At 45.3% G+C, this 72,089-nt stretch overlaps 1 protein-coding gene across 1 annotated transcript; it reads right to left on the bottom strand.

Moving 5' to 3' along the window:
* Positions 1–25,211: 25,211 nt before the first annotated feature.
* Positions 25,212–68,133, bottom strand: LOC117356959 (keratin, type II cytoskeletal 8-like). The gene is made up of 9 exons (XM_033936970.1): positions 67,674–68,133; positions 61,462–61,670; positions 46,588–46,648; positions 46,038–46,133; positions 45,697–45,861; positions 41,885–42,010; positions 34,195–34,415; positions 31,711–31,757; positions 25,212–26,678 (listed from the first exon to the last, which is right to left on the bottom strand). The coding sequence occupies exons 1-9, from the start codon at positions 68,019–68,021 to the stop codon at positions 26,506–26,508; spliced, it is 1,446 nt and encodes a 481-aa protein (XP_033792861.1). The 5' UTR covers positions 68,022–68,133; the 3' UTR covers positions 25,212–26,505.
* Between the last annotated feature and the right edge of the window lie 3,956 nt (positions 68,134–72,089).

The raw sequence follows: 72,089 nt of genomic DNA, 5'->3' as shown, positions 1-72,089 counted from the left end.
GTCCCACCTCCTTCTGGCTATGGACTTCGTCTTTGGCCATTTTCCGCTCTGTCAATCGAAGCTGTGTCGGATGATTTGGGGGACACAGCGCAGTCCAGTTGTTCCTGAAGAAGGGGGTCTTTACCCCCGAAACGGAGTCCCGTTGGACGAACTTGACATCTGGACAAATTTGATATCTACTGGCTGTTGCTTTCCACGAAGAAGCTAAGTACTTCTAGTTGGATTTTTGCATTGTTGGATATGGACGTTTGATTCTCTTGTTCTTGGCCCCCTGGATACGGGGTAGAGACAATTGCAGTGAATGGTAGAGTGTGTTTTTTTTATTTATTTATATCTGCTGTTTTCCTAATGCTAAATCTCACTGCCAAAAGAAGGGGGAGCTGGCTGCCATACTACCAACCAGAAGAGCTAGCCAACCATCACTTAAGCAGTCACCATATAGCCAGTGCATACAAGTTTATCTCATGAATATTCATAGTAGACATTCTGCAGTCAGCTGAATGAGAGTCCCCTGTGACAGGATTAGGAGCCACAGGCTTACATGCTACACTTCTGTGGCGTTTCCATAAGACTCTTCTGTAAAATCTTCCTCTAGTTATGCTCTTGCAGTGCTGTTAAATGTTTAAACATTCTGAAACTCAGAATGTGAAAGTGAGTGGGATCTCTAAATCTGAGGACTTAGGAATAGTTTGGATTCTTTGCAGGTGATGATAGATTTTAGAATGGTGGACATCCATCCCTGATGTCAAGGAAGAGACAAGTTTTGGAGAGAGACTATTTCAATAAGAAATTTACTTAGAGCAGGGGTGCCCAAATGGTCGATCGTGATCGACCAGTAGATTGCAAGGGCAACGCGAGTCGCCTTTGCGATCTTTTTCTTCCTACCTCCCCAAACCAGGCCAGGTGCGTACAAGTGCCGGACCCACAAGACTTCACCTCCGACGTCAATTGAGATTGAGAGGGGACATGATCGAAACATTCAAGGTACTGAAGGGAATAGACTTAGTAGATAAGGACAGGTTGTTCACCCTCTGCAAGGTAGGGTGAACAAGAGGGCACTCTCTAAAGTTGAAAGGGGATAGATTCTGTACGAACGTAAGGAAATTCTTCTTCACCCAGAGAGTGGGAGAAAACTGGAACGTTCTTCCGGAGTCTGTCATAGGGAAAAACACCCTCCAGAGATTCAAGACAAAGTTAGACAAGTTCCTGGTGAACAAGAGCGTACTCAGGTAGGACTAGTCTGTTAGGGCGCTGGTCTTTGACCAGAGGGCCGCCGCATGAGTGGACTGCTGGGCATGATGGACCACTGTTCTGACCCAGCAGCGGCAATTCTTATGTTCTTATGAGAGGAAGTTCTGGGCCAGCCAATCGCAGCCTGGCTGGCCTGGAACTTCTCTCCGATGTTAGAATTGACGTCGGAGGTGAAGGCTTGTTGGCCTGGCGCTTGTACATGCCAGGCCTGGCTCGGGGAAGCAGGGAGAAACTGGCGTGGTGGTTTGGTGGGGTTAGGGAAAAATCGGGGAAGTGGAGAAATCAGCGCGATGGCTTGGGGGGTGCAGGGGGGAGAGAGAAAGAAAGATAGGCTGGCAGGGAGAGAGAGAAAGAAAGGCAGAAATAAAGAGGGGGGTAGGGGGAGAGAGAAAGAAAGAGAGACAGAAAGAAAAGGGGAGGGGACAGAAAGAAAGAAATATTGGATTTATAGAAGAAGGAAGTGCAACCAGAGAGTCATGAAATCACAAGACAACAAAGGTAGGAAAAATGATTTTGTTTTCAATTTAGTGATCAAAATGTATCCGTTATGAGAATTTATATCTGCTGTCTATATTTTGCACTATGGCCCCCCTTTTACTAAAATGTGACAATGGTTTTTAGCGCAGGGAGCTTATGAGCGTTGGGAGCTGCGAGGGGCATTCAGCATAGCTCCCTACGCTAAAAAACGCTATCGCAGTTTAGTAAAAGGGGAGGGGGTATATTTGTCTATTTTTGTATAATTATTACTGAGGTGACATTGCATATTTTAAAGTCATCTGCCTTGACCTCTGATAAAAACCCCAAATACAAATAATTAACATTTTCTCTGCGTTCAGTGTGGTTTGTGGTTTTTTTAATTTATTATTGGTAGATAATTTGGTAAAATTTATTGTTGGTAGATAATTTTGACTTGGTCATTTTAAAAGTAGCTCGCAAGCCAAAAAAGTGTGGGCACTCCTGGCTTAGAACTTTCTGAGTGTGCAATACTCCACTTTCTCCACTGGATGTTGACCATTCCCCATCTAGGACTGAAAAAAAGACAGCAACTAGTTCAATCATTGCTGCAATTCACTTTCATTCCACCAGGTGGAAAAAATTTCCTAGAGAATAAATACTGTAAGTACAGTAGCTTGCTGTAGAAACAATGATGGATTAATATAGATTCTGTCATCCAGATAGAATCCTAGTTCAAAACTGATGCTTTAGAAACCAACACAGAGAGATTTTTTTTAAAGTTAAGCATAAATTTTGAGATGACTGAAATTCCTTCCTTAAGTGACCACCGTGGTGACAGAAAAGCATGTGCACCTCTCCTTCCTGTCCCCCCCCCACCCCCCACTCTGAGTAGATTTTAAGACCAATATTTTTTCTAGAATTATGTTTACGTACATTCCTATTTCTTTATTTTCTTCAAACTACTCCCCTCCCTTCCCCCACCCATACCATGTTCTTCTAACTACCCTCCTGACAAACAACTTGCAGGCACCCTTCATATGATGATTGGCCACTGGGGTCATGAAAAGAGCTATAAGGTAGCTTGCTATTGGGAGAGGGAAGACATAGCCATGATTCTATTGGTATTATCCAGTCCTGCTGGTTATTTGAGTACCAGGCTCAGAGAAAGAACCAGCAGGTTTGCAAGATCAGAATTTGTGAGCCCCAGGAAATTTCTGTGCTTGAACCATTATCTTTTTCTCGGACTGTCACTACCCCATACAGATTGAATAAAGAAATTGACTTGTTTATTCTGCAAAGATATAAAGGCCATCACTGCTCCTCCTGTTTATCACTGGAAGGAGAAGGGATTAGAGTATTTAGAAACCTTCACTTTCATTTTGATTATCATTATCAAGGAGGTGATTTTCAATGAATTTTACAAGGGGTAAAAATGTATTCACACATAAATGTATGGTTTAAAAAACTCCCTCCCTTAGTGCATGTAGACATGGATATGGTTTAGTTAGAGAGGGGAAAATACATGCAAGGATTCCTTTTCGAAGTTCTTTCACATATACTGGACCTGTTTTCACACTATTGCTTCCAGTTAGAATAGCACCTCCAATTAGAGCTGGTGTTAAGTGCTCACACCCTAAATGTGAGTTTTCAGTTACTTGCATTAGGTGTTCTATCTTTAATTATTTTTATTAATTTTTCAAATGACATATCAATATTCACTTGTACAGAAAGTGAGTTAGTAAGGATATGACCTATAAGAACATAAGAACATAAGAAGTTGCCTCCACTGGGTCAGACCGAGGTCCATCTCGCCCAGCGGTCCGCTCCCGCGGCGGCCCATCAGGTCTGCGACCTGTGAAGTGGTTTCTGACCACTTCTATAACCTACCTCAAGTTCTATCTGTACCCCTCTATCCCCTTATCCTCCAGGAACCTATCCAATCCCTTCTTGAATCCTTGTACAGAGTTCTGGCCTATCACTTCCTCCGGAAGCGCGTTCCATGTGTCTACCACCCTCTGTGTAAAAAAGAATCATATACGTCACCCATGTAAATGCATAGTGTATTATTCTTCTCAGAAATTTGTCTTTTTTGATCCTTCACAGCTGGTGACCTTCCTGTCACTATCTCGCTTGGAAAAAGGAAAAGGACAATAAGATCTAGCCCTAGATGGGAAGTTATTAGGGAACTTTGAGCTCAACTTAGATTAATCTCTGTATTATTTGTTTTTTATTTTAATTTAAACTGTCCTTTGTACATCTTGATCTTCAAAGTAGACTTGAGTTAAAAATTTAAGTAACATAATGGAGTTTTCTTTTTGTTTTTCTTTGAAAATATGGATATGTATTATTCGTTTGTTTCTTTGATTTTTGGACTTTAATATGATGATTATGGCTATATATCCTTAAACTTAAATTTTTGCTTTCTGTACAAGTTATACTTGATAATTAATTACAAAATGATAAATAAATAATAATAAAAATAAAAAAATAAAAAAAAAACTAAATGCAAAAAAATCTTCCATCTAAGTCAACTCAAGTCCTCAAAATGTGGATCCAAGATTTCAGTGGAGCGAACAAGGAAATATTTTTAAAAAATAGAATACAGACTAAACTGAGAGATAGGCAGATATATAATTATGGAGCTGTTGTTTTCTCTTTATCCAGTCGAGACATAGCCAGAAAAGCTGTTAATTGTTGTGGTTCAAAGAAAACATATTTAAATGAACGGTAGCAAATAATACACTTGCAAGGGTGTCTCAAGTAAAAGTTGCGCCCAGTGAAGTGACTCCAGGTTTCAGTAACAAAAATTCTCTACGTCGTTTTTGAGTTTCTCTAGAAAGGTCAGGAAACATTTGTATTTTACAGCCAAGGAACTCTTTATGTCTACTTTTAAAGAAAAGTCTCAATAACCATGTTTTATCAATAGCAAGAGCTACAGTCAAAATCAATGTGGAGGGTACAACTGTTTCTCTATCTGTTCTAGCAACTCAGAAACATTCAATAATGCTTGATTCGATACTTTAACTTGCATTTGGGCCCCTTCTTTATTTGGCAAGTAGTACACTTGGACAAACGGTGGTAAAGTTTCTTCTGACACTTCTAATATTTCTATCAAATATCTCCTAAGCATTTCCCTAGGAGTACTCGAAGTCAATCTAGGAAAATTAATTAATCTCAAATTATTATTCCGGGAATTATTTTCAAGTGTCTCTAATTTTCTTCTTAAATTGATATTGTCTTTAATTAGGGACTCCTGTACTTGTTTGGTCATAGAAATTTCTTGATCAAGCTTTTGAGTCGTGGTTTTTGAAACAGTCATATCCGCTGATAAATCTTTCAGCTCTCTAGAGCAGGGGTGCCCAATGCGTCGATCGCGATCGGCCGGTAGCTCAGGAAGGCAACGTGAGTCGATCGCAGAGCCCATCCCGGGCTCTGTGATAGACTCGTGTTGCCGTCCCGATCTACCGGGCCTATCAGCCTTCCTCTCCCCGACGTCAAAGACGCCGACGCCGGGCATTAGGCTGTTTTTGTCATTTGGGGGGGGCGTGGTGGCATGGCGGCGGCAGCAACAACAGCCTGAAAAAGAAATCATCCTGGCCCGGGTCGGTGTCATACTCCGGAACTTCTACCTCTTCCAGCAGCCCTCTCCCTTCTACCTGCTTCCGGCCACACCCCCTGCTCCGCGGCTCTCTTCGGCAACTCAGCAGCAGCGATCGACACAAGCTTCTGACGTCGGGGCCTACCCTCTGCGAGTCCCGCTTGTTTCAACTTCCTTTTTCCACAAAGACGGGACTCGTAGAGGGAAGGCCTCGATGTCGGCAGCTTGTCTTGATCACCGCTGCTGACGAGTTGCTTAAGAGAGCCGCGGAGCAGGGGGGTTTTGCCAGGTGCAGTTAGAAGGGAGAAGGCCAGATGCAGGACTCGTGGGTGAGGGAGCAGAAGAGAGAGAGAAAGAGAGAGGGAAGGGAAACAAAAGGAAATATTTCATACTGGGCTGGGCCGGAGTGGAGGGAGGGTGGAAAGATTCTGGCTACAAGGTGCATTAACAAAGGAAAAGGGGAGAAAGCTGAAAATGGAGATAGTGACACAAAGAAGAGAAAGAGTAAGCAGGACCTACTGAATAAGGATAGAGATACAGAGGGGACATGAAGAGGAGGTGAAATAGAGACATAGAAGTAATGCTGAAAAAGTGTGTGGAGGGGAGATAAAGACATTGAAAGGGCAAATGGTGAACATGAGGTAAAGACAAGGACAGAGACAAATGAAGATTCTGAAAAAGTGGTGAGATAGGGATATAGGTGAGATGGACACAAAGGGTGATGCTGGAAAATAGGTGGAATGGTAATTCTGACAGACACAGAAGGGAAATGCTGGATCAAGGAGAGATGGGGCTCAGGCTGGATGGAATGAGGAGAAATGCCTTGTTGGCCCGGAACTTCCTCTCCTACGTCAGAATTGACGTCAGGGAGCGGAATGCTGGTCAGCGCGACGCTTCTGCAGGGAAAGCTTGGGACGGCGGTGGCTTGGGGGCTGTTCCCTGATGGCGGTGGCAGCAAACCGAGTGGTTTGGGGGAGGGCACGGAGAAAGAAAGAAAGGGGGCAGACAGGGAGACAGAAAGAAGGGGGAACAGGGAGGCAGAAAGAAAAAGTTGGAGGAGAGAATGAGGTCTGGAGGAGAGGAAACATACAGGAGGCTGAAAGAAAGGAAGAAAGATTGGATGCACAGTCAGAAGAAGAAAGTGCAACCAGAGACTCATGAAATCACCAAACAGCAAAGGTAGGAAAAATGATTTTATTTTCAATTTAGTGATCAAAATGTGTTGGTTTTGAGAATTTATATCTGCTGTCTATATTTTGCACTATGGCTCCCTTTTACTAAACCGCAATAGCGTTTTTTAGCGCAGGGAACCTATGAGCATTGAGAGCAGCACGAGGCATCCAGCATAACTCCCTGTGCTAAAACCTACTATTGTGGTTTAGTAAAAAGGGAGGGGGTGTATTTGTCTATTTTTGTATTTTGTTATTGAGGTGACATTGCATAGAGTCATCTGCCGTGACCTCTTTGAAAAAACCCGGAATATGAATAATTAACATTTTCTCTGCCTTTCAGTGTGCTTTGTGTTTTTTTTTTTTATTTTATTGTTGGTAGATCATTTTGACTTAGTCATTATAAAAGTAGCTCGCAAGCCCATAAAGTGTGGGCACCCCTGCTCTAGAGTGTTGAATCAATTTCCCCTCAATGTATTGGAAATTGGGGCTAATAGTCCTAGTGAAATTTGTAATCAAGTCCCATAATGAATCTAAAGTCACTTGTGCTGGTTTTTCAAAAGTTGGAAAACTTTGCTGAGTGTAAAAATGCTCACTGTCAGAAGAAGAAAAGTTTCCCTGGTTAGGTACTGGCTGGGATCTTTCACCTCCGATTGCTTGTCCTGCCCCGGTTTCTTCTGCAGCTACTCTCAGATCAGAGAGTACTGCCTCCTCAGTCTCCCTTGGTGACTCTGCTGCCTCAAGAGGAAGTACTTCCCCCATCTCCGGGGTTTCCTCCACCCCTGGAGAGCTGGCTGACCGGGGACACGGAGGTGGAGCTCTCAAGTCGGGGCTTAAGGTGGTCTCCAGCCCTGGAGAGCCTACCCCGGTCTCTCCCCCTTCCGGTGCTCTCAACGGGCTTGCTCCCGACATTGAAGGGACTGCCTCCTCCAACCGCCGCAATATCTCATCGATTCTGCTGAAGGGGGTGCCGCGAGGCGCCAGCTGCGCTCCTGCCCCTTCTCATCGGCATCTAAGATAAGTAATAATTAAGCTGGTTGATAGAAAAGGAAAAACGAGTGGAGCGGTCAGAAGCATTGCTCTCAGAGCGTCTGTACCGTGGCCATCTTGGATCTCATATCGCATTAGGTGTTCTATAAAGTACAATACAATACAACTTCTTATATCCCATAATTTTCAACAGGGAATCATTGCAACTTACAGCAAGGTGGGTTACATTTGTGGTAAAGTGTTGAGAAGCAAGATTAATATTGCCAAATTAGTTTAAGGCAGGGGTGTGCAATTCAATCACATAAGGAGCCAAAATATAAAACACAGGCTAAGTCACAGGCCAAACTTTTTATTAAGATACTTAGGGCTCCTTTTCCGAAGCCGCATTAGCGGTTTTAGCGCACGGAGCTTTTTAGCGCATGCTAAACTCGCGCTACGCAGCTAGAACTAACACCAGCTCAATACTGGCGTTAGCGCCAAGCGCAGCCGGCAGTTTAGCACGCGCTATTACGTGCGTTAAACCGCTAACACGGCTTCGTAAAAGGAGCCCTTAGTCATAGTAGAAATATAGATCATTCCTCACCCTGAGACACCATATCACACGCCATCCTCGTCTCGGCAGGGAAGGGGTGTGCAGAAGCAAGGATGTGAAGAAGCAACTTAGCTCACTGTGTGGGACTGGGCTCTTCTGCCTGTGGCACGGTCAGGCACTTGTGTGGAGTGCCCTGCTCTAACATAGCTTTTATACTGGGACTGGGTCCTTATGCCTGCAAATGAGTACTGAGGCAGCGTGGTGAGGCGCTTGGAGCGCCACTGGGACTGGGGCAGTTGGAGGGTCACTGGGACTGAGGTTACACGGACAGGCGCTTGGATGCGGCACAGTCACCGCGGGCCACATAAAAACGGCCAGGCGGGCCAGATATGCCCCATGGGCCTTGAGTTTTGACATGGGTAGTTTAAGGGATGACAGTTTGAGATGAAGAGGGCTGAGAAGAAGTACTACTACTACTGTTATTATTATTAATTTCTATAGCGCTACTAGAAGCACTCAGCACTGCACAGAGTCACAAAGAATAAGAGTAGGTACCTACTTTTCTTTATAGTATAGGCTTAAAATAGGTATCATGACCATCACTTTTGGTAGGCGTCCTGTTGTACAAGCATGTCAGTCATATGCTAGTTTCAAAAAGGCTAAACTACAAAAACAGTCTCTGTGCAGCCCTCTTTTCCAAATGCCAAGCTGGAAAAACAAGTTTTAAGAGTTGCTTTAAACCAGGCATAACACAATTCTAGCCTAAATTCAAGAGGCATAGCATTTCAAAGAAAGCATTACTTCTAGTAGTAAGAACTACAACAATTTATTATTTCTATAGTGTTACCAGATGCATGCAGCGCTGCACATTGTACATGTAAGAGACAGTCCCTGCTCAGAAGAGATTACAATCTAATTATGACAGACACACAGTACAAACGGGGAGTCAGAACAAGTGTTCATGTAGGGAATTAGGGGGGTGATGAGGTGGAATCACATAGGACAAAGGGAAGTTTGAATGTAGTGCTTAAGAAGGAAATTGAAGAGGGCTGAAGAGGTGGTAAGGGACCATTGAGGGGATGAAAGACAGATTTGTTGATAGTGTTAGGATTTAAGCACAGTTTCAAATAGATGGGCTTTCAGTCTGGATTTGAATACCGCCAGAGACAGGTTGTTCCAGGCATGCTGCACATGGGACGGAGATGGGAGATGGCAGTAGAGGAGAAGGGTACCGACAGGAGGAACTTCTCTGCTAAACGGAGTTCCCGTGGGGGGAGTATAGGGAGTAATAAGAGAGTACAGATACTGAGGAACTGCAGAGCGAGTACTCTTGAATGTCAGTAAGAAGTGTTTGAATCGTATGCGGAGATAGACAGGAAGCCAATAAGGCGACATGAGGAGAGCATATAATGACCCTGGTTGAATATGAGAAACAGCAGCATTCTGAACAGATTGAAGTGGAGAGATATGGCTTAGTGCAGGGGTGTCAAAGTCCCTCCTTCAGGGCCACAATCCAGTCAGGTTTTCAGGATTTCCCCAATGAATATGCATAAAATCTATTAGCATACAATGAAAGCAGTGCATGCAAATAGATCTCATGCATATTCATTGGGGAAATCCTGAAAACCCGACTGGATTGCGGCCTTGGCTTAGTGGAAGACCCGCAAGAAACACATTGCAGTAATCTAGACAAGAGGTGATGAAAGCGTGGACGAGGGTCTTGTCAGCATGCTCAGAAAGAAAAGGATGGATTTTAGCAATATTATAGAGAAAGAAATGACAAGTTGTGGCAGTCTGTTGGATATGCACCAAACTGAAAATATTTAAGAAATTTTTTTTATTGCTCTTACAATTTATACAGCTGTTCAGTACAGTTTACAACCCAAGCATTTAATACAATAAAATAGTAAAACATAGACACCCTCTCCTTTTTTTTCCACAAAAATACACTATCAGGTGACACTCCTTCATGTTTCCCATGATTCTAAGCAAGGAGGGGAGAACTAGCCACGTCTTCAATTTCGTTTTAAAGATCTTAATATCCCATTCTTTTCTCAACTCCGGGGGCATCCCATTTCAGCACTGTCCAGCAATAACAGAAAGCATTCATGTCTATTAGTTCTTCAAAGTCAGTCCCTGGGTTAAGAATGAGTTACGTTTTAAAGCTGTTCTTAAGTCGGATTTGTATGTATCTCAGAACTTCTAGATTTTAAGATTCTTGCTGCCCACCTCTGCTCCCAGCTGACAAAAGGGCCAACTGTTCCTACCAGTGTTCCCACTAAGGTACAGCATGCACAACCACACACGGTTCTTAATATGACCATGCATTATTCCTGAATCTGCTGCAGGAGACGTGTAGGAGTCTATGCCACTGGAAATACTGCTCATTGAAATCAAATGAAGCCACAACCGCGTTCTTAAGTATGAGTCGTACTTAAGTGGGGTGTCTGTAACTCAGAGACTACCTGTATTCATCTGATCATACATACCATGTCACTCTAGATGTCTTAAATAGTAACACAGTAATTGACAGCAGATAAAGACCAGCATGGTCCATCCATTCTGCCCAGAAAGGTGGCCATGGTTAAACTTGCTGCTCTATACAGGTTACCCCTGCTATATTCTCTCTTTTTTAGTGTGTGAGTGAGTTATGTTTTACTTGATGGAAATACTAAGGGCTCCTTTTACTAAGGTGCGCTAGCGGTTTTAGCGCACACACAAGATTAGCCCGCGCTAGCCGAAAAATTACCGCCTGCTTAAAAGGAGGTGGTGGCGGCTAGCGTGTGCGGCATTTTAGCATGCGCTATTCCGCTCGTTAAGGCCCTAACACACCTTTGTAAAAGGAGCCCTAAGTCTAGCTGGCAGTCAACCTACAGCAAACAATATGTTTTTGTCCACTGCTGGCACTAAAACCAGAAATTCAAAGCTGGGCCTGCGCAGGCTTTTGGCATTAAATTTCCTTTTTTTTTTTTTTGTAAAGCCAGCTAGTGCATGCCCAGACTTATCCAGTCATGGGCTTGTACATAAGGATAGGACAGCTAATTATGTGGTTCTTTTTATGCGCTAAATAAGGGCAGTTAGCTCTGAATATTGGGAGCTAACCAGATTCTGTACCCTTCTCCTCTACAGCCAACTCCAGACTCTGTCCCTTCTACCTTGCTGCACCGTATGCCTGGAATCATATGCTCTGTCTCTTGCAGTATTCAAATCCAAACTCAAAGCCCACTTCTTTGAAGCTGCTTTCAATTCCAAACTCCAATCCACCTTCTAAGCACCAATATCTGTCTTATCATTTCCTCTGTAATCCCCCCTCCCCCGAGCACTGTGTATTGATGCACCTTCTTGTCCAGTTTGTCTGTCTTGACTAGATTGTAAGCTCTTTTGAGCAGGGACTTTCTCTTCTGTGGTGCTTTTTATTGAATTTTTAATTACAACAGAGAAGAAAAAACATTGACCATTTACAGTGTTATTGATCTTTGCAAAGATATAAGGAAGGTCAATGATTAACAAAAATAATAATCAATATCAGAAATAACAATATATGTCATAAAGACATAACGAAATCAGGTTGGTCAAGAGTGTCTGAGATAAAGAAGATGTTGTATGTGCTGCTTTGGTGTGTATGTCTCTCAGCAACGTAGTATGGGTCAAGTGGATAGAGTTAGTGATTACTAAGTGAATTAGTATGTGCTCCCTGGGGGACTCCATTATGGCCTCCAGAATTTGAAAAGAGCTATAATGGAAACCAGAGGTTTCTGAAAACTTTTATAGAGTTTCTGCGTTCGTGAGCTTTACGTTCATATTTTACCATCAGACATACGGTATTTCACCATGTCTTGTATTCCACTGCTGAGAGATCTTTCCAGTTGGATAAAACCACTTTTATCGCGATTAATAATAGAATGTGCATTAGCCTTGACTTATCATCTAGGTCAGATATTTGTGTGGTGGATATACCAGTAATTAATATACTATATGATAATGGTTCATTTAACTCCAGAATTGAGGGTTTCTGTGCCCCAAATGTGTCAATCAACATTTCTTCACATGAAAGCTTAACTGCCAAGCATTTGCCCACCCTTCTATTTTTGTAGATCACATCTCATGCTTTCCACTCTCTCCGAGGTGTCCATTCTGTTGCCAAGTTTAGTGTCATTTGCAAAAAGGCATACTTTTCCTTCTAACCCTTTGGCAATACCGCTCTCAAAAATACTGAACAGAATTGACCCTGGGACAGTTCCCTGGGACACTCCCCTACTCTCTTTTGTTCTTACAAGTGAATTCCAGTTACCACCACCCTCTGGTGCCTGTCAGCCAGCTAATTTCAGATCCAGTTTAACATCTTGGATTCCATTTTCCAAGTTGCTTAAATTATTCATGAGCCTCCTTGAGGAACAGCATCAAAAGCTTTATGGAAATCTAAGTAGCACGTGTCCTCAATTCAGTTGTTTTGTCACCCAGTCAAAGAAAATTAGATTAGTTTGGCATAATCTACCTTTGGTGAAGCCATGGTGCCTCTAATCTCATATCTCACTGGATTCTAGAAAGTTTACTGTCCTTTCCTACCATTGAGGCTAGACTTACCAGCCTGTAGTATTCACCTTCTTCTCTGTTCTCTTTTTCTCCTCTATATCCTATTCAAGCTCTTACCTGGGACAGATCCATTATTCAGAAAAATTGCAGGTAAGTCATGCTGGTACATCAGAGAAACTGACACACCAGCCTCCACTAGCAATGGCCACCTCAGACCAGGAAGTTTAATTCCCAGCATTAGAAAACTGTATATTACATTTTGGAGGCTTTTGCATACATTCATGCACCAAGCATGGGTGTAGCCAGCAGGTTGCGGGCTGTGGGGGGGAAGGTGCAGTTGCACCTCCCCAACCAACCAAAAATGAATGCAATGCTAAATGTTTGCAGTCAGCCCTGCCAGGGCCTTTCCTCTACCATGTCACTTCCGCGGCAGAGGAAAGGCCCTTGCGGGGCTGGCTGCAAGCAGCCTGTTTACAGTATTTCCTCTGCTGGCCGGCCAGTGCTGCTGCTTTGGAAGGGCCTGCAGGTAAGAAATACCGGTTCCACACGGGTAGGGGCTCAATTGGAGGCCAGACCTGCACAGGGGAGGGAGGGGGTTGTCGGGTCAGGAGCAGGACAGCAGGGAGATGCCACAGGGGAAAGGGTCATAGAGTGAGAGAAGGCAGATCCGGAGGAGGGGAGAGGGAGGGGACAGATGGTGATCTGCAACTGGGTGTGGGGGGGGGGGAAGAAGAGGAGACCTGGATGATGGACCCACAGGGTGAAGGGGAAGGGACGAAGATGGATGCTGGACCCATAAGTGGTGGAGGAAGAAAGTGGTTTGGAAAAGAAGAATAGAAATAGAAAAGTAAATTCTGGAAAGGTTTAGCGCAGATAGAAGAAAAATTGTTTTAGTCTAAGTTGAAGACTAAGTTTAAAATAAAAACTTTTTTTTTTTCAATCGCCTATTTTGCCATGTCCTCCAACCTTGAACAAAAGTCTGCTTACGTCCTGTGGGCTGCATGCTACATGCCTATATTCGCGCTCAGCAAACTGTATATTTACATTTTCGCTTTCTTAAAATCTCTGCACTCTGTATTTCCTCTGCATATTGTAACTCGCTGAATGTTCAGCTACCTTGATTGTAAACCGCCTAGAAGTCACAAGATTGTGGCGGTATAGAAGAATAAAGTTATTATTATTATTATCTTACACCCATGTATTGAAGCTCAAGTCTAGTCCCAGTGTAGCTCTCAGTCTAAAATCTTTTGCACCCCTCCCCCATGGCACCAAGGGATAGTAGACAGAATCCCCACTACAGTGTGCATACCTTTCAACTTTTTTTTTTTTTTTTTGCATGTACTCAAGGAAATGAGCATGCAATGACACTGTGCTTTGCACAAAGCGTAGTGCCCTTTTATTACAGCCTGTTTGTATTTCCAACAGCCACATGCAACTCATGAAATGCCAGTTGCCCACCCCTGACCTAAAGGTAAATAGAAAGGGCATTGCTCAAGAAAGCAAAATAAACATTATCCCTTTCATGGGTTTCATGCATAATGTAGAAATGATTACTCTAATGTGGAAAATGAATGACAATCAGCACCATATGGTTTGCACACACAACCCCACCCCTCCAGCTTATCAGTTAACCAAGCACAGTGTGGAGAAAAGAGCCTGGGGCTTTTGCAAGGTGTTGACACTGTAGCCCAGCAAATGCAGGAGAGGAGCTCATGAGGCTATCCTTTTTCTCTCTTTCCTATATGCAATTGTAGTTTGATCTCTTGATTTTGTAATAATTCTTACTGTCCACTGCCTTGATGGCTTGACTCTAAAGCAGTATGAGGCTCATTTTCAAAACACAAGAATATCCAGAAAGGGGCAGATGGACTTTTTTTCTTTCCAATTCACTATTTCTGAAACCTACTGTATTTTCTGGACCGATTTCTGTGCTGTTCATCTGCAGTGCATCTAAATCTCAAGGGAGCATGTTAGAGGCGTGGTGTGAATGGGTCTAGGGTGGGCTTATGACTTGGACATTTTTCTGCCATAACAGGGGAGAGTGTGGCGCAGTGGTTAACACTACAGCTTCAGCACCCTGCGTTTGTGGGTTCAAACCCACACTGCTCCTTGTGACCCTAGGCAAGTCACTTAATCCCTCCATTGCCCTAGGTACGTTAGTTAGATTGTGAGCCCGCCAGGACACACAGGAAAAAATGCTTGAGTACCTGAATAAATTCATGTAAACCATTCTGAGCTCTCTTGGGAGAACAGTATAGAAAATTGAATAAATAAATAATTGAACATTTAAGAGTACATCCAGGGCACAGTTTGGATATCTGGGGTAGACCTGTTTTAATAATAAAAAAAAGGACCCAAATGGATACTTATATGTGGGTACAGTGAGATTAGGATGGGGTATGGATAAGGTGACCATACGTCCCGTTTTGAATGGGACCGTCTCGTTTTCAGACCTCCTGTCCCATTGTCCCCACACACAGCTTCGGGACACCGAAATGTCCCATTTTCAAGGACAGTGTCCCGAAGCTGTGCTCAAGGACAACGGGACAGGCGATCATTTCCTGTCCCTACCTGCCACGCAAAAAAAAAAAAAAAAAAAAAGCCTCCCTCCTTCCTTTCACCCGGTCCGCTACTATCTTACCACCCTGCTGCTGCTGCTAAAGCCGACAGGAAGTCTTCTTTCCAAAGTCAATTCTGACGTCTGAGAGGACGTTCTGGGCCAGCCATTCGCTGCCTGGCTGGCCTAGAACGTCCTTTCCGATGTCAGAATTGATGTCAGAAAGAAGACTTCGTGTTGGCTTTAGCAGCAGCAGCAGGGCGGTAAGATAGCAGCAGACTGGGGCAAAGGAAGGAGGGAGCCTTTTTTTTTTTTTTGCGCGGCAGAGAGGGAAGGAGATAAGCAGGCAAGCAGGCTGGCTTTAGGGGTGGGGGTGGGACAAAGTGTGGAAGGCAGTGAGAGGGACATAGGAAGGAGGCACTGGGGGCACTAAAGACATGAGGAGGAGACACTGGCGGCACTAAAGATATAGGCTAGGGTGGGATTGGGGCGGGGCTAGGGCAGGATTGACAATTAATAGATGTCTCCTTTTGATGAAAAAAATAAATGGTCATGTCAAAAGGAGGGCATGTCCTGGGAAATCCAGATGTCTGGTAACCCTAGGGAGGGGTCAATGACTACTGGGGGAGGGGGGTCATGCATACATCCCTCCAATAGTCATCTGGTCAGTTTGTACACCTTTTTGGCACTTATTCATTGTTTAAACAGGACTAGTCCCAAATGTCCAAATTGTGCCCTAGACGTATTCTTAAATGTTCAATTATGGCAGAAAACTGTCCAAGTCAAAAGCCTGTCTTAGTTCTGCCCACAACACGCCTCTAATAAGCCCTCTTGAGATCTAGACAAACAGCTTGGGCATCTTTATGACGTACATCTAGCAGCGCTATAGAAATGATAAGTAGTAGTAGTAAAGTGATATTAGCACTTGGACACGGAACCAAGGCCCAGATTCACTAAAGATAGCGACTCGATCGCTGTTAGCCAATTCTCTGGACGATTTTCAAACAGCAATTGATTCATTATCAAGTGTGCATGTAAATGATTTGCCCCGACAGTAGTGACAGAAAAAGCAGCCTCATGCCGGTTTAAAAAAAAAAAAAAAGTTTTTAAAATGGCACACATATTATGCATGTATTACACACACAAAATATCTGCCCAATAAAAAAATTTAAAAAAGCTCCCCCCGAACCAAAAAAAATGGCAGGAGGGATGCCCACTCCCTCCTGCCACCATATGCTCCCCCCCCCCCGTATGAATATGGCAGGAGGGATCACATGATGCCCAAGGCCCGCATTGCGCAGGAGGAGGCCTGAGGAGCAGGAGGATCTGACTGGGTAGCCCTCCTGCTCCTGACATACAGGTACAGGGGAGGGGGCCGGCAGGAGGGAGTGGGCATCCCTCCTGCCGGGTTTTGTATGCAGGCACCTTCAGGGCAGGAGAGGCATTCCTCCTGCCTTTGTCTTCAGGTGGTGGAGGATGGGCCTTCATGGCAGGAGGGAGTGGGCATCCCACCTGCTATCTTTTTGGGGTTCTGGTCGGTCGCCGCAATTGTCAAGGGAGGGAGGGGGCACGCGATTGTCGGCAGGTCTACGAACGTGGAGATGATGCGGTATACAAACCTAAGGATTAGATTAGATTAGGTCGTCCAGGGAGAGGGACATCCGTGGCGGTGGGGGATTTAACACAAAAACAAAACTTGTGAGTACTTACAGAAAATAAAGAAAAACAATTTAATGAAACTTTTGACACTGTATTTCCACACAGAATTTTCATGTCCATTTCTTCCTCTCTTCCCAAACACCATCTCTCCTTCCCCTCCACTCTTATGTCAATTTTTCCCTCTCTCACCACTTTTCTCCCTCCTGCCAATATATTTCCTTCCCCCCCCAACCCCACTCACAAATATTATGCTCTCTCTTGCTTCAACAGGTCAGCAGTGATTACTACAGCTGCTCGCCACTAATCCAGAATCCTCTCCTCTTGTGTCCTATCCAGGCAGAAACAGGAAGTTCTAACAAAGGATGGGACGCAGCACAGGAGAGGCTTTCGGGTTAGCAGTAGGCATCTATAGGAATTGCCACCGCTAACCCATTGAAGCAAGAGAAGAGCCGCAGGATATTCTATTAACTGAAATTTTTAAAAAAGGGGTTTTGCATATATAACACACAAGAAAAAGGTTTTGTACTAGTGGATAATCAATTTAGATAGTGGGAAGGAGGGGTAGAGCATAGATGATTATAACATCAAATTCAGGATGTGGACCTGAAATGATATATAGATCATAGGAGGTCCTATGATCTGATTCATCTAATATGTTATGATATGCTCACCTCCTACCCCGAGTAAGAAATTCACATAAAATTCTCAGATGGAACCTTCATTCAATTGATAGAAAATGATCTTTTGATAAATTTTGTTAAAATCTGTGTGAAACAGCATAAAAGTAGTAGCTATTTTTTAGCACCTCTGAGAACCCTTAAAGTTTTGGTATATAGAGGTCTTTGTAAACATCGTGTCACCCATTTTCTCTATGCAGCTTATATTGGGTAAGATGAAATTTTAGATCTAATCTTTTCAAGACCACTGTGCTATGAGCATGTACAGTATGTGGCTCTTTATTCAGCATAACCGCCTTACCCCTTCACTTGCACATGGAATCCTCATTCACGGTCTCAAAGCATTTTTATATAGGGTTACCATATGGTTCCAGAAAAAGGAGGATGGATTGAGACATCCAGGTTCTACTTCCATTGCTTTCAACAGAAATAAAACCCAGATGTCTCAATCTGTCAGTGGAAGTAAAACCTGGATGCCTCAATCAGTCTTCCTTTTTCCTGGAGCCATATGGTAACCCTATTTTTATATGACAAAGTAATATAACACCTGGATGGTAATGGGCCTAGGATTCATCTCCTCAACGTTGTTAATCCTTCCCTCTTTCTTTCTTTTCTATTTTCCTTAGTTTAATTGTAATTGTATACTGCTTAGATGTTTAATTATAAGTGGTATGTCAAGAATAAAGTAAATTTGAAACTTGAAGGCGCAACAGTAGATCATGACAACCACAGAGAGTCAAAGAAATAACAAGGGGGGGGATGAGCAGTTTTTAAACTGCCCCTTTACCCAAATTATTTTAGGAGAAGGAATACTGGGGTGAACATAATAGCTGGGTGGCCTAAGAGCCATAAAAGTTCATGGGGGAGAGGGATGCAAATCTGAATAGTTTCTAGTATCCTTGAACTGACCTTGGATTGTGCTAATTAGCTCCACCTCAGAATGTCTCTTCTTTCATAAATAACTTTTGACCAGACATGATGTCGAGTCAAAAGTTAACATTCATCTAAGCCAACCTTTGTAAAAAAAAAAAACACAGCAACAAAACCCCCCCAAAAGAATAAGATTTATGCATTTATCTCTGAAGTTAAACACATAAATCATATTGGGCTCCTTTTACTAAACTGTGGTAGAGCTTTGTACAGCAGGCCGGCAAGAACATAAGAATTGTCGCCGCTGGGTCAGACCAGTGGTCCATCGTGCCCAGCAGTCCGCTCACACGGCAGCCCTCTGGTCAAAGACCAGTGCCCTAACTGAGACTAGCCCTACCAGCGCATGTTCTTGTTCAGCAGGAACTTCTCTAACTTTGTCTTGAATCCTTGGAGGGTGTTTTCCCCTATAACAGCCTCTGGAAGAGCGTTTGTTTTCCACCACTCTCGGGGTGAAGAAAAACTTCCTTATGTTTGTACGGAATCTACCCCCTTTTAACTTTAGAGAGTGCCCTCTCGTTCTCCCTACCTTGGAGAGGGTAAACAACCTGTTTTTATCTACTAAGTCTATTCCCTTCATTATCTTGAATGTTTCGATCATGACCCCTCTGTCTCTTTTCAAGAGAGAAGAGGCCCATTTTCTCTAATCTCTCACTGTACGGCAACTCCTCCAGCCCTTTAACCATTTTAGTCATTCAATTTCTATGAGCGTTGGAGCATTTACCTCACTGGCCCGCGGTAAAGGCTAATGTCTGAAAATTAACCTCTCCGTGAAACTCATTATCAGAGACAGATCGAGATGAAGAGTTTAGAAAAAGAAGGGAAGTTAATTAGCACATTTTGGCAATGAAGGAACATAGCTCATGATTGTCATGTGCAATATGTAAAATCCATACTTAGCCTTGCATGTCCTCAAAAGTCACATCAAATCAAGCCGAAGCTGCCCTGTACACTGGCTCTGAAGGAACATTAATCCCCTGAAAAACATTGTTAATGCTTGAGCTTTCTGAAATTCCGATGCCTGTGCATTTCCTTACATTTTGAGGGTTAATCTCACAGTGACATTGCAACGAGTTTTAGGGAGTTGCTAAACAAATATTGACTTTTTCTGAATTATATTTTGTAGCCAGGTGATAGATTCTGTTTCTTCCCTAGAAATGAATTTCCCCCACCCGGCCGCTGCCTTTTCGTGAGACCCATCCTCTGTTTGGTAGCAAGCATCTGCACTGAGAATCTCATAGCTCCATGAGCTATTTTGCACGTCGCAGTTTCACCAGGAGCTGCTTGTTTTTACAAACAGCAAATATTGCACCAGCTTCAATTTGTTTCTCATTTCATGCCTTGCTCCTTAAACCTGCCCTCTTTTCTCCTCTTCTGTTCTTCTGTCACCTAGGCTGGGATTCTCCTAAGGATGAAATGAAGCACAAAGTTGATCTCTATGACATCATGGGCCGGATTCAGTAAATGGCGCCGAAAACCAGGAGAAATCAGTGCTCAACACTATTCTACAAAGGGTGCTCTGAGATGGGCGCCCTTATAGAATAGTGCCTAGCAGTGATTCATATGCCCAACTTTGGGTGTAAGGATTTACTCATTCTACACAACTTAGGATTTTATAGACCTTAATCATCTTTTCCTTTTTAATGTTTTCTAATACGAGAAGAGTTCCATCCCCTTTATCATTTTGGCCACTCTTCTTTGAACCTTTTATAATTCTGCTATATCTCTTTTGAGATATGGTGACCAGAACTATGCACAATACTCAAAGTGAGGATGCACCATGGAGCAATACAGATGCATTATAATATTCTTGGTCTTATTTACCATCCCTTTCCTAATAATTCCTAGCATCCATTATGGTTTTGGTGTTTGTTTGTTTGTTTGTTTTTTGGGGGGGGGGGGGTGTTGTTTGCGCCATAGCTGCACACTGGACAGAAGATTTCAGCTTAATGCTTGTACAATGACATCCAGATCTTTTTCTTGGGTGCTGACTCCTAAAGTGGACCCTAGCAAAAAATAACTATGAGTCGGTTTATTCTTCCCAATATCTGGAGGGCCTACGTGCATGTGTGGATGTCAACATGTCACATATGTGCGTGACGTCAACGCTCACAAATTTCCAGATGCCCTCCAGCCGCGCCACAGGGTTTAACGTGCCGAAGGGTCCAGAGGTTTGCGAGACACTGCATTAAGCTATAGAGCAGGGATGCCCAAAAGGTCAATCACGATTGACCAGTAGATCGCAAGGGCAACGCGAGTCGATCGTGTTGCTATTGCGTTCTCCCTGCTTCCCCAATGCCGCAAAAGCCAGGCGTGTGCAGCCACTGCTTAAGCGCCGGGCCCACAAGCCTTCTCCCCTCCCCCCTAACATCAATTCTGACGTCGGAGAGGAAGTTCTGGGCCAGCAATCGCTGGCTGGCTGGCCCAGAATTTCCCGTTTCCACGCTGCCTGCTCTGTGAATGGTGGTGTGTCACACATTTTTGAGGAAATGTGCCCTGGGCTTGGGAAAAACTGTTCTATTGGGCTGCTGTTGAAATGGAATAGGAAGAGATTTAATTGTGAGGTAAAAGATGGGGTGCAGAATTCCAAGGGGAGAGCTGTATGAAAGTCAAACTAAGGGGGGGGGGGGCGGTGACTGAGTCGTGAAATAGGTTTTGGGGATCCGAGGAGGAGGGTGAATGAGGGATTGGAGGATCAGCAAAGGGAGCATTGAAAGAGGATTGTATGGGAATATATTGGTGTGGGAGGAAAAAGGACTCCTGGTGCAGAAACGAGAATGACTGGGAATGTAGAGAAGAATTCAATGGAGCCACCTGGGTGGGTCGAGGAATAAAATGGGCAACAAATAGAGAAAGAAAAAGGGTAGGGTGCCAGATTTCCTCTTTGAAAAAAAGAACACCTGGCCCTGCCCCCACACGAACCACCCCGAACTCAAAGGCCACATTTGGAAGCCTTCGCAAATGTGTGGACATTGACGCAATGATGACACATGCATGCACGCATGCATATGATATCAGTGACAACCGCTCAAAGGCTTCCAGATGCGACCTCCAAACTCAGGATTTCCAAAATCCGGTCAAACTATCAGGTTTTGGAAATCCCTCCGGGTGCCCGGACAGTCCTCTAAAAAGAGAACATGTCCGGGCTTTCCTGGACATATGGTAACCCTAGAAAAGGGGAAGTGGCTTAGGTCATGCTGGGAACGGAGAAATGAGAGTACTATTACTCTATTATTTCTTTAGGGCTACCAGCCGTACACAGCGCTGTAGGGGGGTTGAGGGATGGTCCTCTCCACGTGCCGTCTTGGTGGGGGGCACCTTTCCGGCCCCCCCCCCCGGCCACGCTCACAGCCTCCCTTGCCGGTACCTATATAAATATTTGTAAAGTTCCCGGCGTGAGCAGCAACCCCCAACCTGCCGTTGCGCCAGCGTCGGCTCTTCCTCTGATGTCACTTCCTAGGCGTGGGTCCAAGAAGTGACATCAGAGGAAGAGCCAATGCTGGTGCGGCAGCAGGTTGGGGGTTGCTGCTCACACCAGGAACGTTACAGAGGTATGGGGGAAGGGAAGCAGCATTCATACGTGACTGGGGGGGCAGACTGCCCCCCTCGCCCCACCCACCTTACTACGTCACTGCCCATGCATATTTGAGTGCTACTAAAGAGAATGATTCTGCTGGTGAAGCTGTTGATGCCGCTTAAAGGAAATCTCTGTTGTTAACCACCTCGACCTTGAAGAAGATTTGAAGTGTGGATTCATGGTGGGAGAAGTGAAGCACTGATCCAAAAGATAAGTTACATGATTTATGAAAAATCTTTTTTTTTTTTTTTAAGTATGTGAAATAGGAAACTAGTAGAAAAAAATGTGAAAAAAAAAGGAAAAATGAATCAATGAAGACGGGGCTGTGAATACAGGAATCATATACTCTGATGGCCATCTGAAGATCCAAGAGAAAAGAGAAAAAGTATATGAATATATTGGTAAAGAGTTACTGTTGAATTCAATGTTTTGACTGGATTTTAGGGTGATATACTTGTACTAGACAGGGTTGCCATATTTTGCAAAGAGGAATCCCGGATGTGTGGCCCCGTCCTGTTCCACCTCCAGTCCCATCCCTACAAAGCCTCGTCTCTTCATTCCCGATCTCCAGGCCGTGTCCAGAGGGCCTCCGAGCATGCACAGACGGGTGTGACGTCATTCACGTTTGCTCAGAGGCCCTCCAGATGTAGCTAGAGCTCGGGATTTTCCAAAACCCAGACAAACTGCCGGGTTGTGGAAAGTTCATCCACGCACCCGGACAGTCCTCTAAAAAGAAGAGATGTCAAGATCATAAACTGGTTCAATATGGGAGATGATTTTTCAAATTGACTTAAAATCCTTTTATCATTCACCAACCTCAAGAATCATGATTAATAGATAACATTACTAATCCAATACAACTTAAAAGAGGCACGAGACAGGGTTGTCCTCTCTCACCACTACTCTTTAATCTGGTTTTGGAATTACTATTATTGGCAATTAGACAGAATTCTTCTATTATAGGGATAGGTACTAGTAATACTGAGATAAAAGTTGCTGCTTATGCAGACAATCTCCTTCTGTTCCTTTCCCAGCCAAAATTATCCATCAAGCACTTATGATTACAGTGAATAGTTTCTCCGCATTCTCAGGATACAAAATAAACTGGGAAAAATCAGAGATCATGCCAATGAATCAATATACAGTGGAACCTTGGTTTACGAGCATAATTCGTTCCAGAAGCATGCTCGTAAACCTATTTATTCGTATATCAAAGCGAGTTTCCCCATAGGAAGTAAGGGAAACTCGCTTGATACGTTCCCCCCACCCCCACCCCCGAGGCCAGTGGCGCTGCTCCACACCCCCCCCCCCCCCCCCTGAGAACCAGCATGCCCCCCCCCCCCGCACAAACCAGCACTGCCCGCCTGAACAGCTTTCAGTTTTACCTCATCTGGTACCGGCACGGAGCCCACAGGACATGCCGGTGCCGGTGAAAGAAGTTCCTGCCTCTTGTCTGGGCCTTGAGCATCTGCGCATGCTCAAGGCCTTCTGGATCTTGCTCTCTCCAAGTCCCAGGAAACCCAAAAGTGAAAGCAAACATTGGTGCTTCTTTTTCTGCAAATACCGTAAGTTTTGAAAAGCTCATATTTAAAAGCACTATACAACACTGATGTGTTCTTGCACTTCCAGATGTCTGGACATACAAACAAGAATGGCACATACCACAAACCCTCTGTGTGCTTTGCTAGGCATGTTCCTCTCCTTGCATATAATTTGCTTACGGTTTTGTTTTGTTTTTTTAGCATTGATTCATTATTTCTGTGTGTTCCTTTCTGCGTTATGCTCTTCTGCGCCTTTGAGCATCGGCCCCTAAGAGCTGTAATGCTCTAAAGACAAAATAGCTGAGGCTTCCAGTGGAGTAAGAGAATATAGGATTGGGGGAAGGGTTGCGATCGTAAAATCCAGACCTATGGCCCCGCCCCCCAGGCTTGCTTAGTTCCACCCAGCCCCACCCTGTTCTGCCCAAGTCATGCCCCGCATGCGCAGATGCCCTCTCGACGTGGTCCTAAGATGGAAGCTTTTCAAAACCCAGACAAAGTACTGGGTTTTGAAAAGCTATTCGGATGCCTGGACAGTCCTCTAAAAAGAGGACATGCCATGAATCCGGATGTCTGGTAATCCTAGGAAGGTTTGCCTTATGGCTCCAGAAAAAGGAGGTGAGGTTAGCGCACCTTAATAAAAGGACCCCTATGTTAGATGAATGTTCTAAGTGCTACCTGTGTATTCTATCACCTTTCAATTAGATCACTGTTTTCCTATACTGCTTCAATGTGTTCACTATTGCTATTACTATCAAGAGGTTTGATAAGACATGTGTGATGAAGCATTGACGTATGAATGATAAGTCTGTACTTTTTTTTAAATTATGTATGTATTATTGTAATCCGCTTTGAATAAAAGTGGAATGTAAGTAATTAACTGTAAACTATTTAAATTTGTCTATTTTGGAGTTTATCTCACTGATCTAATTGTTGAAGCTTACTGGATAGCTGGTCAAAGATGTCTATGACCTTAATTTTGAGCTTATCCCAGGTAGATAAGATAGACATACTAGAGCAGTGTCTCTCAAACTTTCTCGAGCCAGGGCACAGCTTGAGGCAACCAGAAGTGCGCAGACATCGCTGTGATGACATCACACGTATGTGTGACATCATCACATCGACATCCGTGCATGAGCAGAGGCCCTCTAGAAGGGCCCTGAGATGCCAGTAGGGGGAGCCAGCAGGGAATAGGGCCACTGAGAAGGAGAGGCACTGGCGCCAGCTGATTGCCTACAGCAGTGTTTCTCAACTACTTCAAGCTAAGTACCCCCTAACAAATATCAACTGAGTATCCCAACCACAGACCTCCCTAGGCCCACCCAAGCTCTGCCCCAAAATCCATCCCCTTTACTAATTGTAATACCATTTTTAATAAACATACAATATACACAGCAGATATAAATTCTCAAAAATGACACATTTCAATCACTATATTAAAAATAAAATCATTTTACCTACCGGCGATCCTCTGCAGGCTGCTGTAATTAAGTTTTAAAGGTGAGACCGGGAGGCCAGGGGGGAAGCTAGAGAGAAGGGGGAAACATGCAGGCCTTTGGCGAATTGAGCAGTGCTGGCGCCTTACTGCGTAGAGAAGTCAGCTGGCAGGCGCCTCTCTTCCTCCTCAGTGTGCCACGGTACACTTGGAATCTCAGCAGGCACACTAGTGTGCCCCAGCACACAGTTTGAGATACACTGTACTAGAGTATAAGGAGATATTTCCATACACATGAAAGAAACTAGATTCTTAAAACAAAAAAAAGTTTTATTTAGTTGAACAGTGGATGCTTTGTTACAAAAGAGAAAATGAATCATGGCCTGTGCTCACCCAACCCAAGTCGGCCACAACAGAAGGAAAAAGGGGGATTAATAGCCTATGGCTGCACACAGCTGTCCATCTCTACTCCATATGTGCTGTTTCTTTGGTACCATTGCTGAAAAAAAGTGTTGTGTCTCTTTGGAGCAATTTGGGGTAGAGAATGATACAGGGACAAATGTGTCCCTGTCCCCGTGGGATCTCAATATCCCTGTCCCTACGAGTTCTGTCCATATCGCACAAGCCTCGAACACTTATGATTTAGTGCTCGAGGCTTGTGCAGATGAGGACAAAGCTTGCAGGAATGCAGCAGGAACAGGACATGGATATAATGATCCCTCAGGAACAGGGAAAATTTGTCCTCATGTCATTCTCTAACTGGGGTATCTATGCAGCCAACAGTGTGTCTTGGAAGTACTTGCCAAAACTGATCAAGTCCTATGCTTGTCTCCAGTTGATGCGATTACATAAATATCCCAAATTGAGCTCCTTGGAAAACTCTAGGCATCCAAAGAAAAAGAGAAACAAAGCTGTGAGATGTCTGTGATGCAGAGGATCGGAGTGAGGCAAAGTCGAACTCAGGAAGAAAAGTCACATTTCATCCTGTCTTAGAAGGTTATCTAAAAAAAAGATTGGGCAGAGCTATTTGAGTGACTCTCATTAAAGAAAGTGGATACTTTGGTTCCTCTAGGCAGCAAGCCAACTGAATTTCATTAATTGATCCATCAGAAATCACAGGTACAATATAGTGTAGCTCAGGACTTTCCCAAACCTGTTCTAAGGACCCGACAGCCTTTCATGTTTTCAAAATATCTACAAAAAAACAGGCATGACCCAAGTTTCCATATACTTAGGGCCTCTTCTATTAAACTGCGCTAGCAGTTTCTAGCGCGGGGAGCCACGCTGAATGGCCCGCGCTGCTCCCGACGCGGGCCATTCAGCGCGGTTCTTTGCACTAAAAACTGCTAGCGCAGTTTAATAGAAGAGGGGGTTAGTTTCCAATACACACAAAAGGTATCTCATGCGTAGTCAGTGCAGATATTCTGAAAACTTGATTGTGAGATTACCAGGGCTAGTTTGCAAAGCCATGTTGTGGGTAGAATGGGTCAGGAGAAGCACATGGGCCCCCTAATCATCTCTGCCTGGTTGAATAAGATTTCTAACGGCTTAGCGCTAAGAGGAGGGCGAGCTGTTTGAAAGCGCGTTGCCGTGGCCAGCCAGCTGTTCACGGCTTTGAGAAGACATCAGAGGATTCAGACAGGACTCTGCCGTCTTTGGTCTCCACCGTCTTCACCACAACAGTGCGCTTTGTGGTCCTGGAGCTTTCCAGAGGAGGAGAGTTGACGATGTAGTTGTTACTTGGATAATATCCACTGCCGAAGGCACTGCTCAGTCCACCTGAAACATATAAACTTTCTGCTCAGCTGCGTCATCACACAACGAGCACGAGTTTCCTTCCTCCCACAACACTCCCACTGATATTCAAAGCAAGTAATACATTTATTGGCCGCCAGTGAACATAGAATGGCCCTGTTCGTGGATTTTTGGCCACTATCTCCATAATCTATAAACCTGAATGCACAAATTACACTTAGCACACAAAGTTGCACGTGTATATATGTTATGGAACAGTGTCTGACGTAACCCCTTGCCAGTCGAGTTTTCAGGATATCTACAATGAATATGCACGAAAGATTTGCATATAATGGAGGCAGTTTATGCAAATCAATCTCATTCATATTCATTGTGGATAACCTGAAAGCCTGACTGGCAAGCGGTTACACTCCAGGAATGACTTGGGAAACACTGTTACAAAACAATGGCCCAGATGCACTAAAGCAGTTCTCAACCCTGTCCTGGGGACCCCCCAGCCAGTCGGGTTTTCAAGATATCCCTAATGAATATGCATGAGAGAGATTTGCATACCTGTCACTTCCATTATGTGCAAATTTCTCTCATGGATATTCATTAGGGATAACTTGAAAACCCAAATGGCTGGGGGGTCCCCAGGACAGGGTTGAGAACCACTGCACTAAAATCAGCGATCGTCTAACGATTGTCGCTAAACCGGTTTTGACTGACGATCGGATTTGCTGACCTGATGCAGAAAACGGCTGTGTGGTTTTCTGTACGATCGCTCATTCTCTGATCCGGCTATGCAAATAAGGTCATTAATACTGAAATGCCATATAAACTAGCAGAGCGACTTATGCTCTAACATGGTTTCACGATGCACAAAAAAAAGTGATTGCTTTTAGCGTTCCGAAAAAAACGATTAGGTGTCTTACTTGCGTTGGTGTTATATTTGCATTGTGTGAACCTGTATTGAAGGCACGTTTTATGTGTGCCCGTTAACAGCGTAAAATATAAAAAAAGAGGGCAGCAAAATGATGGGGCCAATGATAGAAGGCTAAAATTTTTGTTCCTCATGATTAAAATATGTACAAGCTGAGCCAGAACTTTATACAGCCCCCTTTTATGCCCCTTATTTGCGTAGTCTGCTAATACCTCTCTGCAAAGCATGCCCTCGCTGTACTATTTAAAAGCGCGTGAAATACCAGCATTTGTTAACCAAGCGTGCTTTGTGCTCCATGGAACTTGTGTGCTTGAGCTCTAATGGTCAACATTATGGACAGCGGTTGTAGGCGCTGATTTATGCAGGCTCCGTGGGAGGAAGAGGAAACGATGACGGTGATCGAAGGAGGGAGAACCAGCTGCCTCAGAGGAGTCTGAAGTAGCAAATCTGGCGCATGTATACACTGTCGCTGTATCAACTGGACTATTTTGCGCATATGTGAGAGTCGCTCTCATAGTGATTGATCAGATGGGACTGAATGGAGATTACGGCGAACCTCCGCGCAAATCATTGGCATGCAAACTTGTTTGAGCATCAGTCGCTGTTTTGGAATTGGCTCCCCCCAAAAAATCGGCCCACAGCGATCCACATGGTGTTACTGACTGTGTCTAGTGCATCTAGCTAAGTGTCAGTTATACCCGTAGCTTAATATAATAAGCTGCTAATTGGCATTAAAATATAAAGAAGGGGGCAAAATTGAAACAAATGTAGCAAAAAGAGTGATAAAGGAGATATGTTGCAATGAAAGAAAAAATCACTCTACTTGGACCTTATCAATAACTGTATGAATGATAAAATTAGGTTTACAAATTTTTGCTCAGAATCATGGAGGGGAAACTGGGGAAAACCCCAGGAAAAACCTCCTCACCGCCCAATCATCGCATGTAAAGTAGACAAAATGTTATATCATGTCATAAAAATTTTCATTGCAATTGGCATTAAAAAGCAATTATCACATTAATTGGTGGAAAAGAGTAAAGAGGATGGGAGTTGATATACTGCTTTTTCTGTGTGGTTACAATCAAAATGGTTTACACATTTTAGACAGGTACTTATTTTGTATCCGGGGCAATGAAGTATTAAGCGACTTGCCCAGAGTCATAATCTAATCTAATCTAATCTAATCCTTAGGTTTGTATACCGCATCATCTCCACGTTCGTAGAGCTCGGCGAGGTTTACAATAGATGAAATAGGAAGGAACTACAACAGAGGATTAGAGGTAAAAGTATGAAGAATATTTAGAGGACTTGGGATGCCAGATATGAAGAGTTTTTGAGGACTTGGGATACCAAAGTTGGAGAGAGGCTTAAATTTTTGAGAAAAGCCAGGTTTTCAGATGTTTCAGATGTTCCAAAGAGGGGAGGTAAGGTTGTTCCAGAGCTCAGTGATTTTGAAGGGGAGGGAAGTCCCAAGCTTTCCTGTTTGGGAAATGCCTTTTAGCGAGAGGAAGAACATAAGAGCTGCCATCTCCGGATCAGACCTATGGTCCATCGAGTCCGGTGATCCGCACACGTGGAAGCCCAGTCAGATGTACACCTGGTGTAATTTTAGTCACCCATATCCCTCTATGCCTCTCGTAAGGAGATGTGCATCTAGTTTGCTTTTAAATGCCCTCCTCTGGGAGGGCATTCCAGGTGTCCATCACTCGTTGCGTGAAGCAGAACTTCCTGGTATTTGTCCTGGACTTGTCCCCCCCTTAGCTTCAGTCCATGTCCTCTTTTCTGTGTCACGTTGGACATTGTAAATAATTTTTTTCCCTGCTCTATTTTGTCGATGCCTTTCAGTATTTTGAAAGTCTCAATCATATCCCCTCGCAGTCTCCTTTTCTCAAGGGAGAACAGTCCCAGTTTCTTAAGTCGTTCCTCATATTCCAAGTTCTCCATACCACAAGAAGCTGTAATAGGAATCAAACTCAGAACCTCAAGGTGCAGAGGCAGCTTCTCTAACCACTAGGCCACTAATTAGCAGTTACATGAACAAGTTGTAGACTACTAGCCATTACCCACCTAACTGTTGAAAGCAGGAGGGGTGCTCATACCTTCCTGCTCCTCCGGTGACGAACTGCAGGCCTTAGGCCCGCCCCGGTGCATCATGTCTACAGCAGTCAGGTTTTACAGTCGTAAAACCCATTGCAAAACAGCCAAGCAATTGTTAGTGAATCAATCGCTTGGCTATTTTGCATGGGGTTTTACACATTTGCATGGGTGGATCAGATCGAATAGGAGATTCATCGGACAGCAGTTTAGTGAATCAGGTCGGGGAGCACGAACAATCGCAAAACCAGTAAAACCATATTTGTGACCATCGTTACAGGATTGGTAAGTTTAGTGAATCTAGCCCCAAGTCAAGTTTGGAGGAAATCGCTTTTCAAATCCACCTTTGAGTTTCGCAAAATTTGGAACTGCCTCCTGACCTCCTCCTATCTTCAATTTAGGAAGGTGCTAAAAACACACCTGTTTTCATTATAGTTTTGCTATGATTCATAATGTCTATGTTGCTAACCTTATTAATCTTATGCAAGCCGCAATGATTCCCAGTTGACATTTGTGGGGTATAAGAAACAATATGGTATGGTACTTGAAAGTGGGAGGTGCCTACCATCCAATTAATTTTAATTTAAGCCAATTATGAGGTGATAATTGCTTGTTAATGGCACAGATTAAGCCGTTTAAATAATTAAGTTAGATGCCTAGATAGGTTGGGCGCACTGATCTAAACACCTAACTTTTACAGAATCTGGGTGCAAGTGCACATTATATAAATAGATGTACAACACCTGTTATAGAATATTGTATATACTCAAATATAAACTGAGATTTTTGGACCAAAAAAGTGGCCCAGAAATGGGGGTCTTGGTTTATATTTCCCCTCCCAGACCTGTTGCAGGCTTCCCCTGGGCCTGTCTTAAGTTCTGGTGGTCCAGCAGTGAGCCGGGACAGGAGGGATTCCTCCTGTCCTGGCTGATTCTGAAACATCACACCTCCCTCCTTTCTCCCAGACCTCTAGAAAACCTGCCTTGATGGTCCAGTGATGAACTGGGGCAGGAGCGATATTCCTATGCTCTTGCCCTGTGCACAGCCTCTATTGAAAATGGCTGCCACGAGTTCTTGTGGCAACCTTGTGAGATCACGAGAACTCATGAAGTCCACATTTACAAGCCTAATTTTAGGTATAAGCAATTATGCGAGCTCAATGGCGGATGTAAATACTCGCACTGAACTACAGGCAGTTAGGTGCCCTTGACCCATCTATGCACCTCCCTCCTTGAAGATGTATATTGTGGAATTTGAGCACAGGACTTATACAACAGTAAGAAAGGGGCTGTTATGCACATAACTACTACTGGTGCCAATTATAGTCAATAACTGACATCTAACTGCAGTTGTTACATGAAAAACTGACCTTATTCTATATCTTGCATGTGCAAATTTGTGAACTAGTTGGAAATTTAAGCATGCAAGTTTATAGAATTAGAGGGCTAATGGATAATATCCAACTGAAAATTCCTCAGAACAGTCTAATACTATCTGTATACAGTAATAAAGGGTTGGGTCTGGGATAAAGTGAGGGTAGACTTTCCAATTAGCAGACATTATCAACAATATTCTGCCATAATCTGAATAAGTTATATGCTGCACTGAGGCTTACTCAAACCTATAATGGCGGTGTAGTGACTGTATAATATGTTTATTCATCGACACTGACTATGTATAGTAGTGCTGAATAAATATATATATAAATTTATATAAAAATTGAACACTGGCACTGGTGATTAAATTAATACAGTCACTGCCTCCACTGAAAACTGCTCCTCCCTCCCCCCAGGCTTACTACAAAGGCAATGTATTTTATCACCAGGTCTACATGAAGGTTGGTGGAGAGAAATGACTTGTTTGGATTTATTCACGAAAAAGCCATCTTAGAGAGTACTGGTTGTATAAGGGCCTAGCATTCCTTTTTATTAAGAACATCCACAAAGACTATATAGATGACTCTCTCTCTCCCTTTCTTACACACCACTACCACTATTTCCTCCATGTGTACTTGCTTAACAAAAAACATGAAGGCCTTACCTGAATAGGTCTTGGTCTGGATGTTCACTGGCATGCCACTTTCCAACCTGCCAGATCAAAAACATTTCCTTTACTGCATCAGCCGAGTACAAAATTCCTAGCATCAGTCAGTTCTTCCATACAAGATTCTGTAGCATATTAAAAGCAGGAGGAATGGCGGCATAGTTCACAAACCTTATTATAGGTACTGCTCAGATAAAGCAATTTTCTTCAATGCAAGATCTGGAGGGACAATGGCTGCCCCCATTATCTTTCTGGGGGGGGGGGATCTGCTACTTTGCCTCAATATCCAGGCTCAGGACAGAAAAGGGAAAGTAGATGAGGGGAGGGAGGAGCCGCAAGCTTGAAGGACAAAGCATTTATCAACAGACAAAAGAGAATGCATTTGGAAAGTCTCACAACCTTGAGGATACCCCCCAATGAAGTCTGAAGGTGGTGGGGATGGATGTCATTGCCACGCACTGGTCAACAGTGTTGTGGTCCCACAAGGGAAGGTATTTGGTGGCTCTTCATCCAAAGAGCCTTCAGCTCTTCATCCAAAGTGGCCCCAGCTTAAAAATGAAGATCAGCGAAACACAGGCTGATCACTGTGGACCAATGTCAGGAAAGGGAAAAACTAACCACTGTTTCCTACCCATGGCGGATCCGCCTAAGGGAAAAGCATCTCAAAAAACACCCATCACCCATTGCTCCTATCACAGGGTAAGGATCTGGTGCAGAATGCCACTACATTGCAAAGGGCTGGTTATTCTTTATGGCTTACAGCAGGGGTGTCCAATGTCAGTCCTCGAGGGCCGCAATCCAGTCGGGTTTTCAGGATTTCCCCAATGAATATGCATCAGATCTATTAGCATACAATGAAAGCAGTGCATGCAAATAGATCTCATGCATATTCATTGGGGAAATCCTGAAAACCCGACTGGATTGCGGCCCTCGAGGACTGACATTGGACACCCCTGGCTTACAGCTTATTAAAGTGGGAATGACAGCTCTGGTGCATCCAGAAAAGTAATATGGGTTCAGACTGTGCGCTGATCCCCATTCTATGGCTGTATCATGCTAACAAAGTACAAAAAGGCACAGGGCATGAAGTGGGGAACCAGAACAGAAGGGAAGGGCTTTGAACCTCACAAAAAACTGATGTTTAAAAGGAAAGGTGAGGGGGAGGGGAGGAGAAGCACACTGAACAGGTATATCAACAAGCTGTCCTTCACTACAAAAAGCACGAGCCATCAGAGGCTAAGGGGGAAAGTTATTAAGTTGTGTTGGGGTTTTAAGTCACTATATTAAAAACACTATATGAAAAATGAAGCAGCAAAATTCATTCATCTGGATTTTACTGCTTCATTTTTCATATACCCCTCCTTTTACAAAACTGTGGTGCAGTTTTTAGCGCTGGCCGCAGCGGTAACAACTCCAACGCTCATAGAATTCCTATGAGTGTCGGAGCTGTAACTGCCACAGCTGATGCTGATGCTAAGAACCGCACTATGGTTTTGTAAAAGAGGGTGGGGGGAGATAGTGTTCTTAATAAAGTGACTTCTTTTTGGACTCCTGCTCTCATCCTGGTTATTTGTGGCCTTTCCACCCCTTGCATTTTCAATTTAATTTTTGTGGTTTGCCATTCCTTTATTTTTCTGCAATATATAAGTTGCCACAGACTAAATACTAATGGGATGCAAAACATGCAAAAGTAAAGCAGCTCGTTACTATGCAAAAAAAACAGAACATGATTTGCGTTATGCTAAGAATGACAGTAAAATGGGGTTATTTTACTGTGCTAGAAGCACTAGGCCCCAAAGCTGTGACCTGATACTCTTGGGCAGGAGAATGAGAGCAGATGTCATCTCCCCCTTCCTGCTTCCAAAGGACCTATAATGCAATACACTGGTGGTCCAGTGGTAACTGAGCAGGAACGATCTCTAGTCGCTCCTGTTCTTGCCAATGCTGTATCCAAGAGAGTGCTCCTAGGAGTAGTCTTGTGCTACTATTGCTAAGGGAGTCATATTTTATGATCCGCTAGCAGCAGCAGTGAAAGATTGCTGCTAGAGGTGCCTTGTTGGATATGGTGCTGGCCCAAGACAGACAATTGTGGATCACTACTGTCCAGCCACCACTGGACCATCAGAGAACTGCATGGGGCAAAAGGTGGGAGGAGGGGAAACTCTTGACAGCTTAGTCAGATGCCACAGTTTTGAGGCCCACTGGAATAATGCTGCTTGTGGAAAGGCTTACAAACAGCATTATTCTTTACCACGGGATTCAATAACTGTTCTCCTCGTAGGTTACTGAATCCCTTGGTAACGCAATGTGCCGTAAAGCTCACCTTTTACTGCACCGTGATAAGATTCCCCCTAAATCTGTAATAATCATTATGCATCCTCGTCCTTTCTCATCCTTCCTTTACATTGAAACTAAGGGTTCTTCTTTAACCTAGAAGGTGGGGATTCCATCATAACTGTTACCATACTGCATTGCACCCACCTGCTTTCCTCCCCTTCCAGCAGCTTCCTGTAGGTGGCGATCTCAATATCCAGGCTCAGCTTGACATTCATCAGTTCCTGGTACTCCCGTAGATGGCATGCCATGTCTTGCTTGGCCCTCTGTAGGGCAGTCTCGAGCTCAGCCAATTTTCCCCTCGCATCTTTCATGGCAAGCTCCCCTTGCTCCTCTGCTTCCTTAATGGCCTCTTCAAGGTTAGTACGCTAAAAAAAAGTAAAATTAATTAATGGTCTTCTAATTTCCTTTCTGAACTGCTGGATATAACAAACTATATCAAAAAAGATCGCCAAAACTGCTAAAGTTGCTTATAAAGGTTCAAATAATGAAGCAGTAGTAGTCAATAGATCATCACAGGGAGGACACTGTAGCACACTAGTTCAAAATCTCTTTTTAACAAAAGAATTTTTTAAGTGAATATGGCGTGCTCTCAGTGTGAGGAGTCAGCAATCGGGAGAACAATCACTCCAGCGCTTAATAACAACGGCAAAGTGAGCACAATACAACTCACTTTCACCTGCACACCATCATAAGGCACATAACTGTGCATAAATCAAAATGTGATCAATATACGAGGGTCATTTCATAAATAATGCACACAATTTTTTTTTAATTTACTTTTTTTTTTTTCAAGTATTTCTTTACAATATAGTCTCCATGCTTTGCAATGACCAGTCCCAACGTCCGGGAAGCTTCATTATTCCATACAAGACACCGTTTTAGTTCAGTTGCCAAATGGCTCGGGTATCGGCGGAAGAAAGCTCTTCCAGAGATGCAAAATGATGTCCGCGCAGAGGTTGTTTCAACTTTGGAAAAAGGTCAGTCTGGTGGCCTCATATCTGGAATGTAGGGAGCATGAGGCAACACCTCCCAGCTGTATTCGTGTAGTTTTTCAATGACATTCCCTATGTGTGGGCGAGCGTTGTTGTGAAGAATGAGTGGCCCAGCCAAGAGCAACTGAGGTTGGGTTTTGTGCATTTTTTGCAAAAATTAACGATAATACACTGCTGTGACACTTCTTCCACATGGAATTTTGTCTGTGATGATGATGCCTTCATGATCATAAGTAAAAATCATCATTTATTTGACTTAATTGAGCTCATCAAAATTTTTTTGGTCGTTGATAAGATGGAGCTCTCCACTCGTCATTGAAAAACTACGTTGGAGTCCTTCTTTGGCACGATGAAGTAAATTGAGCATCTCCCAGAGCCCAAAACATCCCGTAGGACAGGCTTTATGACCGCCATATTTAGTAACCGGCGCACTGTAGCGCACACCTTGCTGGCCCTGTCCGAATTTTCCTCAGGAAAGGACATGAAGAAGTCCGGTGGCGGACAGAAGAACTGCAGTCGAAGACCTACCCTGAGCACCTCTAGGACCCACTGGTCTGAGGTTAGTTTTAGCCATTCTGGAAGGAAGGCTGAAAGCTGCCCCCTGATTCGGGGAGGTCTCACCAGAGCCCCGGCATCATAATTTTCTCTTGGAAGGGACAGAAGGTCGAGAGTTGTAAGGCTGTTGGCGCAATGCACCTCCAAAGCGAGGTTTGTAGGATGCTCCGAAACACTGTCCCGCCGCGTACTGTGAGGTTAAGAACATAAGATTTGCTGCTGCTGGGTCAGACCAGTGGTCCATCATGCCCAGCAGTCCGCTCCTGCGGCAGTCCCTAAGTCAAAGACCAGTGCCCTAACTGAGACCAGCTCTACTTGCGTACATTCTGGTTCAGCAGGAACTTGTCTAACTTTGTCTTGAAACCCTGGAGGGTATTTCCCCCTATAACAGCCTCTGGAAGACTGTTATAGGGGGAAATACCCTCCAGGGTTTCAAGACAAAGCCTCTGGAAGACTGTTACAGTTTTCCGCCACTCTCTGGATGAAGAAGACTTCCTTACATTTGTACAGAATCTATCCCCTTTTAACTTCAGAGAGTTGGAGAAGGTGAACAACCTATCTTTATCTACTAAGTCTATTCCCCTCAGTATCTTGAATGTTTCGATCATGTCCCCTCCCAGTCTCCGCTTTTCAAGGTAGAAGAGGCCCAGTTTGTCTAATCTCTCGCTGTACGGCAACTCCTCCAGCCCCTTAACCATTTTAGTTGCTCTTCTCTGGACCCTTTTGAGTAGTACCGTGTCCTTCATGTACGGTAACCAGTGCTGAATGCAGTACTCCAGGTGAGGGCGTGCCATGACCCGGTACAGCGGCATGATAACCTTCTCCGATCTGTTCGTGATCCCCTTCTTAATCATTCCTAGCATCCTATTCGCCCTTTTTGCCGCTGCCACACATTGCATGGATGGCTTCATCAACCTGTCGACCAACACTCCCAAGTCTCTTTCCTGGGGGGTCTCTCCAAGTAAAGCCCTGGACATCCTGTATTCGTGTATAAGATTTTTATTACCAATATGCATTACCTTACACTTATCCACGTTGAACCTCATTTGCCATGTCACGGCCCATTCGTTAAGGGTGTTTATGTCACGTTGCAGATCTTCGCAATCCTCCTGCGTCTTCACTATTCTGAATAACTTAGTATTGTCTGCAAATTTAATCACCTCACTCGTTGTACCAGTTTCCAGATCATTTATAAATATGTTGAAGAACACGGGTCCAAGCACCGAACCCTGCGGCACTCCACTGGTGACGCTTTTCCAGTCCGAGTACTGTCCATTTACCCCCACTCTATTTCCAATCCGCCAGCCAGTTTTTAATCCACGTGAGTATTTCACCCTCGATTCCATGGCTCCCAATTTTTCAAAGTAGTCGTTCATGCGGAACCTTGTCGAACGCCTTCTGAAAATCCAGATAAACAATGTCAACCAGGTCACCCTTGTCTATCTGCCTGTTTACTCCCTTGAAGAAGTGCAGCAAGTTCATCAAGCAAAATCTTCCTTTGCTAAAGCCGTCCTCATCAGATCATGTCCTTCAAGGTGCTCAATGATGTGGTCCTTTATCAGCGCGTCTACAACTTTCCCGGTACCGAGGTCAGACTCACAGGTCTGTAGTTTCCTGGATCACCCCTCGAATCTTTCTTGAAGATCAGCGTAATATTCGCAACCTTCCAGTCTTCCGGAATCCTTCCCGATTTGATCGACAGATTGGCTACTAGCTGAAGCTGTTCAGCTACAGCCCCTTTCAATTCCTTGATTACCCTCAGATGGATGCCATCTGGTCCTGGGGATTTATCATTTTTAAGTCTATCAAACTGCTTGCATACCTCTTCTAGACTAACCGTCAACCCTGTCAGTTTCCCATCTTTGTTTCCCATGTATAGCCTGTTGGCTTCCAGTATGTTGTGTATATCCTCTTCGGTAAACACAGATGCAAAAAATGTGTTGTTTGTCGGCAATGGCTTTGTCCTCCTTTAGCACTCCCTTTATTCCATGGTCATCCAATGGCCTCACCGCTTCCTTCGTGGGTCATTTCCCCTTAATATATCGAAAGAACGCCTTGAAGTTTTTCGCCTCCTTGGCTATTTTTTCCTTGTAGTCTCTTTTGGCCCCTCTTACCACCTTATGGCACCTGCTTTGATGCTGTTTGTGCTTTTTCCAGTTTTCGTCCATTTTTGACCTTTTCCATTCCTTAAACGAAGTCTTCTTGTCTCTGATCGCTTCTTTCACCATTACAGTGAGCCACGCCAGTTCCTTGTTCTTTTTCCTCTTGGATCCCTTGCCAATACGCAGCATATATAGATTTTGCACCTCGGTGACTATGCCCTTAAAAAGGGACCATGCTTGTTCTAGCGTCTTTACAGTGCTTATCCTCTCTTCTTAATCTTCTTCCCCACCATGAATCTCATCCCTTTGTATTTCCCTTTTCGGAAGATCAGGTCAAAGCGGATCATATTGTGATCATTAGTTCCCAGCATCCCCTCTACTTCTACACCTTGCGTCGGTCCTCATAGTCCATTTAGAATTAAGTCCAGAATTGCATTTCCTCTCGGCCCTGGGTACTGGCAGGATCTGCGAGAACACTACCCTCTGCGTTCTAGTCTTCAGCTTCCTTCCTAGCATCCGGAACTGGTCCTTCAGTACTTCCCTGCTGTAGTTCCTGTTGCTCACGTTGTTTGTCCCCACATGGATCACCTCCGCTGCATCTTCCTCTTCCACGCTGTCGATGATCCTGTCGATGCGGCTCACTGTCTTCTACCTTGGCTCCTGGTAGACAGGTCACCAGCCGATCCTGTCTTCCTCCCACTATGTGGCTATCGACTTGTCTGATGATGGAGTCCCCTACATTGATTGCTGTCCTCTCCATCTTCTCTTGCTTCTCTAGCTGCAGGTCCGTGTCCCTGGTGTATGTCCTTCTCTTCAGCCGTAGGTCTGTGTCCTTTGTGCACTTCCATCTTCCCTCATCCTGGCGTTGGCTTGCACTGGACTCATCTTCTTGTAGGTTCCCTCCGCTGTTCCAGATCTCGCTGCTGTGTCTCCCATTTCTTCCTTGTGGTCATCGTCCAGATGGTCCTGTATGCCTCCTTGATGAACTTCTCTAACTCCAGGACTTCTTCCTCGATGGTTTCCTCTGTCTTCATGTTCTCTGCCTCTCTGTCCTCCTTCTCCACTGCTCGAAGTGCTTCCAGTTCCAGTATTCTGCCCTCCAGGAGTTTGACTTGTTTCTTCAGGCTCTCCAGTTCCCCGCATTGAGTGCATACATAAAACCGCCTCCCAGAGGGGAGCTAGTTGTACATATGGCAGACGGTGCACTGGGTAGCTCAACTTCCTGCTTCTGTCTGCTGCTTCCATTGCTGCCCGCTTGCCGGTCTGCTGTGGCTGTCCTCTGTGACTGCTGTGGTTGTTCTCTGTGACTGCTATGTTTGCCCTCTGTTCTCCTTGATTGTTTGTGTGATCTCTGTGTCTGCTACGGTTGCCTTCTGCTCTCTTTGCTTGTTTGTGCGTCCTCTGTGTCTGCTGCGGTTGTCCTCTGCTCTCCTTGCTTGTTTGTGCGTCCTCTGTGTCTGCTGCGGTTGTCCTCTGCTCTCCTTGCTTATTTGTGCGTCCTCTGTGTCTGCTGCGGTTGCCTTCTGCTCTCTTTACTTGTTTGTGTGTCCTCTGTGTTTGCTGTGGTTGCCCTTTGTTCTCCTTTGCAGTGACTTGTCCCTTCTCAAGGCACTTCGCAAAGGCATTCTCGCTAAGATGAGCGCCTTTAACGCTCGCCTATGACGTGTGCCGAACGGCTGAGCACCGTTGGCCCCTCCCCTTTTAAGGGGGAGCTCTGGTGGATGACGTCGAGGGGGTGGGTGGAGCTAACTCTCGCCGCTTGCCCCTTACCCTCTCCTGCCTTCTCTCCCCTGCTATTTCTCTCCTGCCTGCTCTCCCCTGCTGTTTCTCTCCTCTGAAGGGACGAAAATTCGGCCATCCCGTCCTCCTGGATGGACGAGATCTATGGCCAGGAATCACCTTAGGCTTACGGTCCTGCACGCTTGCCATAAGGTCATCCAAATCCTGGCCAAATAAGAGCAAACCTCTGAATGGCAATTTGCTCAGAGTAGCCTTGAATGAAGAATCACCCGACCACTGCAGATCCATAACAGTCTCCTAGCAGAAACTGAAGAAGCTCCCAGCTGAACAAAATTTTTTTTTAAATATCCTAGAGTGCGTCTGCCAAATAATTCTCTCCAGAAACCAGGAAATCTAGATCCCAAAGGACAACTTCCTCAGAGTCATGACGAAGTTTAGTAGGACATGCTTGGGCCACAAAGGAAGTGGCCGCTGCAGCTCGCACCCCCGTCGCAGTGGAATCAAAAGGCCGCTTCATGCAAAATCCAGTCTTCGGTCCTGGACATCCTTCAAGACAACCCCTCCATCTGAGGGCAAGGAGGTACAATGAGTGGCCCGAGCCACCGCCGAATCCACTCTCGGTGGGACTAGGTGCTAGGAAAATCCCAAAGCCATGGGATACAATTTAGCCATGGCCCTAGCGCACTTCAGGGGACTCTCCGGGGCCTCCCAAACTTCCAAGAGCATTTCTGCCAAATCCGTGTGAACCAGAAATGAAGCGGAAAGCGGGGGCTTAGAACTCATGATGGAACACTCCGCCTGAACTGCTGAGTCTGAATCAAGTTTCAATGTTAATGGGATTCAGAGATAAAATTAGGAAGGCGGCTGGACTTGAGCCTGCGCACCGTCTGATCCTCCCCCAGATCGTGGGAATCAGTGTTCTGGTAATCCCTGAGATTCGGCAGGCTAGCCACGTCAGAGGAGCCCGCCGAAGAGCCGTGCGACAGCAACGGCATAGAAATTTTATGGAAAAACAAGGGCGACTAAATCAAAAAGTTAAACATGGGAAAAAAAAAAACTTTAGTTGCCCTTGTTTTTCATAGCTCCTTGTTGTCCAAAGTGAATTTGGTGTTTTGTACAATAATAGTATTTTTTTTACCATCAGCATTGGCCAGCACTTTTGTTTATATTAATGTTTACAGACTCTTGAGAAAGGCACTTGTAGCTGAAACACTGCCTGTGTTGAGTCCAGATTAATATTTGACCTAATAAAGATCTATCATGTTGAACTACTTCCCGGTTGTCTACATCTCTCACTCACAGCTCTTGTGTTTGGATTTTCGTTGTTGTCATAAAGACACATTTCAGGTGTGACTTAAAAAAAAAAAGCGTAAAGGAGTACAACCACAATCCTAAACTTCACCCAAATAATAAATCCACAGTCTCACAGAAAAAAATATTTAGTGTTTAATCTTGTTATCCAAACCAGTGGAACAAAAAGGGAGGAAAGGTCCAACCTTGTCTGCAGAAAAAAACCAACCAGGAACAAACAAAAAAAGGAACTGCAGATATGTACAAGATGCAGGCGAAATTTATTGTGACAAATATAAATATATAAAAACCTTTTTACCAAACAATGGACCCGACACGGTCGTGTTTTGTCCATCTATATGATATTTTATATTGTTTTTATAATTTAAATAATTATTTTTGTATTGTATTTGTATCCAAACCAGTGGAACATTCCCCTACAAGGGCCCTTTGTTTTACAAACTTGCTGCTTTAGGAGAATTCAATGCACCTCTCACTTTAGCCAAAATTACAAGTTTAAGTGGTGGCTACATGATACACCTCCAGCTAACACTGTGATTTTTTGAGTGCTGAAAGGGATTATTTTGAACTTTGGACAAGTATGCTTTTGAAGATTATGGGACTTATTTTGAAATTATAAATGAATTATAGTGGAGTTTTTCACCTGTGATAGACAAAAGCTACAGCCTTCAATATTTATTTATATTTCTTATATACTGCTTCTATTTTGAAGTGGTTTACATTCAGGTACTCTTAAGTATTTTTCCCTGTCCTGGTAGACTCACAATCTAACCTGGGGCAATGGAGTGTTAGGTGACTTGCCCGGGGTCACAATAAGTGGTGCGGGGATAAAACCCACAACCTCATGGTGCTGAGGTGAGGGTTCTAACCACTAAGCCAACCCCTCCACTCCAGGGCTCCTTAGAATTTTTAACTGAAGTCTTATGTTTCATCACAGTTTTTTATGTCCACAGTTTTGTTTACTTATTATTTTTCCTGATAATATAAAAAGATATTCTTCTGAGTGGTAAATATTATATACTACTGTACAGATTTGCATGGTTTATTTCAGCTTCATCTTTGATGATTTTGTTGATGATAATAGAGAAAGTACACTCAGTGGCAGAACCCTTTTCATGCTGGACAGTCACTCACCTGGCCTTTGAGAGAATTGATCTCCGACTGCAGCCGAGTTATCATGCGGTTCATCTCGGCTATCTGGTTTTTGGTGTTGCGAAGATCATCACCATGCCTACCAGCAGAGGCTTGTAATTCTTCATACTGAAAAAGGGAAATAAAACTATCAAATGGTTGTGGAAATAACAGCATGTGAAACATTCTGCCTGGTCTATAAAACATATCAGGAAGTGGCAAGGAATAGCCCTGTGTAGAGTGGAATGGGCTGGGTACAAGGTTACGGTGGTGCAGACAACTGTTTTGGGTCCTCATGGTAGGCTTTGAGGCCCCCCCTTCCTAAATTTCTATCCTGAGCCCCAGAAAACAACAGGCCCGAGTCAATTCATATTCTCACCGATTTCCCCTGTGACTGCCAGTAGGTCACTTTGAGCAGCATTGAAGAAAGGACGAACAAGCTAGATTATAGACATCCAGGTTGGTACATCATAATTAGGCCAGTATTTTATAAAAGGATCTACCAACAAAGATCCCCTTCTATATAAATGCATGCATGGACACCCCTGTGGCAAGCGTATCCATTTCACACATTCAGGCGTGCAGAAAACAGACTCTGATCCAGTGGCGTAGTAAGGGAGAGAGCAGGGGAAGGACCGTCCCCAGGCGCCATCTTTGCAAGGGCATCTGCGCCAGCATCTCTCTGCCCCCATGTACCTCTTGAAATGTTCACTGGCACGAGCAGCATCTTCCACCTGCTGCTTGCACCTGTCTTGGCTCCCTTCTGTCGTCACATTCTTGTCCCGCGACCAGCAAGTGACATCAGAAGGGAGCAAAGACTGGTGCGAGCAACCTGGTGGAAGATGCTGCTCATGCCAGTGAACATTTCAAGAGGTACATGAGGGGAAGGCGCTCAAGCGGCGAGGGGCAGGTGGTGCACAGAGTATTGGGGAACAGCAGGGGGGTGCACAGCGCTGCGATACCGTGCACTTCCGCCCTGGACGCCAACCTCCCCCAGCTACGCTACCCCGGTACCTGGACACATCCGGTTTAGCATTATCATATCCATGTGGGAATTTTACACCACAGACATGACAGTACCCAACAGGGCTTCTTTCTGGCATCAGCTAAACCCTTACTCTTCTCAGCATCACCCAAGAAGGCCCCCCTCCTGGCATCATCTAAAACCCTGTCCTAGCAAACACAGACTCCACCTTGACAGGGAGAAAGCCCTATGTGTTGGCCTGAGCCCCACATACAGCAGCAGCCCACGGACTTCTCCCCCATGACCTACAAGTCCAAGTCTCTCGAAAGAGGCCCTCATGCCACAGGTCTCTCAATCCAGGTCCTGGTCTTACCAAGGTGGTTAGTAGGGTAAGAGCTGTTGCACTTTTAGTCTTGCTTGACCTAACTGCAGCGTCTGACCTTACTGAACACTCACTTTTGCTTCAGCATTTGTCATGTATCAGTGTTACTGGTTTGGCCTATGACTGGTTCACCTCTTTTCTATATGAAAGATCATTTACTGCCTCTGCCAGAGCTCTTCACTTTCTGACAGCCGTTCCTTCCCTTGTGGAGACCCTCAGGACTCAATGCTCACTCCACTCTTTTTTCATCTTTTTTTGAGCCCTTTTTTTTTTCACTTCAAGACAGTAGTCTTAATATCTATTTTTATGCCGATGACATTCTCATCATGTATCAGACAGAATCACAACCCCCTGACATTTTCTCTAGCAGCTATTTGGTTACACAATAATTGTCTGACCTTAAACATGACCAAAATGTGTCGGTTGCTGGATTACGGTCCGTCAGCGAGTCCTTCCATCAGTGGTGTTCCCCTTACCCTGGTTACTCAGTTCAAGAATCATTACTGATCACAGATTGTTCTTCAAACCCTCATTAGTGAAGTCATGTTTCTGGGCACTAAGGCAGTTTTGTTCCATTCGTACTTTTTGGACCAGTTATCTCAAATTACTTTGATTTTGATCCTTGTTATTAGTAAAGACTACTGTAATATGGCCTGTATGGGCTATCCAAAACTTGTCCATTCGGCTTTTATGTAAATCTGGGCATTATGACCACATGACGCCACTTTTTAAACTCTTTTTTGGGGGCATTGTTGCTTCTGAGCAACAATGTGTTTCTATGGCTCTTATGGGAGATCTCCATCTCCAAAAATGCCTGTTACTTGGCATTATTGCTCTCGTTCAACATCAAGTTACGTAAAGCAGCCGTTTCACCATCTGCCAATTAAAGGGTTAAGGAACACCACTGGCTCCCAGCGGCTCAACATAATCAATACAAAATTCTTACTTTTACCCACCGTATGCTTACCTCAGTTTACCATCATTCTCTCTCTTCTTGTATCATTCCTTATACCCCTTCCCGTGTTTCATACATGACCATGAGCTACTTCTTCCGGCACCATCAAAGCATGGTTTGCTTCTACATGTTCCTCTGCTTTCTATTACTTAGCACCCTCCATGTGGAACTCCCTTCCTAAGTCTCTACGCCTAGAACAGGGGTAGGGAACTCCGGTCCTCGAGAGCCGTATTCCATTTGGGTTTTCAGTTGGGTATTTCAGTTGGGTATGCATGAGATCTATTTGTATGCACTGCTTTCAATGCATATTCATTGGGGAAATCCTGAAAACCCGACTGGAATACGGCTTTCGAGGACCGGAGTTCCCTACCCCTGGCCTAGAACTTTCCTATCCTAAATTTAAATCTGAACTAAAGACGCACCTGTTTGCCGTAACCTTCAATGGTTGCCCTGTTATTTTATGAGCTTTCTGCTAATCTTCTCCCAGGTTATTGCTTGGTTTCTGACCATGTATCAGGACTACCGATCCTAATTTTAACTTCCTAAGTTTTTAGACTGGTTTTACTTTTTAGGGGTTACCATTTCTATGTGCTAATTGTAGGTCTTTTCCTTTTCTTATGTTAATGTTTGTAAACTGCTTTGTTACGGTTTGTAAAAGGCAGTATATAAACCATTTGCTTCTGTCTTTTATCTTCCGGCCCTCAAAATGGTTGCTGAGACCTCTAGCAGTAATACCATGACATTACTGCTAGGTGTCAGGCTTCTTCAACAAGTCATTCAATGATTATTTTATTTATCTATTTATTTTTAAAATTTATATACTGTTTAAACCTAAATGGTTTACATATCGTTATATCCATACTTCAATAAAACAAACATTAACATATAATCATCAGAAAATCACATGAAGTGCCCATCAAAAGAACAACCGCAAAGATCAGTTCCTAGAAAAATGCATTAACAAACTCTACGTTTTTAATAGTTTTCTGAAATTACCATTGTCATAACATGAAGCTTTATGAGCAATATTCAGTCAACAACAGTCAATAGTTTTTGAAAGCACTGACTGCCATTTGTTAAAAATTATGTTGGCTATTCAGTGTCAGTATCTGCATACCGGTGCCAGTGTTGAATATCCAGTTTCTGTGGTAACCAGCAATGCTATCCATATTCAGACTGCTAGTCGGAAAGCCAACCAGCTAAAGTTAGGACAGCCTTTTTGCTATGAATAGCTATCCAGTTAACAGTCTGAGTATGGCCACTTAGCAGATAACCTCCAGCTCCATCCAAGCTTTGTCCATAGACCGCCTTAGCACTGCCCAAGTAGGGCCAAAGCAGTCAGAGGACATATTCAGTAGCATTATCTAGTTATTGCTACTGAATATCCCTCTCATTAGCAGTTATCTAGTTGGGCTTGCTAACCAGGTAACTGCCTTTGAATATCATTCCTTCTGTTTTTAAGAATGGTATGATTCCCCAACAGCATGACTAGGTGAAGAGCAGTTCCTGCTTACCTTAATTTGGTACATCTTCTCAGCTTCAGCCCGGCTCCTGTTAGCAATATCCTCATACTGGACCTTGACATCAGCAATGATGCTGTCCAGGTCCAGGTTACGGTTATTGTCCATGGAGAGAACCACAGCAGTATCAGAGATCTGTGACTGAAGCTCACGTAGCTCCTGGTAACATAAGGAGACAACAGTTACTGCCGGTCTCTTAAAATGGCCTCCCAAAATGGCCATCAGCACATAAAAAGTATTTACCATGTCCAAATAAGAACATGTTCCTCCTAAAGTTTAAAGATAATGGAGGTGGGGAAGGAAAGACAGACAATGTCATGACACTTCATCCTTACTTCATCATAGAACTGTCGAAAGAAGTTGATCTCATCTGTTAGGCCCTCTAGTCGAGATTCCAGCTGTACTTTGTTCATGTAAGCCTCATCCACATCCTAGGAAAAAAAAACCCCAGTCCATACTTCATTCTTTTTTTTATTATAATTTTCAAAATTATTCATTATACAAAGTATAGGAATGGAATTTTCTAAACATAAAGAAATTATATATCCATAAGAATATTTATGACATCATTATTTTCCATCAAGCCCACATTTAGGGAGATTACCATTTTAAGTCAAAAGGAAATTACAGTCACACTTAAGAGATTCAAAAGTAATATTAAATCTAATCAAATATTATTTTAGAAACTTTTTAGATTCTCAATTCTCATTGGCATCTTTAATTAACTCCAAAAGAACAGTAGTTATCAGTTTATGATTTATTAGTTTCTTGAACTAACTTCATTCTTTAGTTTAACAAACAATGTGTCCTTGGGGAAAAATGTGTTACATATAAGTCTCTATAAGTGAATAGAGAGAGAGAAATGCATATGGGAAATTTTAATACCTTCTTCAGGAGGACAAAGTCATTTTCCATCTCGGTGCGTTTGTTGATTTCATCTTCAAACCTGATAATGGAAAAGAGAAACGTCAATTCTCAAATGAGTTGTTGATGAGAACCAACATTTGAGGTCAACATCCTGAGACTAAAGGAAAGAAAAGGATATTCATCACACAAGGACTAATTAGATGCTAGTCTACCAGGAACTCAGATAAGGTAATTAATTATAAATTAAGTTTTGGGGACTTTTTATAGACACCATCATCATCCTGAAGGCATTTTCAAAGCCTGAACAAAAAGACTGTGGAACTGATGTTCTGGATGACAAAATTTATTAAAACAAAGTAGATAAATGCTGCTATATGTAAAAAAAAATGCAAAATATAAACATACAGTATGTATAGGAAATGTGTAATAATACAAATCCAATAGAACTGTATGTAGATGGTGCATACCCGACATGGTCCATGTTTTGGCTATAAATAGCCTTCCTCAGGTGTCCTACAGATACGTATGTATGAGTACCGTATTTTCACGCATATAACGCGCGCGTTATACGCGTTTTTACCTACCGCGCATACCCCTCGCGCGTTATATGCGTGAGCGCGGTATACAAAAGTTTTAAAACATAGTTCCCACCCCGCCCGACGCCCGATTCACCCTCCCAGCAGGACCACTCGCACCCCCACCCCGAACGACCACTCGCACGCGCTCCCACCCGCACCCGCATCCACGATCGGAGCAAGAGGGAGCCCAAGCCCTCTTGCCCGGCCGACTCCCCGACGTCCGATACATCCCCCCCCCCGGCAGGACCACTCGCACCCCCACCCCGAACGACCGCCGACTTCCCGACAATATCGGGCCAGAAGGGAGCCCAAACCCTCCTGGCCACGGCGACCCCCTAACCCCACCCCGCACTACATTACGGGCAGGAGGGATCCCAGGCCCTCCTGCCCTCGACGCAAACCCCCCTCCCCCCCAACGACCGTCCCCCCCCAAGAACCTCCGACCGCCCCCCAGCCGACCCGCGATCCCCCTGGCGACCCCCACGACCCCCCCACCCCCCTTCCCCGTACCTTTGGTAGTTGGCCGGACAGACGGGAGCCAAACCCGCCTGTCCGGCAGGCAGCCAACGAAGGAATGAGGCCGGATTGGCCCATCCATCCTAAAGCTCCGCCTACTGGTGGGGCCTAAGGCGCGTGGGCCAATCAGAATAGGCCCTGGAGCCTTAGGTCCCACCTGGGGGCGCGGCCTGAGGCACATGGGCCCAACCCGACCATGTGCCTCAGGCCGCGCCCCCAGGTGGGACCTAAGGCTCCAGGGCCTATTCTGATTGGCCCACGCGCCTTAGGCCCCACCAGTAGGCGGAGCTTTAGGATGGATGGGCCAATCCGGCCTCATTCCTTCGTTGGCTGCCTGCCGGACAGGCGGGTTTGGCTCCCGTCTGTCCGGCCAACTACCAAAGGTACGGGGAAGGGGGGTGGGGGGGTCGTGGGGGTCGCCAGGGGGGTCGCGGGTCGGCTGGGGGGACGGTCGGAGGTTCTTGGGGGGGGCGGTCGTTGGGGGGGAGGGGGGTTTGCGTCGAGGGCAGGAGGGCCTGGGATCCCTCCTGCCCGTAATGTAGTGCGGGGTGGGGTTAGGGGGTCGCCGTGGCCAGGAGGGTTTGGGCTCCCTTCTGGCCCAACTACCAAAGGTACGGGGAAGGGGGGTGGGGGGGTCGTGGGGGTCGCCAGGGTGGTCGCGGGTCGGCTGGGGGGGCGGTCGTTGGGGGGAGGGGGGTTTGCGTCGAGGGCAGGAGGGCCTGGGATCCCTCCTGCCCGTAATGTAGTGCGGGGTGGGGTTAGGGGGTCGCCGTGGCCAGGAGGATTTGGGCTCCCTCCTGGCCCGATATTGTTGGGGAATCGGCGGTCCTTCGGGGGGAGGGATGTATCGGACGTCGGGGGGGGGGCATCAGGCTTTCAGGATGGGGACAGACCTTCAAGGGGGGACAGTGCACGGAAGTCAGGGGGGGTGAACGGAGAGTCGGGACAGCGCACGGAAAGTCGGGGCAGTGCACGGAAGTCAGGGGGGGGTGAACGGAGAGTCGGGACAGCGCACGGAGAGGCGGGGCAGTGCACGGAAGTCAGGGGGGTGAACGGAGAGTCGGGCAGCATGCGCGGTATAATCGTGAGCGCGTTATACCAAAGTTTTTGTGCTTATCATCGTGATTTCTGCGCGCTATACACGTGTGCGCGTTTTATACGGGTGCGTGTTATTTGCGTGAAAATACGGTAAATGTAATCAGTTATACTGGTGTGTTAAAAAAATTGTGTCGAGTCCGCATCATCTACATATAGAACATTGGTTCCACAGTCCTTTTGTTTTGGATTTTCCTTTTTCCTGTGGAATTTTTTGGAGCTGTTTTTTTTGTTGTTGAATTTCCAAGCCTGTTCATGACACTGGATTGGTGTGAAGGTCACATTATCATAAACTGCAACAAGCCAGAGAGATACTCTTTTAGTCTTACTGTTTATACTAGGGGAAGTGTATTTTAAAGTGATCATTCAAGGGCCCTTATACATGACATAGAAATTTCCTATTCCTCAACAAAAACCTTCCAATTCAGTGCAGATAACTTACAGAAACCAGTCATAATTGGGAACATTCAATACAAACAATTCAAATCAGCATAAAACATTTTGTAATACAAATTTGTGGCACAAGTGCGTTTTTAAACAAAAGTTTAGCGCATACTTAATGCTAAGAAGCCCAATTTATACCAAAGGGCTTCTTAGCATTTTAGTGCATTCTAAGCGTTAATAAAAGGGACCCTCAGTTTGTTGGCTTGCCTTAAAAAATCAGCATAAACAAAACTGATTCAACATGCATTGGCCTACAAATTAATAGTCAATCTGCTTATGTTAATGCGGGATAGAAAACGTTTTATGTTATGTATATGGTGATATGTACTTCTGGCACTCTTTATGTGAAGTTCACAGCAGTGCCCTCTAAGGTGTCCCACTGCTCTGTTAGCATGTCTGTGTGACGATTCCATCGCAATGATGGCCACTCCCATGTCCAAATGTTCTGGATTTAGATGTTTTAAACTTGGATGTTTCTTTGGTCGAACATGGGCTATAAAGTTAGGCATGCTAAGGTTTCGGACATCCTACTGGACTAGACATCTAAGTAGACCAGGGGCATTCAACTTCGACCCTTGCAGATCAGGTTTTCCAGATTTCCAAAATGAATATGTATGAGATCTATCTGCATACAATGGAAGCAGTTTATATAAATCAGGGGTGTCAAAGTCCCTCTTCAAGGGCCGCAATCCAGTTGGGTTTTCAGGATTTCCCCAATGAATATGCATGAGATCTATTAGCATACAATGAAAGCAGTGCATGCAAATAGATCCCATGCATATTCATTGGGGAAATCCTGAAAACCTGACTGGATTGTGGCCCTCGAGGAGGGACTTTGACACCCCTGATGTAAATAGATCTCATGCAAATTCAGTGGGGAAATCCTGAAAACCCGACTGGATTGTGGCCCTCAAGGGCCAACCCTGAAGTAGAAGATTTTTTTTTTTAAATTTAGCAGCTCAGCTTTCGAAAATGAACATTTCTATGCTTCTGACTTTGGATACTTAGTGGGAAATGTCCAAATTAGACTTAGACATCCTTTTTGAAAATGGCCCTTCATGTATTAAAAATGTTTATTAACAGAAAAGTTTAAAAAGAACTAAAAATGGGATAAAAGGCCCCAAAATAACAGGAAAACAAACCAAAATATTTTTGCATGCACATTTATTAGGATTTATCCTTAATGTGTACAGTATGGAAAAGGAGGGATTGTTTCGGGGAGACCCCACCTGGAAAGTTAACATCAACTGAAACGGCAAAATTAATGCAACAAAACTGACAGGATACAGGAAGACAGCCAACTTGCTGTGCCAAAGCTGAGGCATGCTGTGGCTTTTAGCCTCCACAGTTGTTTATTTGTAAAAATTAATCACATTATATTTGCATAGTAGCAATCGGGCATGCTCACAACACATATTTTCATATGGATGGATGAGCATACATGGCAGACGCTGAGGGATGTGTTTGCTCAAGGCTCTGGAGTCAGAGTCAAAAATAATTTCGGGACGAGCTGGAGTCAATTAAAATGTACCGACTCCAGCTTCAAATTAATAAAAAATAAAATATAGTAAATTTGTCATTTTATATGTAAGAACATAAGAACTGCCATTCTGGGACAGACCGAAGGTCCATCAAGCCCGGTATCCTGTTTCCAACAGTGGTTAATCCAGGTCACAAGTACCTGGCAAGATCCCAAAGAATAAAGCAGATTTACTAGAAATAAGCAGGGCATTTTCCCAAGTCCAATAATGACTTATGGACTTTTCTTTAGGGAAATTATCCAAACCTATTTTAAACCCTGCTACGCTGTTTTCACCACATTCTCTGGCAAAGAATGAGAGTTTAATTACAGGTTGAGAGAATAAATATTTTCTCCACAACAATTCACGTCAACTTGTTCCATCCCACTCAGTAACTTATAGATCTCTATCAAATCTCCCCTGAGTCATCTCTTCTCCAAGCTGAAGGATTTTCTTTTAGCTTTGATACCTTCTAGTTAGCCATGCCAGCTGTTTGGCCTTCCTTCTTCCTCTTTTAATGCATGGAATATCTGGTCTGAGCTACCAAGATTGTATTTTTGAATAACATCCACACCTGATGTAAATTTTTGATCTTTGCAGCTGCTCCTCTAAGTTTTTCTTTGGGGAGGTTTTCACCATTCTCTCATTTTATCATAAAAGGACATTTTCAATAGAATGTCTAAATCTGACTCTGGATGTTTCCCGCAAGATTCCAAAGGTCAAGGCGGAGAAACATTCATTTTCAAAACCACTAGACATCCAAATTTTGGAGGGAAAATGACCTATTGGGATGTCTTGGCTGTCAGGACGTCCAACCTTAGGACACCTAACTTTTTTGGTCATTTTTGACCACAAAAACATCCAAGTTCAAAATGTCCAAAACCAGATCATTAGGATGTGGGAGAGGCCAGCATTATAGAAATGGCCACAAAGACATGTCAATAGAGCAATGGGCACCTTGGAGGGCACTGCTGTGAACTTCACATAAAGGGTGCTAGATGTACATCTCACCATAACCCCCTAATTTCTGGTGAGCCCTCTAAAACTCACCCAAAACCTATTATACTCCCAAGCCTACCACCCCACTAGTCCTTATGGCTGCAGGTGGCACCTATATAGCAATATAGTAGGATTTTGGTGGGCTCACACTTTCCACCATAAATGTAATTAAGAGTGATTTATGGGCCTGGGTCTTCCTCTCTATGGTTCACTAGCCCCCCCCAGACTACTTAAGCCACCTCTGTGCAGCTCTACTAGGCTTTCCTATGTCAAATGCTGATGGCCTAGAGATAAGTATGTACTGTTTCATTCAGATCTTTGTGGGGTGGGAGGTTATCAGTGACCACTGGGGGAGGGTAGGGGGGTCATGACTTATTCCCTCCAGTAGTCATCTGATAAGTTTGGCCTTTATGGCACTCAGATGTTTTTAAAACACGTCTAGCTCTGGACATCTAAGTTCCGTCCTGGACATCTTGGGAAATGATCGATTATCACTGCAAGACGTCCAAGTTCAAAGCATTCCCAAAGCTCACCCAACATACTCTCTTGAACTTTGGATGCACAGCTGCTAAGAAACCTAGCAAGACGTCCAGAAAGTCGGCTTCGAAAATCGACACTTGAACGTTCTGGTGAGAAAAACGTCGAAGTGTCGATTTTTGCCGTCTTTTGGACGTCTATCTTTTTTGAAAATGAGCCCCCTAGTCTCTTTTTTTGAAAGTTAAATGTTAAGATATTGGATTTCCTCCGAGTACTTACTCCAGAGATTATATCAAATCTGATCATGTATGATCACTGTTATCAAGTGGTCCCAGCACCATTACCTCCTGCACCAAATCATGCACTCCACTAAGAGCTAGATCTAGAATTGCTTTGTCTCTTATCGGTTCCTGAATCAGCTGCTCCATAAAGCTGACCTTGATTTAATCAAAGAATTTTACCTCCCTAGCATGCCCTGATATTACATGTACCCAGTCAATATCAGTCCATTACAATGCTGGCCCCCCTCCCATATCCTAATTGAAATCACCCATTATAATTGTGTTACCCAATTTGTTAACTTTTTTTCCTTTACACATGGAATCTCTATCTATAGGGATTTTAAAATGTGTCTTATGTCCTGCAGAATTTTTAGTCTATGATTCAATGCTCTCTTTAAGATATAATGCTATCCCACCACCGATTCGATCCACCCTATCACTGCAATATAATTTGTACCCTAGTATGACTGTGTCCCATTAGTTATCTTCCTTCCACCAGGTAGTGCTATAGAAATAATAAACAGTAGTAGCAGATCTCAGAGATACCTGTTATATCTATCTTATCATTTAGTACAATATATACTAACTTTTCCATTTCGTTCCTTGGATACAGACAATGTTTGTTATTCGTATTTACAACTTGATCAGCAGTTGGCAGTGATAATTTATAATGTTTAAAATCTGTCTACATTGTATTTAAAGACACCTATTCTACTATGGTCTCTATTGCAACCTATTGGGATGCCCTATCGTCCCTGTTTTGGTGATATATTTTAAAGATACTTTGTCCTGAACCATCCTTCCCCTATTTTCTAATTTAAAAGCTGCTCTATCTCCTTTTTAAATGTTGATGCCAGCAGCCTGGTTCCATCCTGGTTAAGGTGGTTCCCATCTTTCCGGAATAGGCTCCCACTTCCCCAGAATGTTGCCCAGTTCCTAACAAATCTAAAACCCACCTCCCTGCACCATTGGCTCATCCATGCATTGCGATTCTGGAGCTCTGCCTGCCTCTTGGGGCTTGCGTGTGGCATGGGAAGCATTTCTGAAAAGGCTACCCTGGAGGTTCTGGATTTCAGCTTTGTACCTAAGAGCCTAAATTTGGCTTCCAGATTCTTATTCCCATTTTTTTCAATGTCACTGGTAGTATCCACATGTACCAAGACATCAGGCTTCTTCCCAGCACTGTCTAAAATCTTATCTAGGTGACAATTGAGGTCTGCCAACTTCAAATCAAGCAGGCAAATGGCCAAGCACTCCTCATGACTATGAGTCACCCAGCTATCTACATGCCTGACTGAATCTCCAACTACAATGACTAACCCTTCCTTCCTGGGTGCGAGAGGATATTGCATCCCTTGGAGGGCAGGTCCTAGCTACAGGATCACTTCCTGTCTCTCCACAGTGATGCTCTCCCTTCAGGAGACCTTTCTCCTGTTTAGCAGCACAGAGATTGCCAGACTAAACATGGAACATCTCTATTATGTCCCTGTAGACCTCCTCTATAAATCTCTTTGTCTGCCTTAGCTTCTCCAAATTTGCTATTCTAGCCTCCAGAGAATGGAGTTATCTTTATCCTGGATAAAAAGTACTAGTAAAAAAGAGATTAGGTTCTTACCTTGCTAATTTCTTTTCTAGTAGATAGCTGCGTCATTCTGGACAATAGGGTATTCTCCTCATGCCTGCGAGCCATGCAGTAGGAATCCACTCCAGGATTTCAGAATTTCACTCCACCTCCTTTTCCAGGGAGCTCTCCTTCAGCTTGTACCAAAGCAGGCAATAGCCCTATATAGGAACAGGTAAGAAGGAGGTGTATGGGGAGACTCCCCAAACTACAAATCTGTTCTGCTTTGAAAGTATAACAAACACGTTAAACATTTTAATTAAACAATCGAAACATCAAAATAACCATACCAATCAGAAACATTTATGTAGTTCAAATATTCCCCCAATGATTTATAGCAATAGATTATTCTTCATACTCTTAAGGTTTGACTGACATCAAAATCTCAGTTTTGACTTGAACTTCTGTTTTAGACAGTAGTCAGGTGGTGCAAGGACACTCCCGCCTCCCGCGATCCTGAAGAAGGGCTTCCTGAATGAAAGGGCCTGCAGCTCCAAGACTTGTCTTATTGAAATAATAACCATGAGGAATACAGTCTTGACGTAAGATCCAACAAGAATACCTCCTGAATAGGTTTATATGGAGCCTGACTGAGGCCTTGCAAAACCATGTTAAGGTTTCACAACAGAAACAGTTGTTTTACTGATTGTCTGAGACTCAGTGCAACCCTTTATGAACCTAGCTATATCTGGATGCAAAGCCAGAGGAGCTTTACATTCAAGGGATCTAAAGCACAAGAGGCCCACTACTTGGATCCTGAGAGACACAACCACTAAACCTTTGTCGAGACCTGCCACTAAATGGCTCCACCTGCTCCTGTTAGGAATGATAAGGAAGGGGATCACGAACAGATCGGAGAAGGTTATCATGCCGCTGTACCAGGCCATGGTGCGTCCTCACCTGGAATACTGCGTCCAGCACTGGTCACCGTTCATGAAGAAGGACACGGTACTACTCAAAAGGGTTCAGAGAAGAGCAACTAAAATGGTTAAGGGACTGGAGGAGTTGCCGTACAGCGAGAGATTAGAGAAACTGGGCCTCTTCTCCCTCGAAAAGAGATTGAGAGGGGACATGATCGAAACATTCAAGATACTGAAGGGGATAGATTTAGTAGATAAAGACAGGTTGTTCACCCTCTCCAAGGAAGGGAGAACGAGAGGGCACTCTCTAAAGTTGAAAGGGGATAGATTCCGTACAAACATAAGGAAACTGGAATGCTCTTCCAGAGTCTGTCGTAGGGGAAAACACTCTCCAGGGATTCAAGCCAAAGTCGGACAAGTTCCTGCTTAACTGGAAAGTATGCAGGTGAGGCTGGGCTCATTTAGAGCACTGGTCTTTGACCTGGGGGCCACCGTGAGGGCGGACTGCTGGGCACGATGGACCATTAGTCTGACCCAGCAGCAGCAATTCTTATGTTTTTATGTTCTTGCACCAGTGTTGAAATGTCTCCCATGGCTTAGTGTAAGCGGAGACCATCGTAGGCTTCTTGAACTCTTACGCTGCGCGATTAAGAGCCATGCCATAAGACCAACGCGATCCAGATTTTCTATGACCACTGGGCCCTGAGATAGAAGATCAGGCTACACCTGCAGCCTGAGATGCTTGGCCCTCTGAAGACGCAGTAGGACCGCTTACCACGGCCTGCACGATCAATCTGGTGCTACGAGGACTACTCTCCCTGGGTGGTTTGCTATCCTGTGAAATATTCGCCCCATCATGGGCCATGGAGGAAACACATACAAGAGCTCACTCTTTGGCCATGGTTGGACTAGGGTATCTAGGCCTTCGCTTCTAGGCTCAGATCTTCGACTGAAGAACTGTTCTGTCTTCTTGTTCCTCGCTGTAGCCATCAGATCAAAAGTTGGCCGACCCCATCAAAGAACTATGGACTGAAACACTGTTGCAGATAATATCCACTTTCCCAGGTCTAAGGTCTGCCTGCTGAAGTAATCAGCCTCCACATTGTACACTTCTACTACTTGTGCTGCAGAGATTGGCTATAGGTGTAGCTCTGCCCATCGGGACAATAAGTGGATGTCCAGGCTCAGCTGCGCATTTTTGGTGCTTCCTTGGAGATTGACATGCGCTGTAGCATTATCCGAAAAAACTCAGACTGCCTGTCCTTCCAGACTTCTCTCCAGCATCTGTAACATCAGATAAATGGCTCAAAGCCCCAGTCTGTTGATGGATCACTTTCTCTGAGAGGCTGACCACCACCCTCGTACTGGACATCCGTTGCAATGGCCTCCCCAGTCAAATAAGCTGACATCTGTTATGAGAATCGTCCATTAAGTTATCCTTAGGGACATGCCCCGAAATAATGGATGGAGCTACCAACCCATACTGTGGCAGGATTCTGAAATCCATGGAAGAGTTGTTTAAACGGAGTCCCTGTGAGGAGATCACTGAGACAGCAGCGCGTTCTGGAAAGGACATATGTGAGGCTTCGCCCAAGGGACTACCTGTATAGAGGCCGCCAAGGAACCCAGCACTTGAAGGTAGTGTCACGCAGAAAAGGCTGGCTTGGCCCATTATCTGCATGCTTTTGGAAGATAAACCCAGCCTTCTGCCATGTTGAATAGCTCCCTCAGGAGCATCCCAGTGTTCCGTTACTAAAATACTCATATAAGGAAGCCAGGGAAAAGACATAGGTTGTGCGTGCATGCATGTGACATCATTGTGTCACACCTGTGCATGCTTGGAGGCCTTCCAAACACAGCTCTGAGCTCAAGGAGAAGAAGTTTGTGGAACGGGATATGGCTTGGGCAAAACAGGGCAGGGCTGGGTGGAACTGGACGATATCCAAATGCTGAGATCTTCGGGCTGCCAGTCGGACCTTAGTTGGACTGATCCTCAACCCCCGCAGAACTGCATGCATGAAGGGGGCAGGTGAAATCGCAGCCAGCACCCTGAAGAGCCCTGCTGAACCTCCAGCGGATGCCTAACAGCCTGCGCTCAAGCCTCTGAGAATCAGTAGGTGAGCTAAGCAACTAGGAATATGGACCCTGAGCTCCACAAAGTTTTCTTCAGGCTAGTCAAGCAGGTCCCTAAGGATTAACATGCCAGCTGCAGACCCAAGGTTTCTGCTTCTTCTCCAAGTAGGAAGGGCTGTCCCCCCCCATACTGTGGAGTTCAGGTACACCAAAAGCCACAAAAAAAAAAAATAATCATGAAAACACTGAAAATAATAAAAGAAATATACAGAGCAGAGCAGAAAGTCACCTTCTAGCTCGCAGGCAGAAGGTACAATTGAAAGGGGCAGCAGAGCCCTCTGGAGAAGGAGGTGGAGTTGAAAACCTGGAGTGGATTCCTTCTGCATGGCTTGCAGGCATGGGGAAAATACCCTACTGTCAAGAATGGCACACTTATTGCACTAGAAATACTATATATAAACCAGTACTTTAGATCCATAAAAAAATTAAAGTTTAATATCACTAGGAATCGGACAGTAGAAAAATAAAGGAGTCCAAGACAATTCACAGCCCTGGTTTGCTTTCTTCTGAAACTCATCGAAAATGTAAATTCATTTACACTACCATTTTCAAAGTTCATACAAAGGCAGTGGGGTCAGGGGAAGTTTTAATGTGCTACCGGATGACATTTTAGATAGTACAGAGCAAGTTACAGTTATCTCTTTAAAGTAAGGGATGACGACAACTTAATAATAATATTTTTTAAAAACATTATAAATAGGAACAAAACATACTGACAGCAGTGAAATCTACCACATAGTTATGACAGACTTTTCCCCCTCCCCACTCCTGGTTGTCCAAGGCCAGGGAAATTATGAACACGGACAACTTGGCAGGGTTAGCACAAGAAAATACACAAACGTGGGAAAGGCCTTGGGGGCCCTTTTGGGTATATGGAAATAGCAGTTTTTAAGCACAGAAGAGTAAATTTTACCCAACATAAAGTAGAATTTGGAAAATATTTCTGGACCGAAAGAGAGAGAGAGAGAGAGAGATGAAGTTGCATTGGTTGCCATTTCAGGCTAGGTTTTTCTTTTATTTTTTAAGTAGCTTTAATATTTTTTAATCTATTAGCAGTTCTTACTTCTAAAGCAGTGTGACGCAAACTTTTTAAGCTGCGGCACACTAATCTCAAGGCACCCGGAAATGCACAGATGTCCTCCAGCTGTGGCCCTGAGCCTCCTATTACCACCGGAGTGGGGTTGCTACAGAAGGAGAGGAGAGGAGGAGGCAAGGAGGAGAGGCAAAGGCGCTGGCTGACTGATTACAGGACGTGCCTCTCGCCACGAGAGGCACGTCCTGTAAGCAGTCAGCCGGCACCTCTTCTCCTCGCTGGCATCTCGTGGCACACCTGAAATCTGTTTGTGATACACTTTTCTAAAGATTTATCTAGAGCAGAGATACTCAACTGGTGTATCACAACACTCCAGCACACAGAGCAGTGGGTGCTCATTTTGGTAAAAGTTATAGCCTGGTCCTTTTCTTCCCTTTCCTCCTTTCCTGGGTCTGGCACCTGTCTCCCTCCCCCCTCCTCCCCCCCATCCAGTTGGAGAGAGGTTGCGCAAACTCTATCTTATAACCCTCTCTGATAATCTCCAGGACCCAGGGGTCGGATGTTATCCATTCCCAGGCCTCCAAATAGTCTGAGAATCAACCTCCAATCTTCAGAGGAGCAGCTTGAGGACTGGCATAATCTTTGTGGCTTTTTGGCTGGCACTACGGAGCAGGAACCTGAACTTTGGTTCCTTTGGTTCCCAGGGAATTTCTGTCTGGAACCTTGAAAGGCTCTCTGGGTAACTCCTGTGGAGTACTGGCGAGAGCGCTGGGACCCATGAAAGGACCCCTGGCTCTGGCCTCTAGCTGCTCAGGGTCTGCTGTCTAGTAAAGATCTTGGTCGGAGATCTTGTACACTGGCCATAAGATCATCTAGGCTAGGGGTACCCACACTTTTTGGGCTTGCGAGCTACTTTTAAGATGACCAAGTCAAAATGATCTACCAACAATAAAATTTAAAAAAAAACAACAAAGCACACTGTACGCAGAGAAAATATTAACTATCATTTATATTCCGGGGGTTTTTCAAAGAGGTCAAGGCAGATGACTTTATGCAATGTCACCTCAGTAACAACTATACAAAAATAGACAAGGAGCAGCCTGCACTCAAGCTCTTGATTAAATCAGGGATGTGAGCAGCTATGCAGGGGATGGCCCCTGAGCTAAAAAAGTATATATATATATATATATATATATATATATATATATATATATATATATACCGTATTTGCCGGCGTATAAGACAACTTTTCAGTACCTTAAAATCCTCCCCAAAGTCGGGGGTCATCTTATACGCCGGGTACTGTTTACATGCAGTGGCGTACCAAGGGGGGGGCGGAGGGGGCGGTGCGCCCCGGGTGCCGGCCCTAAGGGGGTGTTCCCGGCCTTGCCGTTCAGCCCCCGCCACCCCAGAAGGACCGCTCGCCCCACTGACCTTCCTGCACCACCTGTGAAGCAGCCCGCAGCAGGATCGCGAAGTCAGCGTCAGCGACCCCTGCGCTGCTTCCTGCGCTGCGATCCCGCCCCTTCTCTGACGTCAGAGGAGGGGCGGGACCGTGGCGCAGGAAGCAGCGCAGGGATCGCTGACGCTGACTTCGCGATCCTGCTACGGCTGCTTCATAGGTGGTGCGGGGAGGCCAGGGGGGCGAGCGGTCCTTCGGGGTGGGGCGGGCGGGCAGGCAGGCAGGCTTTCAAGGGGGAGGGGGTGACAGGCAGGCAGGCAGGCCTTCAAGGGGGGAAAGGCAGGCAGGCAGGCCTTCAAGGGGGAGACAGGCCTATAAGGGGGGGACAGGCCTACAAGGGGGGGGGGACAGGCCTTCGGGGGGTGCAGGCCTTCGGGGGGTGCAGACCTTCAAGGGGGGGACAGGCAGGCAGAAGATTGTGCAGAAGGTGTGCGGAAGAAGGGGTAGTCTTATACGGCGAGTATATAACAAACTCTATATTTTAACAGTAAAAGTTGGGGGGTCGTCTTATACGCCCAGTCGTCTTATACGCCGGCAAATACGGTATATATATATATAAAAGCAGGCTGGCTAGCTAAGTATCTCCAAGGGCTGATCCTGCTAGCAGCAGACTTCCGCTGTGCGAGCCTACATCTTCTCCCAGGCAGTTCAATCAAGTGGAAACTTCCAGGCACTGAGCCTCCAAAGAACATTGAGATATAATAAATAATAAAACCGCAGAGCAGATCAAAAACACTTCTGAGCAACTTGCTTGCAGCAAACAAGCTGAGGGGGCGGGAACAGCTCTCTGGGAAGGAGGTGGAGTTCAAGACACGATTGACAGTTTTCCTGCAAGCATCTTGCTAGTTCAGATACAAGACCCTAGCGTTCAGGATCACTAGACACATTGGACTAGAAACCCCATTATTTAGGGCTGATACAGAACTCCAGTTACTATAAATTCCTGGCTCAGTCGTTCTGTGCCCAGGTTGGCTGGGGTTAGCACAGAGGTCTCAAACTCGCAGCCCGCCAGGTACTATTTTGAGGCCCTCGATATCATAATCACAAAAGTAAAATAAAACAGTTTCTTGATCATATGTCTCTTTAGCTATAAATTACAATATTATTATTAAGACTTTTATTATTTAGCCAAAAGGAAAGATTTATAAATTTATAAACTATAAAGAGTTTTACCTCATGCAAAATTGTCATTTCTTTAATAAGACATTAACTATTTTTTCTGAGACCCTCCATGTACCTACAAATCCAAAATGTGGCCCTGCAAAGGGATTGGGTTTGAGACCACTGGGTTAGCACTACTACAAAGGCAGAACTCAGAGCTCAGAAGGCGGAGGAGAGACATGCTCACAACACAATGCTAACACCTAGCTTCCAGATTTATGGTCCAGAGCTACAGAGCTCTGGAAGGCGCTCTGGTGCATGGTCCTCAGCCAAGGAATGCTGCTGGATTAAATTATATTGGGAGAGGATATTAAATGGGGGGGAGAGAGGGACAACTCTTCATCCATGAGGGTTATGGTGCCAAATTCCAACCCTGCTGCCAACTGAGCTGGAAACATTTAACATTTGCCCAAGTCAAAGTGAAGAAACGTGGTACGCTCCACAGCCTTGTCAAACCTGCACAACTGGGATGTAAATCTAACCTATCATTGAAATAAAGATCATTAACTCATACCTTCCTGGATTTCTGATTCCTGATGTCTTATGGGAGCATCAGCACTGATTTCAATGGGAGGAATCAGAAACTACAAATCCCATACTGCTTTGGAATGTAAGTTTACAACCAAAACTGACAGAAAGTGTTCCTCCTGAATCTGAATAATTTGGCAACCCTGTTAATGGTACTGAACCTCTGTTTGATTTCGGAACTCACTTGTTCTTGAAGTCTTCGACTAGGCCCTGCATGTTACCCAGCTCAGATTCCAGTTTGAATTTCTCCTGTCTTAGTGCATCCAACTGTCTCCTGAGGTTGCTGATATGGGCTTCAAACATGCCATCTATGTTGCTCTTAGTGACCTTCTGGTTCTGCAAGAGGTTCCACTTGGTCTCCAGCATCTTGTTCTGTTGCTCCAGGGAGCGAACCTATAGAAATGGAAGAAAGTTCAATCTGTAACACTCAACATCCTTCATTACAAGGTAACTTGACCAACTAGTCACTATTAAAAAATCATTTAAAAAATTAATAAAGTTAGATTCCAGAACCTGGCTTCTGGGTCCACATGGAATGCTAGGGATCTTTGGGGCAGATTCTCAAAACTAAAATCTGCTTTAACATGCTCGTTAAACCAATTCCAGACAGTTTAGTGAGCATGTATTTTAGCAACAGATGGCTTACCGAGGTATTTTCTGAGTTTTCTAGCAGTCTCCGATACTGTCATGCAAATGTAGTACAACGAGGTCATTAATATTAAAATAATCACTCCAAGCGATTCTCTATAATTGCCGAGTGATTCCCTAATCTCGCTGTGCCACATTTGCAGCCAACAGGTCTGAGCTGTTGTTGCCTTACTTTCTGATCAGTGCTTGAGCGCTGATTGGCTCAAGAACTGACAGGAAAGTATGTTTGATAGCTCAAACCCCTCCCCCCCACACAAGTAAAAATAAAGAAAAACAAACAAACCTCAAATTGAAGATCGGCAGGAGATGCCCACTCTCTCCTGCCGCGTCGCACAATCACCTGACATTGCTGCCCCCCCCAGCAGCGAGAGAGAAGCCAGTCCCTCCTGCCGCTAAGCAATGCCCCCCCCAGCAGCAGGAGAGATGCTCACTCACTCCCGCCCACTGCCACACAACCCCCCATACCCCCGTGCCTACGATGACTCCCCAGCCCCTTACCTTGCTTATTATGGTTGGCCAGAGGGATGCCTACTCCCTTTGGCCAGCAGGCCTGCCTCTTCAAAATGGTGGGCCTTCCCCTCCCCAGTGTATCCTGGGGTGCACAGGGGAGGGGCCTTAGGCATCTGGGCCAATCAGCGCCTTAGACCCCTCCCCAGATGCACAAGGGAGGGGCCTAAGGCTGTGATTGGCCCAAACGCCTAACACCCCTCAAACAACTTGGGCCAATCACAGTCTTAGGCCTCTCCCCAGTGCATGCCAAGATGCACCAGGGAGTGGAAGGCCTGCCATTTTGAAGAGGCGGGCCTGCTGGCCGGAGATAGTAGACATCCCTCCGGCCAGCCATCATAAGCAAGGTAAGGGGGACAGGAGGCACGGGGGGTAGTGGGCATTTCTCCCGCTGCGGGGGGGGGGGGGGTGTCAGGGTGTGTGCTGCTTGACATATGAGGTGAGAGTGGGTGGTGTTTTGCGGGGGGTTGCTCGACGTCTACGGTGAGAGTGGGTATCTCTCCCGCTGCTGGAGGGGGGGTGGTTAGCAGTGTCAGATAATTGTGCGACATGGCAGGAGAGAGTGGGCATCTCTCCCACTAACGGGGGGTGTTGTGGGGGCATTGCTTGGCAGCAGGAGAGACTGGGCATCTCTCCCGCTGCTGGCAAGGGGGGGGTGGTGTCAGGTGGGAAGTTGTTCGACTTCGCTGACTCGATTTGTTGTTGGGTTTTGGGGTTTTTTACATTTATACTGCGCATGTGCCCATCGCCATCACCAGCGATGGGCACATGCAAATTTAGAGAATTTTTGCTACTCTCCGCCAACTTCATTTGCATGAGCGTTTTTTCAGAGAATGATTCGCTTTTTTTTTTTTTTAAATCGCTACAATAACGGCTGCCACAGTGACCCATCTGTTTTTAATGTGAATTTTTGAGAATCTAGCCCTTTATTCATTCAGTAGATCTCATTGTCTGGAATCGTAATTGAGAATTTGGGGGATTCTATTTGATAGGCATCTGACATGGGAAGCAAAGGTACGAGCTTTAATTAAGAGAGTGTTTGTGACAGAAAATTAAGACAAATGTCAATGCTTTGACAGAGAACATTTCCAGTTATTAGTTCAGTCACTTGTATTGTCTCAATTAGATTACTGTAATGTTCTATGTACGTTGTACAGTACTATACATAAAAAATTGCAGCCCATTATATTCTCAACAGTAAGATATGATATAGTGATGCCTTTATATCTCAGATTACACTGGCTTCCTTTCGAAGCAAGGGGTATTTTTAAATAATATACAGTAAAACCTTGGTTTCCCAAACACCCGAATATCAAAGCGAATTTCCCCATAAGAAATAATGGAAACTTAGATGATTCGTTCCACAACCCAAAAACTTTAATACAAAATACTATACATACTTGTATTGCAAGACCTTGCTTGTATAAACACATAAGCACATAAGCATTGCCTCTGCCGAGTCAGACCATAGATCCGTCATGCCCAGCAGTCCGCTCCCGCAGCAGCCCCCCAAGTCAATGACCTGTAGTGATCTATTACTTTACAGCCTTTTGTTAAAATTTAATAAAATGTTTTGCTTGTCTTGCTGCATACCAAGTTACTTGCAATCCAAGGTTTTACTGTATATACTTCTGCCTTTCTTGAATTCCCCATTTAATGTTTATTCCTGGGATAAGCAGCATAAAATCTGTTTTATTACTTGGGATGTAGGTAGGTGCTTGGGACCTGGCTTGGCCAGAGTTGGAAAAAGGATGCTGGGCTTGATGGACCTTCGGTCTGTCCAGTATGGCAATTCTTATGTTCTTGAGTGGAGGGGATGGTGAGGGGTGATCAGATGACTGCAGTAGAGGAGGAGCTGTCTACTTGGTATCTGTTGTTTCACCCATTTAACCCCCTTTTGGACCAGGAACCAAGCACTGTGCTCACCCTTCCTGAGACTTACGGTAGTCCAATTTTTGAAAAAAAAAAAAAAAAAAAAAAAGTGACCTGTCCTTCTACCTTTATCTGCAATGGAGCGGGTAACTAAGCTGTTAGAAAGCTGGGGTGGGGGTGATTTGGTATGAAATACACACTACAGTACTTGTAAGAAACTCCTGTTACCATTTTGGCAGCTTATAGTGAAAATGAAAGTGATACTGAGATAAAAGATAGTATACTACCGGTATAGAACAGGGGTTTCAAAGTCCCTCCTCGAGGGCCGCAATCCAGTCGGGTTTTCAGGATTTCCCCAATGAATATGCATGAGATTTATTTGCATGCACTGCTTTCATTGTATGCTAAGAGATCTCATGTATATTCATTGGGGAAAGCCTGAAAACCCGACTGGATTGCGGCCCTCGAGGAGGGACTTTGACACCCCTGCTATAGAAGGAACTTCAGGAATCCTATCCTTAACTTATACAGCACTGTAAACGGTTTTGCATCTCAGGCAGTTACAGTAAAGTGGCAGAAGATCTGCCACAGATAAAATAAGAGCTGGCATAACAGTGGAAATCAAATGAAGCATGAAAGCACAAAGGGTAAAGAGGCGTGATAGATGAGACAGGCATCAGTCAATCATGTGGGTCACCCAGCCCAGTGATCCAGTTGTACCGGCCACGACATTAGTACGGTTCATAGACAACGGCGCGAAAGACAAAGGCGCGCCCAGACAATTGAGCGCAGCGCGGAGGCGCGCGCCGCTCAAAAGTACTGTTTTTAGGGGCTCCGACGGGGGGTTTTGTTGGGGAACCCCCCCCACTTTACTTAATAGACATCGCGCCGGCGTTATGGGGGGTTGTAACCCTCCACATTTTACTGTAAACTTAACTTTTTCCCTAAAAACAGGGAAAAAGTGAAGTTTTCAGTAAAATGTGGGGGGTTAGAACCCCCCACAACGCGGCGCGATGTCTATTAAGTAAAGTGGGGGGGTTCCCCCCCACACACCCCTGTCGGAGCCCTAAAAACATTAATTTTGAGCGGCGCGCGCCTCCACACTGCGCTCAATTGTCTGGGCGCGCCTTTGTCCCGGCGCGCTTTTGACCTGACACCCATTAGTACAAGCTGTAAAGAGACCTCCCTATAGCACAGGGGTGCCAAAGTCCCTCCTTGAGGGCCGCAATCCAGTCGGGTTTTCATGATTTCCCCAATGACTATGCACGAGATCTATTAGCATACAATGAAAGCAGTGCATGCAAATAGATCTCATGCATATTCATTGGGGAAATCCTGAAAACCTGACTGGATTGCGGCCCAAGAGGAGGGACTTTGACACCCCTGCTGTAGCAGAACTTCTTCCCAGAAGGGAAGTTGTGTTTGACCCATCAGATATTTAGAAAGGAAAAAATACAAACCAATGGGTTTAAAAGTGAAATCTCTTGCTTATTTCTATAGCCCTATTAGATGTACACTTTAGAGAGGATTCAAACAGGTGAGTGTGCAACAGTCCCTGTTCTTTCGAGTTTACAGTCTTCAAGCAGAAAAGATGAACAGGACATTTCAGGAAATGCTCCTATATCCAAAAGGACTTTCAGGTTTATTTGGGAGCAGGAATGAGTAAATTATATATAGGTCACTAAAATTGGTCAAATTTTCCTTAAATTTTTTTTTTTTTAAATCTCTTCTACCTTGAGAAAACTAACTAAGCAGTTACACCATGTAATAAAACTAGTTTTGGAATAACACTCTTGCCCCTGGCCACTGTCATTCTGTACAGCACAAATGTTTAATTTTGAATGTTGGTCCTAATACTTTTAAATATTAAACTTTGTTTTAGATAATGAGGGAAACCTCCAAACACCATTAATCCTGGCACACCTCAATTTTGAGTTATTTGCATTTTAAACAGCAGCACCCCCCTTCCGTGTATGGCCAATCTGTTTTTCAATTAATGAATATTCATCACGTATTACAATACAAGAGCCAGAAAAAAATGTAGGTTATCATACAACCGGCCCGGATTGAGCCTTCAGGTTCCATTACCTGTGACATAGGCACAGCAATGAGGAAAACTCATCCCAGACTACTAACAACTCCAAGCCACAGCTTCCATCTTGCCCTACCCACCAAGCCGGAATCGAACTGCAAGGTTGGCAGCCAGCGAGGAATAAAAATCTCTACAGGTTGTCCAGGACCAGTAAAGTGCCCCTAGTCCATGGTGACCAGTCCAACTGGAAACCATAACCCGAGCTTCCTATCCAATCCCCAACACTTACATGAAACCCAGCAGCAATAGAGAAAGGGGCGATGGATTGCACGTCCGGATTTCAGCCTCACTCCTCCACCCAAAACTGTCAAGAAGTACAGTAAAACTGGAAAGTGTTCCTTTTAAGCTATTTCTTCCCAGATCCAAACCAGCTCCCCAAACATTTCTGCACCCTGGGCTAAAATATACTTATTTATTAAAATTCTAAAATCATAATTCCAGTGGGATACCAATCAGACCTAGCAGGATCATTGGTGATCCCTAATCCCTGAGATTTTCGGGTGCACAGTGGCTACTCAGGTATGTTGAGGTGAAAAGGGGATGGGGAGACGACCTAAGGCCTGTGAGACAGCACCCTAGCCCGTGGCTGCCTTTTCGATGGATTATTTCTTAAGGACGGGCCTGCTCTCCCCTGCTGTAGTTTCAGAATGGCTCTTGTGCATGGAGAGCGCGCCTGGCGCTCATCCCAAGCAAACTGTTGCAAACCTTGATCGACTGTCTCTGTCCTAGGGAGCCCGAGTTTGAACAAGGTCGGGACCGCGTTTAAAAGATCCACCACCACGAAAAAAAAAAAAAAAAAATCTTGTCACACGCCAACACGTTTGAGTTACCGTCCTAGAGGAAAATCTAAAGCAGACATTAAAACTGGAGGAGAGAGGGGACGGTGTTCTGATTCACAAGTGTTATAAAGTGAGGATTTTTGGTAATTAGCTGATTCCGCTTGCTGTATTGTGAACTTGTTTCTTCTAGGTTGTTTCGGGTTGGGGGGTTGTTGTTTTTTTTAATTTAATAAAAAAAAAATTACAAAAAAATAAAAATGGAAAGTGGGTGGCAGTGGCATCTTGGTAACTTTCAACTGTTGCTGCCGGGCTTTATTCCAGGCTACAAACCTCGTTTCAACAGTTTCGGAAGTGTAAGGCAATTGAAGCCAGAGGAGGAAGAGACACACCTTCGAGAGCAGCCACCAAAGAGAGATCTCTCTCCCGTTAGGGCAGCGACAGGTGCAAGGTCACCCCACTTCCCTCTCCCCTCCCCTCCCCCCCCCCCCCGCTCCTTACCTTGTCGATGAAAGAGGCGAATTTGTTGTTGAGGGTCTTGATCTGCTCCTTCTCCTGGGTCCTGACGTGCTGGATGGTGGGGTCGATCTCCAGATTGAGGGGGGCCAGCAGGCTCGGGTTGACCGTGACCGCCGTGATGCCCCCGCCGGCGCCCGCTGCCCCGCCGTAGCCCACCCTGTAGCCGCTGCCGTACCTGCTGCCGACGCCGCTCAGGGCGAACGGGGCCGTGCTGACCCTGCCGCCGACCGACGGGCTGGACGAGAAGCTGCTGAAGCCCCCGGCGGGCCGGGCACCGCCGCCGCTGCTGCTGTTCACCCGGTACTGCATTTTTTTGGTGATCACGGACATGCTGGGCGGGGAGGTGAGGCTGATTCCGGACACTGCAACGGGGGGATCGGGAGCTATAGGACGCTTCGCGCTGGAGGCTTCGGGCTAGTGCGGGACTGGTGGGGGGGCAGATCTTTGTACGGAGGGGAAGGGGTGGTAAGGGGTGATCAGATGACTGCAGCACCTGAGTGGCCGGGGCTGGGGGGGAGGAGGAGCTGCCCGGCTGGCACCTGCCGCGCCACCCGTTTAACCCTTGCTGGCCCAGGAGCCGAGCGCTTTCCGGCTCGAGTTAGTTCAGTTTTGGAAAATAAAAGCAACCTGTTGGTCTGTCTTTGTCTGCCACGGAGAGGGTAGCTGTGGGCTGTTAGAAAGTTGGAAATGGGGTGGGGGGGGGGGATTTGGTACGAATAGCCGCTGCTTATAAGCACTTCTGTGTTAGCCATTTTGGCCTGTGGTGAAAATGAAAGTACAGTTCTGAGGTAAGGGGGGGGGGAGGGCAGGGTCCGATCACTTCAGTTCTTAACTTATACAGCGCTGCAGATAGTTTTGCACCTCAGCATTTTACAGTAAAGTGGCGTAAAATAATGTCTGCAAAGCAAATGAAGTGTGAAGGCACAAAGGCAAATCAAAAGAGGCGTGGTGGACGGGGCAGGGAGCAGCCTATAAGTCCCCTGGATTATCGGAGTTTGACTAGACGGAACTATAACAGTCTAGTTGATGTAGGCGGGGAAGCGACATTGATGCAACCTGCAAAGAGACGTCCCTATAACCGAACTTCTTCCTTGAAGGGAAGCTGTGTTTGATCACACAAATACATGGAAAGGAAAAAAATAAATCAGCCAACAAGATGTGTGCAGGGCTATTTTTTTTCCAGGATGCGCTCCGCAGTACTGAATAACGATTCTCCTAGGACAAGCAGGATGAGTCAGCCACACATGGGTGTTGTCCCAACACCTCCCAATTTGCGGATAAGCTCTCCAATAGCTCAGAGATTTTTTTTTTTTCTCTGAGCACGTGCAGTGCCCGGGCCCTACCCATTTCCCCCTGCTTCCCCCTAATCCCCAGTCTTTAGTTTCCGCCCGTTCCCATCGGTCGGATTTTTCTACAGCTCTCCATTACAACTTTTCTACTCATCAACTTGAAGATGCCTGAATCATCTAAAGAAACAACTGGGATGCAGGAGGAGGATGAACACACTGGATCCTCATGAATTGTGCGCCCACTGATTGGATCCGGCGCTCGAGGTTTCCGTGTGGCTTGCATTGTGCGCACATGTCACCACGTGCACGCAAGCTAAGGAAGAGGGCACTGAGAGACTTCATGAAGAGAAGTGAGGCCCGAGAATCTTCCTCCAGCAGCCATCCTCATCGGAGCGTAGCAGCGGGGGATCCACAGACGAATCCGGTGAGGAGCCTCCAGGACATCCTGGCTCAGTCAACCCCCCTCCCGACTGCAACTTGCCCGGTCAAGAAATCTCTCCCGGAGGTCCTGCATGCTGTCGCTAGCCGCCAGCCCCTGCAGGAAGCCGATAGGAGTCTCACCAGACTGAGAGATCTCTCCAGGAGTTCCTGCATGTTGCTGCTTACAGCCAGCCTCCGCAGGGCATGAAGAGAAGTGAGGCCCGAGAATCTTCCTCCAGCAGCCATCCTCATCAGAATGCAGCAGCGGGGGATCCACATGCTACAGTGGCAAGGAGCCTCCAGGATGCCCTGGCTCAGCTAATCCCCCCGCCTGCACTTGGCCCGGTAGAGAAATATCTCCCGGAGTCCCTGCATGTTGCCGCTTAGAACCAGCCTCTGCAGGGCAGCCGATAGGAGTCTCGCCAGACCGAGAGATCTCTCCAGGAATCCCTGCACGTTGCCACTTACAGCCATCCTCTGCAGGGCAGCCGAGAGGAGTCTTGCATGCTGCCGCGTAAATCCACAGCCTCTGCAAGCAACAGATCGGGGCTTTCACCCTCCAGACGGCATGCTGCCGCTTACAGCCAGCCTCTGCAGGGAGCCGATTGGGGTTCAAAGGTAAGTCCTATCTGCTTGTTTTTGGGAAAACCTCTGATAATCTGTTGCAGCCCCGAGGGCTCTGCCCCACCCTCCTCCCAATCTGAATTTAAGGAGAAAGAATCTCCCATGCTTCTTTCCCTTGGAGGGGACATGCTGCCCCAGAGTTCAGCTTATAAAGGACATGCTGAAAAAAAAAAGAAAACAACTGATGTTTCTTTCCCTCTTGGGATCCTGCAGAGTCTACAATTCACACCTTTCCCACCCCGCCCCCTCCCCCTCTCATGTTGGGAAGAGGAGTCTGCCTTTCTCAGCAGGGTGCTGATATCTTCAGAGATGCGGCATGTCAGACCATGCCTCTCCAAAGGTGGGGGTTTGAAACTCCTCAGTCTAAAAAGCTGTTTGCTCTTCATAAAACCTAGGCAGAGTGCTTTTCCAGCTAGCATGAGGGACTCTGTACTATTCATGATTTCTATAGCACTGAAAGGCATATGCAGCGCTGTACAGTTTAATATGCAATAGGAAGTACAGCAGCAGAAGCCCACTCAAGAGGCATTATCACTCCTCTTTCTCTGCCTCCAGGCACAGTGGGAAACGCAACCAGGTGCACTGGCACAGATGAAGGGGTGCATCCTGCCCCTTCTCTGCAGGCTCTCCCCCCCCTCTCAAGAAGGATAGAGAAGGGCGGTGGGGTGCATGGAGCCACCCAACCAGTCAAGTGGAGCAGCACATGAACCTGCGAACCACCAGGGGTGGGACCAGCAGTCACAGTTAATCCTCCTGCTGACCCACTCCTCTCTCAGCGGGCTACACTCCCCACTATGTCCCCCTGTAGAGGGAGCCACGCACAACAACATGGCGCGGTTCAGCGGCATGCCATGCACCCAAGCAATGGAGGAACAAGCTACACACCAGCCTCCAGCCACGCCCCGAGTCACCACCCACAAAAATAAATAAATATTTACTAAAAAAAAAAAACAAAAACCCACAAACGAGGACTCACCCCAAGTCCCTCCAGAAACTCACAGCCTTTCTCAAGATCCACGTGGGTGGACAACAAGTACCCAAGACAGAGTACTACAAGGCCTGAACTACCAGTACCAGTACTTCACGCAGGCAGTGGCGATTCCAGTCCACAAGAACCTCCTGGACTGCAGAGACGAGATTTGGCTGACTCCCTCCTCAGGGCAACCAACATCAAGGAGACTGGGATTGAAGTACCAGATCTTTCCAGCCCAGGGATTCGACAACCCGCAGCAGCCATACATGGACATTGCGGTAGCTTAAGAGAAACAGGGCAGCACGACCCCCCCCCCCTCCAACCCCCGTCAGGGAAGGACCTGAAAAACCCTGGTTTCCACGGGGAAAAAGACCTTCGAGGGCGCAATGCTGAGCGCACGAATTGCTGCGCTCCAGTTCCAGATGCAGCTTTATCAGGAGGCCAGTGAGAGGAAATAAATAAATAAAATAAAATAGAGACTCCAGCTCACAACTGAGCCAGTCCACACTGGCAGCAGTCTGTGCCCCAGCGCTCGCAACAGTAACATAACTGCTACGCAAACAAGCACCGCCCGAGGGGCAGGGGCATCCAAGGGCAGCCCTCTCCCCAAGACAAAAACAGAACCTTGACCACCCTCCGGCCCAGCAGGATCAGATTGTCTGCGAAGGCTTGGCCCAGGATCACCATCGACCAGTGGGCCCTCAGCATCATCAAGCAGGGATTCCGAATTCATCTCCACTCCGCCCCCCCCCCCCGAGTGGGCGGGGCACTCTCCATCTGACGACCCAACTTTCCTGCAGCAAGGAGAGGACCTGCTTCGGCAGAATCAATAGAGGCGGTGACGAACAGAGGAGATCACCAAGGGGTTTCTACTCCAGGAACCCCCGCGTCACCATGGACAAGGACAACGCTCGTTCCTGGATCTCTGTAAGCTCAACAGATGCATACACAAGGTCCAGATGCACTCTCTGGGTACAGTCTTGGCCCTGTTACAGCCCGAGTATTGGCTAGTATCCCATGCACCCAGCCCACAGGAGGCATCGTCGCTTCTAAAGCCAAGACAGACGCCTCCAGTACAAGGTCCTGCCCCTT

Source organism: Geotrypetes seraphini, chromosome 3 (genome assembly GCF_902459505.1).
Source record: "Geotrypetes seraphini chromosome 3, aGeoSer1.1, whole genome shotgun sequence".
Lineage (NCBI taxonomy): Eukaryota > Metazoa > Chordata > Amphibia > Gymnophiona > Dermophiidae > Geotrypetes > Geotrypetes seraphini.
Note: the sequence above shows the minus strand (reverse complement) of the source record. Positions and strands in the feature narration are given on the sequence as shown.

Coding starts and splice junctions, on each gene's coding strand:
- LOC117356959 (XM_033936970.1), bottom strand. CDS start 68,021: ATGTCCGTGATCACCAAAAAAATGCAGTACCGGGTGAACAGCAGCAGC. Junction 61,671..67,673: donor TCGCCTCTTTCATCGACAAG/GTAAGGAGCGGG, acceptor CCATTTCTATAG/GTTCGCTCCCTGGAGCAACA. Junction 31,758..34,194: donor CTGGAAGGGGAGGAAAGCAG/GTGGGTGCAATG, acceptor TTGATCTGGCAG/GTTGGAAAGTGGCATGCCAG.